At 37.4% G+C, this 72,089-nt stretch overlaps 1 protein-coding gene across 1 annotated transcript; it reads left to right on the top strand.

The window, feature by feature from the left end:
- Window positions 1-38,434: 38,434 nt before the first annotated feature.
- Window positions 38,435-70,877, top strand: MAP3K2 (mitogen-activated protein kinase kinase kinase 2; the record flags this gene model as incomplete). Its single annotated transcript, XM_084245087.1, has 15 exons — window positions 38,435-38,548; window positions 39,462-39,502; window positions 40,574-40,673; window positions 46,713-46,826; window positions 47,183-47,270; window positions 55,296-55,426; window positions 56,350-56,429; window positions 58,332-58,399; window positions 59,317-59,409; window positions 60,416-60,622; window positions 61,684-61,832; window positions 62,188-62,319; window positions 66,041-66,170; window positions 68,944-69,121; window positions 70,652-70,877. The coding sequence occupies exons 1-15, from the start codon at window positions 38,456-38,458 to the stop codon at window positions 70,875-70,877; spliced, it is 1,830 nt and encodes a 609-aa protein (XP_084101213.1). The 5' UTR covers window positions 38,435-38,455.
- Between the last annotated feature and the right edge of the window lie 1,212 nt (window positions 70,878-72,089).

Raw genomic sequence — 72,089 nt, 5'->3', positions numbered from 1 at the left:
GGGGCGCGGGATGCGGGCAGCGGGCCGGCGGGCGGCGGGAGTGCGGCTCTCGGGGCCGGGGCTGCTGCGTGGGCGTCTCGGGCTCCTCGCGGGGCACCTGGCGGGGGTCCCTGCGCCGGGACTCGCGGTGACCGCGCCGCCTTCCCGGCCAGGGAGGCGGCTCCCGCTCCCCTCCACAGATGAGGACGCTGAGGCTCAGCGAGATTAGAGTGAGGAGCGCCCGTGGAGCCCGTCAAGGTCAAATACGGTGTCTTTTCCGTAGGGCTGTATTCCTCGTCTTGCAAGATAATACGAGGAAAATGAGAATAGCTGTACGGTTTTTTCTGAGAGTAAATTCGAAACGCATAGGTAGATACATAGTTCACGTTCCCCAAAAGTAGGCTGCTCGATGTGTTTTTCTGCAGCCTAACTAGATCATTTTGTTGGCATTTAAAATGATTTATTTTTAAAAGGTGTCTTTGGACACCTTTACCATTTTTGCAGTAAAATTGAGCAGAAAAAAATTGCCTCCCATGACTAAAATTATATTTATCAAGTTTATTTTGGCAATACTGCATTTCTTGAAAGTACGATTTTACTTACGTAGTTCATTCTTGTTGCATGCAGGGAACTCACAGTTGGGTTATTTACTTGAGTTTCCTTATTGCAAAATCTGTGGTTGGTGTATGTGGCAATGGCTACACAGTGCACTGTCTTAAGCAATATTTTTGAGTTTGGCAAAATTTAATATGTAGAATTCCTTAGAAAGTTATCTTTTAATGGTGTTTTTCATTAATGTGCAGCGACTAATCAGTGTTTATAAACTAGCTGAAAGATTGTCATTTTGCATTCATGTGAACTGTTTCATTCATCATGGTTAATGAAAAAATAAAAATTTTTCATTAATAAAATTTTTCATTTCAAAACTTTCTCCTTACGGAAAAATTTTGATAAATTCCTTTGAGTAATTGAAGCTTTCATGAATAGTTGTAAATGTTTAAGAAATCTATAAGATGCCTGATTTTTGCAATCTATAATTTTCTCTAGTATTGGGTTTAAGAAAATTTGTAGTTGATTGTCTTTGTAATGTTTGCAGCAAAAGTTCAGGTAGTGGTGAATGGTTCACAGGTTGATTGTTGTTTGGTTAAACTACACGCATTTTCTTCTTAAATATGATACTGTTATAGAATGGTTATCTAGTCACACACTCTGTTTCTCTCTTGAGAGAACTAGCTGTTAAAGGCCCATCTTAAATAAAATTATTGGGCTACATTATAGACACATCTTTTAAGTAGTATTGTAAGTGGCACTTTCATTCCTAGTTTATTGCTGCCAAAGGCGTAAATGATATTTAATAAATGCTGTGCTAAAATATAGTTGTTTGCTTCCCAGCATTTCCCACAGTTTTGCTTTTAGGTCCCCCTCCTCCCCCCCATTGGAACTCTCTTGGCCCTCCCCCATCGTTTTTTTAGTATGAAACAGTTTCAAACATACCGAAAATTGATAATGAACTTAATATAATGTTTTTTTTAAAAGATTATTTATGCATACAAGAGCTGGGGTACAGGCCAGAGGTGTGTGTGTGTGGGGGGGGGGGTGAGAGGATTCACCAGAGTCAGAGTGGGGCACAGAACAGGCGGATCCACTGAAATCCACTGCTGAGGGAGCAGCGGATGAGTTAGGAGGGGTCTGCTGGGCCATGTGGGTTGCTCCCTGTCAGGGGATTCGATTGTGTGCTGCACAGGCTGCAGATAACTTCACAGTGCTGTGCGGGAGGGTGAGAGGATTCACCAGAGACAGAGCGGGGAACAGAACAGGCAGACTGACGAAACACGCTGCTGAGGGGATCAGTGGGCGAGACAGGAGAGGTCTGCTGAGCCGTGTGGGATCCTCGCTGGCCGGCATCGAACCCACATTGCAGAGGCTGCGAACAATCTCACAGTGCTGCGCTCAACCGCCTGGGCCACCAGGGGAGGCCCTGTATATTGTTTTTGAAGTATTTGAAACTAAGCTGTAGACATTATGATAACTTTACTTATAAATATGTCAGCATTCCTCTTCAGAGATAAGGGCATTTTGTTACATAGCTAAAGCATTATTGTTAATTTTCTTTGTTAAAATTTACTGTAATTTCTTATTCATAATTCCTTAATGTAATTTAATATCATCCATATTTAAGTCTTTCTGTTTGTACTGAGAGGTGTTTTAATGGTCTTTTACACCCAACTCCACCAAACCAGGATCCCATCAGGTGTTTAGTCATCACATATGATTATTAAATTGCTTTGACCGTGTCTTATCTAAAACAGCCTCCCCTCTCCTCCCCCTCGCCCCCCATTTGAAAAGACATTTTAAAAAGTGATCAAGCTAGTTGTTTTATAAAGTGAGTCACATTCTTGATTTGCCTGATTTTCCTCCTCATTGGCATCCTTTATGGTGTTCCTCTATTTCTTCTGTATTATTAGCTAACTGTAAGCCAAGTTTAAAGGGTAGATTAGTTTCTACTAAATGATACTGTGTCCTTCATACTGCTTTCCATCTGGAGACATACACTGTCCAGTCCTATTACTTCTGATGCTGAGTTTGATTGCTTGATTATGGGGTTTAAGGTAAAGTATGTTTTTCCCACTACAATTAGCCACTCATCAGTGGCATGATAATTAGAATTGTAGGGTTAACCTATTCTCCAGTAATGTTTTACCTAATATTTTAGTATCTATTGCTGGTGCTTGTCAGGTTTACTTTTGAATTTCAGTGTTCGCAATCTTGTTGGTCTGTAGGTAGAAACAAAGTCACAGGAATTGTAAAATATCCTTTGCAGTTAAATCAGTTAGATTCTGATTTAGCACATCTTTAAGATTTTAAATTATGAATTCAAAGTATCTCCTGTTATGAACTGTAAAAAACCTGGCTTGAGAAAATTGGGGAAAACTCAGTGCCTCTCTTTTCCGGTAGTCCCACTTATGAGATATATTTCTTTAAAGTTTTTCTTACCTGGCATATGTTACACAGGAATATTCAGAAATACAACGAATGATGGACTCACTAAAAAAAAGGAGAAAATTGCCTATTATCTGGTGTAAAGTAAAATATCTAAATTCTGGTCCTGATTCTATCACTATGTGAAGTTCAAGAATTACTTATTTTTTTTTTTGAACTTCACTTGTGCTCTCATTTCATTATGATTGTTAGTACACATTTATGAATTTCTGATTGAGTTTTCTTACATTTTGATGTGAACCTCATTTAAATTAAGTTAGATATAAATCAAATGTGTAATATAAAATTGAATTTATTTTCCATCTAATTAACTGACATTTAGTAGGTGATTTTTTTAAAGAAGGGTTGATAATAGGGTTTGCTTAAGTAACACATTCTTATTAGAAATAAAATTAAATTCATGAAACAGTTTACATGAAGCTTTTTACACATCTCTTGTAAATCAGGATGAACTATATATATGGAAATAAAAATCCTTTTTCCTTATTCTCAAGAATTGTATAACATATATATTTGTATGTAAATACTCAGACATACATTTACAAGAAACTTATCTGTATACTTTTGTCTTTTGTTTTGGATAGCCCTTGGATTTATTGGGAGAGTGTTTTTTCATGGTGGTTAAACACACGTATCTAACATCTTTTGTATTGTTGCCTTTATTGTTACTTAACTCTTAGGTTGATTAATTTTTTGTTATAGTTTGTCTTCCCAACTGAGAGGAGGACAGGGATTGAATCTTGTAAGAGTCCCTTCTGCAGTTCACTCACTCCCTTTCTTGTAAATGCTCGAGTTACTTGAGAATCGTAGTACCATAACTTAAACACTCTGGTTTATAAACTTTGGAAGTTTTTTCTAAAGAAGATCCTCTCCCCCAACCCCCATTTAATGTGGACTTTAATAATACTAACAAATAAAACAATAGTTTAAGATATTATTAACATTCTTCTGCTAATTCCCAGCTTGGGTCTCTTCACTGTCACTGTCTCAGGCAGAATGCTGTCAGCCCTCTGCACCTACCTTTACCATCTTACCTACCACATTGTGCTATTGTCAGCTGTGTCCTCCACTAGGAAGTAAGCTCTTTAAGGGCAGAGGCATTATTTTTGTTGATTTTGGTGTGCTAACACCTAGCACAATGACTGGAGCCAAATGTTTATGAAATAAATAAAGAATTGGCAGGTAGCAGTGACCTTAATGATGATTTTCAAAAGTTCTCTTCTGAATTTACTGTATTTGTTTTTTTCTCTCATATAGCATTTTGTTTTACTTAACAAACCTAATTTCTACATTCTAGGCATTGATTCTTTTTTTCATTTTATTAGAACTGGGGTGTAGGCCAGAGGGGCATGGAATGAGAGGTTTCACCAGAGACAGTGGGGAGCAGAATAGGCAGATCTACCGACATACACTGCTGAGGGGAGAAGGGGCCCAGCCAGGAGAGGTCTGCCCCACCACATGTTAGCTCCCTGGCTGGGGACCCAACTCAGGCCATAGGGGTGACAGGGAGGCCCTCCAGGCATTGATTTAATGACCACTTCAAAATACTCACTTAGGGCAGGTTCGATTCCCAGCTGGCCAGGGAGTAACCCACATGGAGGGACAGACCTCTCCTGCCTGGCCCACTGCTCCCCTCAGCAGTGTCTTTGCTCCCTAAGCCTGTCCCCCCACCCCCCTGCTGTCTCTGGTGAATTCTCTCACCCACCTCTGACCTGTACCCCAGTTCTTGTATAAATAAATAAATCTTAAAAAAAAAAAATCCCTGTAACAACTCAATGAATTAGTTAACTGTTATTACTGGATGATTTAGTTACTGTTATGATATCCTTGTTACAGATGAGAACTGAAGCACAGAGACACTAAGTAACTTGCCCATGGTCTCAATTTTTGTTTGTGGTGAAGTTGGGAATTGAATGCAGGCAATTTGGCTCCAGAATTTGTGCAGGTAACAAGTGTACCATGCTGTTTTCAAGGACAACAAGAAAATTGGGTTTACTTAACTAAACTATCATTATTATCCTTGGAGTACCTGCTATGTACGCCCTAGGGAGAGGCTTCCAGAGTTTTTTAAGAGACAATAGTTGACCTAGATAAGCAAATCCTACACTTTAACTGATTGTGATATAATGTTTATTGGAAAAAATTATAGAAAAGATAAAGAAGAAAAGAAGTAAGTTGAAAGTATGAACTTGAGAGACCTAAATGTGAGTCCTGGCTCTACTGGTAAACCTTACTTTCCTTATCAATAACTGAGATATTGGTACCTAACTTAGGTTTGTTATGAGTGTATGTTTAGTAGAGTGCCTAGCATATAATTAAAGTTCAGAAAATATTATCACTTATTGTAAAAAGCTCACATAGGCCACACAGGTCACATCTATTTTAATGTACATAAAACTCCTCTTATTTAATGGGATTGGAATGAATAGTGTTTAATTTTAAAAAAATGGATATAAGGGGAATAAAAGTGATGTATTTTTACCTCAAGTCATTTCATTTAAAAAAGAAACAGATGTAAAACAGTCTGAGTCTATGATCCATCTAGAATTGTATGATTTTTTTCCCTCTGGCCATTTTATAGTTTATTCATCTATATTTCTTTAGCAGTATTTTTTTTTTTTTGAGTCTTTGAGTCTTTCTAACTCAACTTCATTTTCATAGAAACAATAACTGTTGAACATTCACAGTTTCGTTGACATATGTATAAGTTCTATAATTATTGTGAGAAGTGTATAAATATATGTAATTCTTGGCAAGTTGATGGGAACAGAAGTGTACCTGTTTTGTGAAAATTAAGCTCAACAGTGGTGAAAATACAGAAGTTTATTAGAAATCTTTATAGAGAGAACAAGAGTGTTGGTTAATTTGCCATATTGATCTCTATTAAGGAGATTGGATAAGAGTAAATAGTGTTTCCTTACCTTTCAGTATCTGATTATATGGATGTATGTGTTATACAGACATTTAAACAAAGGTTTCAAAGCTACATAGTTGTAGTAGCTCAATTTTATTTCAGCTCCATCAGGATTTTTCATTTATGCCTTTAATTTTTCTTTGTATTCTGGTTCCTTGGCAGTTTTTAAATTCAATTTCCCATTCTCCTTCCATATTTGTTATTGTCTCCCAATATTCCCAATATTTTAATCTCTTTGTTGTTTTACTTTGCATTCTAGGAGAGCTCATGTTTTACCTTTATAGCTTTTTTTTTTTTTTGAGAGTTCTTTTCATTATACTGTTCAGTGTCTTTTACAAACATTTTTCATCTCATGAGGTTTTAATTCTGCAGTTGAATCTTGGCAGTCCTCTTTCACCCCTTTCCTTTTTCCTTTCATCCTTGTTTTGCATCTCAGCCTGCTCTCTCCTTTGGCTTTTTGTTCTTGTTTTATAAAGCCATATGTTCTGGCTTTGGGGGTGATATGATGCAAGTTGCAAACTGTATCTTGGAAGAAAAGTAATATTTGAGTGTCTATTACGTGCCAGAAACTTTACTCATGTTATTTAATTTCCCAGTAACTGTAGTAGATCATGTTCTGATGTTACAAGTGAGGAAACTGAGGCTGAAAGTTGCATAGTAGAGTTGGAATTTTGTGTGGGTCTTCCGGTTAGAGCTACGGTTTCCTAGCCTCTGTATCCATGTTGCTTGCATGCTCTCATTACATGCAACATTCTCTATAGCAATATGTGCCTTAGACCCTTCTGGTGTCTGAGAAATATGGTTTAAAGAACCCAGACACTCAAATTCAGATGTTATACTCATCTCTTATCCTTTGTAATTGCTAAGTCAAAGAGTTCTGATAAATACTTGGGTAAACCTAAATGGTTTCTTTATTTGTGTTGTGTATACTTTCCAATGAGATGAGAATAACTGGTCTGTTTTAAATAAATGGTATGGGAAGTGTGTTCATTTTTCTGATACCTGGAAATTGTATAGGAGAGTTGAATGTACTTGGTTAGAGAATTGATGATAAAATTTCTTGGAATTTCTTGAAATTAATGAAGTGAACATTAGTAATATGATTTCTTTTTGGTGGGGAGTTAATTTTAGAGTCATTCTGAATCAGGGATGAACAATAACCCCCACATCTCAGTGGGTTAAAAAACAAGTTTTGTTTTCACTCATGCTTTGTGTTTTCTAAGGTGGGGGAGAGAGGGGAGAAGGCCCCCTTCCATTCAACGTTGTTGTCTTTCCTTTGGGTCCTTCTTCGGTTCCTCACTCAGGAGCAGCCACTGTCTGGAGCACTATTGGTTGTCAGGTGTCATGAATAAGAACACACTATTTTTCTTTCATATTGCACCTCATACTTTTAATAATTCTGGTCATTAGATTGTGTGTGTTTTCCACACATTAGTTTTGTGATGCCTGCTGAGTGTGCTATGATTTAACTCAGTTCTGACACTGTCTGCCTGAAGATAGGGTCAGATTCTGCAGGTTAAGAGCTCAGCTGCATCAGACTGTTCTACCCTTTCAGACCAGTGGCAAGGCTTCTGATGCATTGAGGGTCTCATCACCTCCTTTTTGGGTTAGATTAATTTGCTAGAGTGATTTGCAGAACTCAGGAAAACATTTTTACTATTAGATAAAATAGTTTATTATAAAAGGATATGACTCAGGGACAATTGGAAGAGATGTGTAGGCCAAAGTGTGGGGAAAGGGAGGTGCAGCTTCCATGTTCTCCTCCAATGTAACAGTTTCCCCAGTCCCTCCCTACTCTGCCACCCGGGAAGTTCTATGTGCCCTGTCTTTGTAGGTTTTTAATGGAGGCTTAATTATCTAGGCATGATTAAATATCAGCCATTTGTGGTTGGACTCAGTCTCTACTCTCTTGCTTTCCCAGAGGTCAGGGGATAAGGCTGAAAGTTCCAAATCTGATCACGTGGTTAGTGCCCCATAGTAACAAACCTTTATCCCATGATACTTTCCAAAAATCATCTCATTAACGTAAAATCAGTTTAACGGAATGTAGCTTAATGGAATATGTCATGAAAATCAAAAGTGACCTACATTGTTCTTCTAACTTTTGAAATTCCAAGGGTTTCTGTGCCAGAAATGGTGACAAAGACCAATATATATATATTTTTTTAAAGATTTATTTATTTATACAAGAACTGGGGTACAGGCCAGATGCGTGGAAGGGTGAGAGGATTCACCAGAGACAGAGCGGGGAACAGAACAGGCAGACTGAGGAAATACACTGCTGAGAGGAGCAGCGGGCGAGACAGGAGAGGTCTGCTGAGCCATGTGGGATTCTCGCTGGCTGGGATCGAACCCGCGCTGCAGAGGATGCGGACAGCTTCACAGTGCAGCGCCCAACCGCCTGCACCACCAGGGAGGCCCCCACCAATATGTATTTATAATAGCTAATATTTCTTAAAATATATATTTCTGATTATGAATCACAGTATCACACCAGAAAAAAAGGGAAAGTAGAGCATGTCATAACACACTTTGACTTTTAAAGTTTTTACCTGGAAGAAACATTCACTTCTATCACATGTATTGACCAAAGGAAATTTCATGGCTGTGCCTAAGTTGAACAGGGTGAGGATCTTCAATATTTCTGTGAGTTCAGAAGGAGAAAATCAGTTCTTTGTGAATAGCCCTACCACAGAGGCAATGCTGTGGGAAAAACTGTTTTTTTAAAGATTTATTTTATTTTGTTTATTTATGCATACAAGAGCTGCCATGTAGGCCAGAGGTGTGGGGGTGGGGGGTGGGGGTGGGGGTGAGAGGATTCACCAGAGACATAGTGGGGAGCAGAACAGGCGGATCTACTGAAATACACTGCTGAGGCGAGCAGCTGGCAAGACAGGAGAGGTCTGATAGCTCGATAGGTCTGTGTCTTTAACCTCTGCACCACCAGGGAAGCCTGTTCTGGGCATTTTTGAGTGCCTGTTGACTCCTTTTCAAAGTTAGTAATATTGTATAATGTGACAAAATGTATAAGAACTCTGTCAAAAAATATTTTTAAATCTTATGTTTGTCAGACACTATAAGGAAACAAAAGTAGAAGGTAGCTCAACTTTAGTGTTGATTTAAAAAAAGCTGCTTTGACCCAAATCTGCTTTAGGTGGGGGGGTATGGTAAGGGGTGGTGAAGGTGTGTGCTGACTCTGTTCCTGGTGGGCATATTCATTGTGTACATTGGGTCACTACAGAGAATGTTGAGTGAAACATTGAAATAGAGGGAGTTCCAAGTCCCAGAAGGAGTTGGGATTTTAGATAACAGCATTTTAAAATGGAAACTTAGTGTATATACCACAGAATGCATGCTTTTAAAGTTTATAGTTCGTTGGGCTTTTATATATTCACACAGTTGTGTTATCACCCCAAAGTCAATTTCAGGACATTTTCATCAGCCTGTACCCCTTAGCCAGCACTGACCACCCCCCACCCCGCATCTCCCCCTTCTCTTTCTCTTCTCCTTCCCCCCCGCCCCCCAACAAGAAGTCTGCTTTCTGTCTCTATGGATTTGCTCTTCTGGATAGTTCTTATAAATGAAATCATACATCATGTGGCCTTTATATCTGGCTTCTTCCACTCAGGATAAGTTTTTCATTCATGATGTAGTACATGTTGGTATTTTGATGCTTTTTTTTTTTTTTAAAGATTTTATTTTATTTTTATTTATTTTATTTATTTATACAAGCACTGGGTACAGTCAGAAGCGCGGGAGGGTGAGAGAATTCACCAGAGTCAGAGCAGGGAGCAGAGCAGGCAGAAGGACCGAAGTACACTGCTGAGGGGAGCAGCGGGTGGCAGGAGAGGCCATGTGGGACCCTCCTCAGGTGGCCGGGGAGCAGCCGGGGATCGAACTGGCACTGCAGAAGCTGCGGGCAGCTTCGCAACCCAGCGCTCAACCGCTGCGCCACCGGGGAGGCCCGGTATTTTGATGCTTTTCATAGCTAAATGTTTCATTTTGTGGATTGATTACAGCTATGTAATTTTCTAGAGCTATGAACATTATCAGTTGATGAATGTTTCTCTTTTTTGGGCTATTATGGACAGTGCTATCATGAATTCGTGTATGTATTTTTGTGTGGGCCTGCCTTTCATTCTTGTATCTATAACTAGAAACAAACTATTGGGCCATATGGTCACTCTATTTAACTTTTGGAAAGTTTTTCATACTGGCGGAAACATTTTACACCAACAGTGCGTGAAGATTTGGGCTCTCCACATCCTTTTGTTGATCTTTTTTTTTTTTTTTTTAATAGCCATCCTTATTTGGTATGAAGTGCTATCTCTTTGTGGTTTTGGTTTGCATTTCCTTAATAATTAATAATTCTCTAATGATGGCATTGAGCATCTTTTCATGTTTATTAACCATTTATATGTCTTTGGAGAGCCATCTGTTCATGTCCTTTGTGCATTCAGACAGCAGTGTTTCAGCCATGCCTCATATTAGAGCTCTGCTAGCAAGTTTCAGAAGCCACTGTAAGTTAGTGTAAATAAAATTGAGGCCATCCAAGAGCAAGAATTCACCTCCTGGCCATCTGTGGAACTGGGATGTGAAAGCTGTTTAAAGGTAGACTGAGGGAACAGACTGGTGTGACTCTCTCTGTCCCTCAGGGTAGTCTGTCTTTCTCAGCTTTCTTGCTCTCCCGGCTTTCTAGTGGAGAGGTATGGCCTCACAGATCAGACTAGATCACATTGGAATCGTTAAGTTCCAATCCAAATTCCTGAAGGATAGACATGCACACCCCCACCAGGGTCAGATGTCCACTGTTTATCCTCTCAGCAGTTTGTGATTTTACCATCACATGGTTCAGTCTGGCCAGAACTATTGATTGAACCATCATGCCACCCAAGGGTAGGAGAGACACCCCTCTTGGACGTCATGTCTTTTTATTAAGATGGGTCCATTTTTGCTAAAATTGACTCTGGTTTATGTTGTTACTTGAGAAAAGTCATTGGTACTTTGAGGAACAGGATGGAAGATGGGGTGTCTGGCAGAAAAAATAAAAATTACTTTGAGAGATGAGGTGACATTAACCATCCAGTCTGTGAGTAGTATTGTGGCTACATTGTAAGGACTTCACCCTCAAATCACCATTATCCCTGCATATGTATCTTTTTTTTTTAAAGATTTATTTATTTATTTATACAAGCACTGGGTACAGTCAGAAGCGCGGGAGGGCGAGAGAATTTACCAGAGCCAGAGCGGGGAGCAGAGCAGGCAGAAGGACCGAAGTACACTGCTGAGGGGAGCAGCGGGCTGCAGGAGAGGTCTGCGCACCATGTGGGACCCTCCTCCAGTGGCCGGGGAGCAGCCAGGGATCGAACCGGCGCTGCAGAGGCTGCGGGCAGCTTCGCAACCCAGCGCTCAACTGCTGCGCCACCTGGGAGGCCCTGCATATGTAATCTTATGCTATGTTAACTGGAGATACTGCAAGTTAACAGCAGCTCCAGTGTGTCATGACTGCAGTCTGGTGGAGATAGACACAAGTGCTTGCGCAGGATGCTAAGGGAACATAGGTTGTGCTTTTCTAGGCAAAAGGGGCTGGAATTGCTTTGCTTTATGTAACGAGTTTTCAGACAGTACAGTTCTTACTGGTGGAAAGCTTGTTAATTGCAGATGGTCGGATTTCAGCCTGTACTGACTTGCAGGTGTGGTTTTACTTTCTTCTCAGCAGTTGCCTTGTCTGGATACGCCCAAATATGCAAGCGCCTGGGTGCTTCTGGCTGTGGCTGTTACCCAGATCGGGGATGGCTCCATGTTAATTTTTCTTTATCACCTCTGTGTTTAATTATGTTGGCTCCATGTTAATTTTTCTTTATCACCTCTGTGTTTAATTGTGTTCTGTGATGAATTGTGTTCTGAGATCATGTATATTAATCAGCATCACAAAGTTCTATCATAGTCATGGCCTGTTACATTCTACCTTAGGATTGAAGGATTTACTCATGGATGCATATGCTTAGAGTTTTCTTGAAGAGAGTACCATCAACTTTTCCATATAGTTTGTTGAACTTGGATACGAAACCTGCATTCAGTCTTAAATCTTTCTTTAATTAGAAGTAGGCTGTGATGGTGACTTCAACATTTCTGAACTTGAGAAAATTTCCCTAGATGTTTTCTTTCTTTTTTTTTTTTTTTTTTAAGATTTATTTATTTACTTATACAAGCACTGGGTACAGTCAGAAGTGCAGGAGGGTGAGAGAATTCACCAGAGCCAGAGCAGGAAACAGAACAGGTAGCAGGCGGCAGGAGAGGTCTGCGCGCCCTGTGGGATCCTCGCCCAGCGGCCAGGTATTGAACCAGTGCTGCAGAGGCTGCAGGCAGCTTCCCAACCCAGCGCTCAACCACTGTGCCACCGGGGAGGCCCCCTAGTTGTTTTCTTTCTTTCTTTTTTTTTTTTTTTTAAAGATTAATTAATTAATTAATTTATTTATTTATACAAGCACTGGGTACAGTCAGAAGCGCGGGAAGGTGAGAGAATTCACCAGAGCCAGAGCGGGGAGCAGAGCAGGCAGAGGGACCGAAGTACACTGCTGAGGGGAGCAGCGGGCGGCAGGAGAGGTCTGCGCGCCATGTGGGACCCTCCTCCGGTGGCCGGGGAGCAGCCGGGGATCGAACCGTCACCGCAGAGGCCGCGGGCAGCCTCGCAACCCAGCGCTCAACCGCTGCGCCACCGGGGAGGCCCCCTAGTTGTTTTCTTAAGGGTGCTGTCTACCCTGTGATTTTGTGAGACCCATAATGTTTCCAAGTTTTGGGATTCCTAGATGTTCTTGGGTGTTAGCATTGCCAGCCTTGACTATGGCCATGAAGGATTTCAAAGCCATGTCTGTAGCAGAAGCAAAAGCAAAATTTATTTAGAGGCTAATAAAAATAAGTAATAAAATAATAAATAATAATAAATAAAAAAGCACACTCAGGGAGCAGTCTGGGTGGACAGAGCCCAGGGTCGAGGGGAGGAGGGGTACGGGAAAGTTTTGGCTTCAGTGGGGTGTAAGAGGCTACTTACTCTATCCCTTCCTGGGGTGTACTGCATGGGCACTCCCAGGGTGTTGATTTGTCAGTCCACATGGCAGTTTCTAAGTCACACTCCTTTGCACCGTGTTCCCTGGAAGTAGTTTAGCACTGGCAGTAGGTAGGTATAGGGGTCTATTTCCCACCCTTTGCTGCTGCTTGCTCTCCTCCAACTTTATAGGCCTATCTATAAGTCGGGATGGGGAATCGACTTCTTCCCTCTAGGCATTTCTTGGTCCTCCCCTGGCTTTATCAACTCTGACAAGCTTTTCTTGAGGATCCTGGGTATTTTGACCATGAATTTTTGTTGAGGCATCACCCTCCCTGCTCTAAACTGTCCAACAATAATTTATAGACAATAGTAGAGTCAAAAAAGATTTGACTCTTCTTGCTTGGAAGGTTGTTGAGATGACATCAGCTCAGGGAAGATTTATTATAAGGTAGCATTTGGAAAGAAGATAGGTTTGTTCAAATGTGATTAATTTTTCAAAATGAGATCTCTTAAAGGTATTTTCTAGCCAGATTTTCTAGCCAGACACTTTGCATTGAACTGTGCTTCACATATAGTAAGCTCCTAAATAAATATTTGTTAAGGAATGAATAACTTCAGGACCAATATGATAGAAATCATAATCACCTATGGAATAGTTTGGTGTTAAAATCCAGGACATAGGCATTGAGCCCTAGAAAATATCACAGAAGAACAGAAGACTAGTGAAGTCTGTTTTTCTGAAGTACCTTAACCAAAAAGGAAGGGAAGATCTGTTTAGAAAAGGAAGGAAAAAAGTATTGGAAAACTACATATAGTCTTCTTTTATGCGTACTAGAAATGTTAAACAAAATTTAGGGATATACTTGGATAGCCCAAAATCATTACTTTTTTTTAAAAAATGGAACTTACCCACTTTGCAGAAGAAAAAAATTACAAAAAAGAAAAATTTGGCAACAAACCACACATTAACAAATATTTCTTTTTTCAGAATCTTTGGGTCCTTGTTCTTCCTTTCTTCAGCTTCACAAAACAGAAGCATAGAAGTACTCTAAATGTTCTTAACTACTTTTGTTCTTAGTTAATAAATTGATATTGATATTTGTTAATCTGATATTCACTCTAGTGTTTTCTTTGTTAAATCTTACTTTTTATTTTTTTTGCAAATGGGAAGACCAAGTAGGGCAATATGGCTTCTTTAAAATTAGAGACACTTCAGCTCTTTTGGAAACAGAAATGGGCAATGTAGAACTGATAAAAGAAGATTAGAATGGAGGCTGTGAAAGAACTAGCAGCCTAGATTTGGTTATGCAGGAAGACCTCAGAAGAAAAAATTGTGGCGATTTCTTGGTTAGTAGTTTAGGCTGAGACTCTAATAGTTGCATTAGTTAAGGTTCAATCAGGAGAACAGCTGCTATGATATTATGAATAAGGGATTTATTAAAGGAGTAAAATCTCACACATTTGCAGGAGAAACTTGGAAATTTGAGTCTGTATGAAGAAATTGGGCAGTAAGAGCACCGTCACTAATCAGTCTTTTTGAAGCAGTGATTCAGCATTGCTTCTGGAGTGGGACCACACAGCAGCACTGGTGGAAAGTCTAAGAAAAGCTGTTGTCTCTGTCTCTGTCTCTCTCTCTTCTGCATTCTGAAGTTTGGCTTTTGGTAGTGGACTCAAGATTGCTATTTGGGCAAGAGGGTTGACAATGAGGAAAAAGAGCTGCAGGTAGAACAGGGGAGTGCCAAGACACAGTGAAATCCACCAACAACTCTGTGTCTGGCTATGATCTTCTGAGAATAATTTCCTCTTTGGTCAGCTCTAACTGAGAACCATTTGGGAAGAGGATTCTGGGAAGTTGTACAAACTGCCATATCAGGTGAGGACCAGGAGTGTGGAACCACAGTGGGGGACATTATCATTATGAGAATCCACAGTGATAGTTTATATATCTGAGTTCATCCTACTGTGTGAGAGTAAGTTCTTTAAATTCTCCAAGTATGGGTCTCCCTGGTGACCTGGGGGTTAAATCTCAGTGTTACCATGCTTTCACAGCTGCAGCCTGAGTTTGATCCCCATCCACGGCGCTAACTCACATATGGCACAGCAGTCCTTTCCTGTCTCACCTGCTGCTCCCTTTAGCAGTGTATTTCAGTAGATCTGCCTTTCTGATCCCCACTCTGTTTCTGGTGAATCCTCTCATGCCCCACACCTCTGGCCTATACCCCAGTTCTTCTATGCATAAATAAATAAATCTTTAAGAAAGCCAAATTCTCGGGCCTCTCCGGTGGTGGTGCAGCGGTTGAGCGCTGGGTTGCGAAGCTGCCCGCAGCCTCTGCGGCGCCGGTTGGATCCCTGGCCACCGGGGGACCACATGGCGCGCAGACCTCTCCTGCTGCCCGCTGCTCCCCTCAGCAGTGTACTTCGGCAGTCTGCCTGTTTTGTTCTCCGCTCTGGCTCTGGTGAATTCTCTTACTCTCCCGTTCTTCTGACTGTACCCAGTGCTTGTATAAAAAAAAAAAAAAAAAAAGCCAGATTCTCCAAGCCTCATTCCCTTTCTGTAAAATGGAGAGATAAATATTTACCGTATGCTATTGTTGTGAGGATTACATAAAATGCTTATAAAGCATTTAGCAGAATATCAGCATAATGCAAAGTATAATAAATATTAACATTTATTATTTGTAGTAATTGTGGTAGTAAGAATCAGTTGAGAAATCGAAAGGATGTATTTTGAAAGGGCATGAAATAGACGGAAGAGAGAAGATAAATGAGAGAAGGATAAAGTAGATGAGGTAGTTCCTATATTTGAGAATGTTGTAATCTAGCAGCAGAGAACACATGTAAACATAGAATCATTAGGAAGCTATTATATATGGTGATATCCTTTAAGAGAGATGACTCTTTGTTAATCATGAAGGGGGAGAGAGCAGGTACTGTCATTCCAGTGTAGTAATGTCTAAGAAATGCCACTGGCGTCAACAGAGGGCAATTATTTTCCACTTCTATCTCTTAGAGAGGGAAAGATGACCAAGTAAAGGGGATAGGGAGAGCTCAACCTGAGTCCTTTGGATAGGGAGAAATAAGGGAGGAATATTTTAGACAGAGAGCAAACATAAAAGTTGGGAATTAACAGTGCGTACAGTGCTTTATTAGCACCACTCAGTATCTATTGACTCTTACTCTTTGCTTTTGGAAACCTACTTGTAATTTCTAGAGATTGTTTTTGCTTCTGTTTGTCAGTTGTCCATCTCTCTACCATTAGTTATGGGTACCACACTGTGCTAATTTGATGATGAAGTAGGTGGTTAGAAATGGTGGTGGTAGAAGGGACAAGTTTCCAGAAGGCCTCTATGAGTGAATAACTTCAATCACTCCCTCCTATCATATGTTATAATTACTTAGCATTAAAATGAATTAAGCATTTTATACAATTGATATTTGTTTATATTTACCATGCTTGCCAATTCCTTGATAATTTTTGTTCTCCTGGAATCACTTTCTTTCTTGAAGTATGTCCTTAAGAAATTCTTTAAGGATCTGGTGGAGGTAAATTATGATTTTTGTTTGTCTTAAGTCTTTACCTCTTGTTCGTTTGTTTGATTTTTAGCTCTTTTTTAAAAATGACATTTAAGTTGTGTATGAAAATCTAGAATGCTTGTTATTTCCCTTAGCATTTTGAGGATATTATTCCATTCTGTTTTCAGCCATGCAGTCAGTGGTGGAAAATGATTTGTAGATATTTTATTAATGATAATTTTTTATTGAGTCAGTAGAGGATATATCATTGGCTTTTAACTGGAAATACTCATTGGTTTTTCTGTTTTCTTCCTATTTTAATTTTAAAATTCCCTGACTATTTATTGAAAATCCTAGGCATGTGCAAGGAAACCAGTGAAAAGTAAGCCTTTTGAGAAATTTGTAACCTAGTTTTAGCTGTTCACATGCACAATTATTACTAAAATGTTTGACTACCTTCTCTATGTTAACACTGAAGATAAACAGATAAATTAGTTATAATTTCTGAAATCACAGAACTTCATTCTAGTAGGGGAGAGACAGACATATTAAGGTGACTGTGTGATTTATTATCCAAACCGGGCTGCCACTGAGAGTGTGAGGAGGATGTTTTAATAATTATCCTGGACCAACAAAAATAAACTGGAACTGTCTTTAGCAAACTGGGATGTATGGTTTGCTCTTTCGTATGTGTAAATAAATATGATTGAAATATATACAAAGTACCATGAAATTTGATATCATGGGAATGTGATGAATAATATTATAAAATACAAAAATAACATTAAATGCAAAGGTATAGGTAATAGTATAATCAAATCATAAAGCTTAATTAATGATAGTAATGGGACTTTTGATCTCATAGGAATGAAGCGTATCTGTTGATAAATGTCAGCTCAGCCTAATGAAAACATGACAGAAGCCACAGTTGTCAAAAGGTGTTAAGAAATTCCGTATTGGTATTTAGAAGACTGTCCCCAGAAATGGGAGAAATAAGAGTGGCAGTTAGAGGTTTCCTGAATAAGTTGTTTTGAGATGGATGTTCAGAGTGAGTATTCCTACAGAGGGAAGGGTGAGCATTCAAGGACCAGCAGGAGCTCTACCCCAAGAAGTGAGATCTAGCAATTCCTTTGGGAAAGGCAAGTAAGGTGGGTTGACTGCAACAGATGTGTGTGCTTGTATTGTGGTTGTAAGGACAGTTTCATATTTGTTTATGTAAGGTATTTGTCACAGGGCTACCTATATACAAAATACATTAGGTGCTGTGGGTGATACAAACATTTATGATGTTTGTACCCTCAGGGAACTCGCTTTATAATGAAGATGAAACAAGCTACACAGATAATCTTTCTGTAATGCAAGGAATGAAAGGGATTATGATTGGATATGATAAGAAATGGCAAACCTTGGATTCTGGCAATGATATACTGACTAAAGAGTTCAATTGAGAGTAGTAATGTGTTTGATATTATTTGGGAGTTTTTTTTTTTTTTTAAAGATTTATGTATTCACGCGTGGGGGTGGTGGGGTGGTGAGAGGATTCACCAGAGACAGAGTGGGGAGCAGAACAGGCAGACAGACTGAAATACACTGCAGAGGGGAGCGGCGAGCGAGCCAGGAGAGGTCTGCTGCACCATATGTGGGTTAGTTCCCTGGCTGGGGAGTGAACTCATACTGCAGTGGCTGCCATGGCTGCTGATAGCTTCATTGTGCTGAGACTTAACCTCTTGGGCCACCAGGGAGGCCCTTATTTGGGAGTTTTGATTTGTAGAATGTGCAGTAGAAAATGTTTAACTCCTACCAGAGGTGTACTCAGTATAAACTTTGATTATAACCTTGTTCATAGTTTTATTTTACTGGTACTAACTGGTACTAACTAGTACCGTTGAGGTGTAGTGTATATAAAAGAGGACTGGAGCAGTAGGCCACCAAAGAATTGCTTCCAGTAGATTCGGGAGTTTGTGCTCTGGGTGCCAGAGTCATGTGATGGGGATCCACAGGCTGGTTTCTTGGTCATAGCGTCTCTTACAGTCTTGTGTCCACTTCTACCCTACACTTAATGTAGTGCTGGGCACAGAATGTAGTTGATAGGGGAGAAGGTCGGGAGTTGGTTTCCTTTTCCAGCACAACCTTATTCTAGGTGTTTGTTTGCTCCTGTTATTGGTAGGTGCTTGAGCTCTTTTTTTTTTTTTTTTTTTATGCCTTTCTTTGTTTCGGTTTTAGCTCACTGGTGGGGACTTGCAGGTGTTTTGGATATCTCAGCCTCAGCCAGTAGTCTTCTCTTTGTGCCCTCAACCCCACAGTTCTCCAACAGTGCACCTCCATCCAGGGTGCCAGCTCGAACACCCCCTTAACCAGTGCAGTACTGGTACCCTTTTTGTTGGTATGTGCCCAAGTCAGTAGCTGTAGACGGGTTACAGCAGCTTCTTTTTCCTCTTGTGCATTGTACTGCCCTGTTAACGCTTTGAACAAGTTCACTTAAAGTTTTCCCTACCCCGTTCAGCTGTACTGATGCTCCTAGTGTGTGCTGGTCATCTGTTTCTCCCTGGGGGTTATTTGACTTTATTTTACAGCAGTTTAGTTGTGAGTATCTGGAGGTAAGCCTGCCTCTATCTTGACTGACCTTTTTTATTTTTTAAGCTCTTAAAGCTTATTAGACTAGTTTTAAATTCTCTATCTTGTAACTTCATTGTTTTTGTGTTTCCAGGGCTGGTTTCTGCCAGTTTATTTTCTTCATTTGAATGGGACGTGTTTTCCTGGTTTTTTTTTTTTTTTGTTTTGGCAGGATGTATATGTTACAATTTTTTGTTGGAAATTGACAATTTGAAAAACAACCACTCTTCCCATCTTTGTAGGCTGGCTCTGTGTTGGGCCAGATTTTCCCTAATTAGCTTAGGATCAACTTAACATGAAGATAGGGTCTTTACAGGCATTTTCTGAACATCCCTCTTCCCAAATCTCTTTATATCTTTTTAATTTCCCCTTGCTTTTAAAGTTGTAAATTTCTTAAGGAATCTTGTCCTCCCAGCTTACCCCTACCTTGGGGGTCCTAGAAGTTCTCTTGTTTATGTCTCTACCCATAATTTCTTGTCCCAGACATCTGCAGGTCTGTATGCCCACTGCAGTTTGCCCAAGTACCACTGGTCTCTCTGCCATCTGAACTCCAAGTTAGTCATACCAGAGAGTAGTCCTGTTAGGAACTCCAGCTGCTTAGAACATTGCAAATAAATATTTCTCTGTTCCTTCTAATTTGAGAGAAAGAATTAGGAGCTGGGCTGCCATTTCCGTTCGACTGAGACTGAACTGGAAGATATTTGCGCAAGATCAAGTAAAAATGCCACAAAATTTCTTGCTATTTTTTTAAAGATTTATTTGTTATGCATACAAGAACTGGGGTACAGGCCTGAGGTATGGGGGGGTGAGAGGATTCACCAGACAGTGGGGAGCAGAACAGGCAGATCTACTGCGGGCGAGACAGGAGAGGTCTGCTGCGCCCTGTGGGTTGCTCTGGCCAGCTGGGGGATCGAAGTTGTGCTTCAGTGGCTGGTGATAGCATGATAGCTCTGTGTCCTTAACCCCTGTGCCACTGAGAGGCCCCTTTCTTACTATTTTGAATGAAGCTTTTACTTGTTGCATATTCCATTGATTTTGTGGTTATTTGACTATTTTCCAGAGATTCTATAAAATTGAAATTATTTCTGTTAGCCTCTAGTTATTTTTAAATGATTGTGTGAGGAATGAGGGTTTGGAACGTCATAATCGATCACATTGCTGATGTCACTGCTCAGTATCTCATTTATATTGCCTTGTAACCCACCATATATCTATACCACATTTTTTCTTATCAGTTTCTTGGTTGATGGACATTTGAGTTGGTTCAAGTTTTTGGCTCTTATAAATAGTGCTGCAATGAATTCATTTGGTTTCATGGGAAAGATATATGTCCTCTCTGTTTTATGATGCTTTAATAATCTGTGTGTGTATGTATTGAGCAGCATATTGGCAGAAGGACATTTGTATTGTTAGAATTACATCACTTTATAATATACATTTCTCTCTCTCTCTCTCTCTTTTAAAGATTTATTTATGCATACAAGAACTGGGGTACAGGCTAGAGTTGCAAGGGGGTGGTGGTGAGAGGATTCACCAGAGAGAGAGAGTGAGTGGGGAACAGAACAGGCAGACTGACTGAAACACACTGCTGAGGGGAGCAGCAAGCGAGATAGGAGTGGTCTCTGTGCCATGTGGGCTTCTCCCTGGCTGAGGATCGAACTCGTGCTGCCTAGGCTTCAGATTGCTTCACAGTGCAGTGCTTAACCCATTGCGCCACCAGGGAGGCCCTATACATCTCTTTTTAGTCTGTAAGAAAATAAACTGTGAGAAAATGAACTTTTAAAACCCTGTGTTTTAGGAAATTTGTTACATAGTAGTAGACTGACTAAATTAGTCCATACCTAATTTTGTCTGGAAACAATCAAAGTTTATAGATATATGAAAAGTTAATTTGTTGCCCTCTGTACAGATTGTCTACTGCTATGTAACAAGTTGCCTAAAACACAGGGTTTTAAAACTTTATTTTCTCAAAGCTTACCTGGGTACCTTTGGGTCACTATTTTTATGAAATTGCAGTGAAGTTGTTGGCCAGGTTTTTTTTTTTTTTTTTTTTTTTTAAGGCTCAACTAGGGGATGACTTGTTTCCTAGTTTATTCATTTGCTATTGGCAGGCCTTACATTCCTACTGAGTGTTGACTGATAGGCCCATTCTTTGCTGTGTGAGCTTTTCCATGGGCACTTTACCCCATTCTGTCCTGCTTTCTTGAGAGTATCAATGAGAGAGAGAGAGAGAGCTCGTGAGCGCGTGCGTGCTAGGTAGAAGTCAGTGTTGTAACCTAATCTCAGAAATGAGATGTTCTCCCCTCCTCCTCCCCCCATATTCTTTTCTTTAGAAATAAGACAGACCATGAATACCGGGATAGGGGATCATTTGGTGCCATTCCAGAAGCTATCTACCATGCCCTCTAATAAGTTTTCAATATGCTGAAATTGAAATGAATGCTTATAATTGAGGCTCTGAAACCTCAGTTATGCTGTAGAGGCTTTTTCTTAATCTAAGTTTGAATGATTTTTTTAAAGATTTATGCATACGAGATTAAATGTTACAGATCATGAGTTATTGGTTAGTGTAAATTTTTTCTTTTGAAAACTTCAAAAGATAATGGAGTGTTAATGACATTTTGCTATATTATTCTAATTTTTAGCTTATGTTTTGGTGAGTTCATTGTTTAGAAAGTTTGAATTACTGAATTTCAGGAATGGACTGCTTTGTTAAGTGTTTTGGTTAGATCTTGGAATGAGAATGTAGACAAAGGATACATTCAGGAAATAAAACCACATTTAATCAAAAAATTTAAAAAATTTTTCTTACATGATACATAGTATGTTGGAAATCTTTGCTATACATTGAATTTTTATAGGTAGAAATGTCATGAGATGTTTTCTATTTACTACTGATTTCTCGTGGAGCACTTTCATAGATCTCTTAACTTGTAATCTGTTCATATTAATAAAATGAAATGAATCTTATCATTATTAGCTTCTTATAAACCTGAAAGTTAGTATCTTGTTAGAACAGGTTAATAAATTTAGATTGAATACTAGTTTTGATTGTCATTGTCGGTGAAGAAAAAGATTAATAAAATGTGTTTGAACTTAGTGACTTCATGATCTACTTATGGAGGATGCTTAATTATAATAAAATATATTTCTACTATCACTTCCTTCTCTTGTTTCCTCCCTCCTTGTCTTTCTCTCTGTAATTCATACGAAATTAGTCTTTTAAAAAGTATACAATTCAGTTTTTAATATTTGCAAAATTGTGCAGACATTACCACTATCCCAGAACATTGCAGTACCCCAAAGCATACTTTGTGTACTTGTTTTTTGTCATTCCTATTTCCCATATTCCAACTCTAGGAAACCACTAATCTCCTTTCTGTCTCTAAAAACTTGCCAGTTCTGAACATTTCATCTAAATGCAGCCATATAACATGTGACCTTTTGTGTCTGACACTTCACTTAGCATAGTGTTTTCAGTGTCCGTGTTGGAACATGTATCATTACCTTCATTCTTTTTAATGACTGAAGAATAATCTGTTGTGTAGATATATATTACTAGTTGTTTATTCATTAATTGATGGACATTTGAATTTTTACTCCTTGGTTTTTATAAATAATGCTGCATTGAATGTTAGTATACAAGTTTTTGTCTGGTTTTATATTTTCAGTTCTCTTGGGTATATTCCTAGGAGTGGAAATGAATGACTCATATGGTTTAAGTTTCTCCACGTCCTCGATACTTGCCATTGTCTTTCTTTTTTATTATGGCTAACCTAGTTCGTATGAAGTGGTGTGTCATTGGGGTTTTTATTTGCATTTCCCTGATGACTGATGCTACCAAGTATTTTCTCAAGTGCTTATTGGTCACTTGTGTATCTTCTTTGAAGAAATGTCTCCATTTACCTGTTCTGTAGTTGGAATACTTGTTTTATTTGAGTTGTAATAGTTCTTTGTACATACTGGACAGTTATCAGACATATGATTTGGAAATGTTTCTCCCATCCTGTGGCTTGTGTGTTCACTATTTTCATAGTCTCCTTTAAGGCACAAAAATATTTAATTTTGATTAAGTCCAAATTATTTTTCCATTTGTTCCTTCTTTTTTCTTAAAATTTTTATTTTCCCCATACAATTGCAACCCCCTGATTTTGACCTCAATCACTCCTTTCTCCGCCCCCCACAAAGTGTGTCTCTGGTTCATAGTTGTTTGTTGATTTTGATTTTTTTCTTTATTATAGTTAGTCTTTTTCCTGGTCCCTTATTTAGGTTTTCTAGATTACTGTTATGAGTGAGACCATCCGGTATTTTTCTTTTTCTTTCTGGCTTATTTCGCTGAGCGTGATCCCTTCCAGCTCCATCCATGTTGCTGCAAATTGCATGTGCTTATCTTTTTTGAATGCTGAGTAGTATTCCATTATGTATATGTACCACATCTTCTTGATCCAGTCATCTATTTTTGGGCATTTGGGTTGTTTCCAAAGCTTAGCTATTGTAAATTGTGCTGCTATAAACATAGGGGTGCAGGTGCTCTTTGGAATTAATGTTTCTGTGTCCTTTGGGTAAATACCTAGGAGTGGAATTGCTGGATCATATGGGAGCTCTATCTTCAGTAGGTTGAGGAATCTCCACACAGCTCTCCATAGTGGTTGGACCAGTTTGCACTCCCACCAGCAGTGCAGGAGAGTTCCTTTTTCTCCACATCCTCGCCAACATTTGTTGTTGCTAGTTTTTTTAATATGTGCCATCCTCACTGGTGTGAGGTGGTATCTCATTGTAGGTTTGATTTGCATTTCCCTGATTACAAGTGATGTTGAACATTTTTTCATATGCCCATTGGCCATTTGTATTTCCTCTTTGGAGAAGTTTCTTTTTAGCTCTTCTGCCCATTTATTGACTGGATTATTTTCTTTGTTTTTGTTGAGTCTCATCAGCTCTTTGTAGATTTTTGTGATCAGTCCTTTATCGTTAGTGTTGTGTGCAAAATTTTTCTCCCAGTCAGTAGGGTTTCTCTTTGTTTTGGTTATTGTTTCTCTTGCTATGCAGAAGCTCTTTAATTTGATGTAGTCCCAGCTGTTTATCTTTGCCTTCACTAGCACGGCTTTGGGTGATGTGTCTGTAAAGATTTCTTTGAGGTGCATGTCATGTAGTGTTTCACCTATATTTCCTTCCATATATTTTGTGGTTTCTGGTTTTGTGTCTAGTTTAATTCATTTTTTAAATAATATTCGTCTTCTTTTTTCAGATTTATTTATTTATTTATTTATTTATTTATTTATTTAAGCACTGAGTACAGTCAGAAGCACAGGAGGGTGAGAGAATTCACCAGAGCCAGAGTGGGGAACAGAACAGGCACACTGTCTGAAATACACTGCTGAGGGGAGCAGCGGGTGTGGCAGGAGAAGTCTGTCACGCCATGTGGGATTGAACTGGCGCAGCAGAGGTTGCGGGCAGCTTCGCAGCGCAGCGCTCAACCACTGTGCCACCAGGGGAGGCCCTTTTTAATACATTTTGAGTTGGTTTTTGTGCATGGTGTGAGGTAGTAGTCAAGTTTCATTCTTTTGCATGTAGTTTTCCCAGCACCATTTATTGAAGAAACTTTCTTTGCTCCAGTGCATATTCTTTGCTCCTTTGTCAAAGATTAAATCTGTGGGTTTATTTCTGGATTTTCTATTTGGTTCCATTGGTCCATGTGTCTGTTCTGGTTCCAATACCATGCAGTTTTGATGATTATGGTTTTGTAGTCTAGTTTGAAATCTGGGAGTGTGATGCCTCCGTTCCCTTCTTTTTTTTTTTTTCAGGAGGGTTTTGGCTATTTGGGGTTTTTGGTGGCTCCATATGAATTTCTTCAATATTTGTTCTATTTCTTTGAAGAATGACATTGAAAGTTTTATTGGAATAGCATTGAATCTGTGGATTGCTTTTGGTAGGATGGCCGTTTTCTTAATGTTAATTCTTCCAATCCATGAGCAGGGGATGTTTTTCCATTTCTTTGTATCATCTTTTATTTCTTTTAACAGTGTTTTGTAGTTTTCTTTGTTTAAGACTAGTAATTTTTTGTTAAATATGTTCCTGTGTAGTTTTATTCCTTTGATACTATTATAAATGGAGTTTGTTTCTTAATTTCATTTCCATATTGTTCATTGATAGTGTATAGAAATACAACTGACTTTTGAGTGTTGATCTTGTATCCTGCAGCTGTGCTGAACTCATTCACTAGCTCTGATAGTGTTTTTGTGAATTTCTAAGGTTTTCCATGTATAGTATTGTTACCTGCAATAGGAATAATTTTATTGCCCTATCTTCTTATTAGAACCTCAAGTAAATATTAAATAGTAAAGTGGAGATCCATCTTTGTTTTGATCCTGATCTTATGGGGTATGCATTCAGTTTAAACCCTTAAGGGTAATGATTAGCTGTGGGTTTTTCATGGATAGCCTTCATCAGCTTGAGGAAGTTCCCCTATATTCCTAGTCTTTTGAGTATTAAAGGCACCTGGATTTTGGCACATGCATTTTCTGTGTCGAGATGATCATAAGGTTTTTGTCTCTCATTCTACCAATATAACATTTTTTGATTTTTGTGTGCTCAACCTACTTTGCTTTTGTGGGATATGCCCTGTATGTTCATAGTGTATAATACCCCCTTTCATATTGTGGATTAGTTTTGCTAATTAGTTTTGTTGAGGATTTTTTTAAAATTAGTATTCACAAGGGCATCATGAAGTTTAATTGGTAATTCCACCTTAAGTATGTGAAGCCATCTGGCCAGGACTTTTGTTTGTGGAAAATTTTTCATTTCTCATTCAGTCTCTTTACTTGCAGGTTGTTTAGATTTTTTATTTCGTTTTAGTTGACTTAGTAATTTCTTTCTAATAATTTCTTTCATCTAGGTCACCCGATTTGTTCATATAGACATTTTCATGTTTTTCTTTTTCATTTTTATAAGATTGCTAGTAATGCTTCTTTAATTCCTGAATTTAGTTATTTCTATATTCCTTCTTTTTTCCCCCTTGGTTAGTGTGGCTAAAATCTTGTCAGTTCTGTACCTAGCATGTATCAAAATTCTTTGCATGTAACAGAATTTTTTTATTATTTTTTTTTAATTTTTTTACATCATTGTTCATTTTTAAACAATATTTGCTTCTTCCCATCCCCTCAGGTGTAGTCCCCATAGAGTTTCCTACCCCAAGGCACCTGTGCACCATCACCTCAGTCCCCTGTGCTCCTCCTTCCCTCCCTCTGATCCCTCTCCCTCCTCCTCCCCCGCAGGATGGCTCTCATTTATAATTGTCTGATTTTTCTGTGTTGTGTTTTGTACTGGGTTTTTTTTTTTTTTTTATGGCTGCCTTATTTGGTTCCCCTATATCCCTGCTATAAGTGAAACTATCCTTTATTTGTCTGGCTTATTTCACTGAGCATAATTCCTTCTAGTTCCATCCATGTTGCTGCGAATGGCATGAGTTTATCTTTTTTCGATTGCTGAGTAATATTCCATTGTGTATATGTACCACTTCCTGATCCAGTCATCTATTTTTGGCATTTGGCTTGCTTCTATAGCTTACCTATTGTAAATAGTGCTGCAATAAACATAGGGGTACAGGTGTTCTTTTGAATCAATGTTTTTGTCCTTTGGGTAGATCCCTAGGAGTGGAATTGCTGGGTCAGCATATAACAGAATTGGTCTTTTCATAGAACCAGTTTTTGTTTCATTGATTTAAAAAATTTTTTTATTCTTATTTTCTAGTTGATTTCCACTTTCTTCTTGTTTCCTTTCTTCTACTTGTTAAAAGTGTTTTTCTTTCTCCAGTGTCTGAAGGTAGAAGGTTAGGTTATTAGTTTGAGAGCTTTAAACATTTATAATTATAAATTTCTCTCAAGGTTGGTTGTATTTTAGAAGCATCTAATAAGTTTCAGTATGTTTTGTTTTCATTTTTATTTTTCTCAAAGTTATTTCCTAGGTTCCTTTGTGACTTCTTTTTTAACCTGATGGTTCTTTAGGGATATGTTCCTTAATATACTTGTGAAATTTCCTTTTGTAATTCATTTCTAATTTCATTGAATTGCTGTCAGGGAACATACTTTGTATGATTTCATCCATTTATATTTACTGAGATTAGTTTTGCTGCCTAAAATAGAGTCTGTTCTGGGACATGTTCTCCATGCATTTGAGAAGAATGTGTATGCTGCTCTTTGGAAGTTAAGTGTTCTGTAGATGCCTGTTAAGTTTAGCAGTTTTATATTGTTTGAGTCTACAGTTTACAGTTTGATTTTCTATCTACTTTTTTTATTCATTCTGAAAATGGGACACTGAAATCTATTATTTTGGCATTGTCTTTCTCCTTTTAATTCTATAAATTTTTTTCTTAAGGTATTTTGAGAGTGTTTATAATTACATCTTATTGATGAGTTGTTCATATTTTTGTTGTAAATGTCCTTTGTCTCTAGGGCAGCAAGGGCCACTAAAACTAGCCAGGGACACTGCCCAAATTTATTAGTCACTGTCTTGAGTTCTTCACCTGCGCACATGATTGTAAGACTACCAGGCTCAGAGAACAAGAATGGGGTTTATTTAACAAACCAGGGAAAAACAGAGTTACGGAGGCCAAAATGGCCATTTACCTCACCCGAAGCAGTGTCCAGTGTTTTCAAGTTCTAAATAAAAAGCAGCTGAGATGGTGTCTTCCTGCCACTGAGGACACAGAGCTCCTTCCCCGAACAATAGGCCGTGTGCCCTCTATGGCATCTTCCTGGAGCACACGCAGGCAGATGATAGGCCAGGCTCCAGCTTACGAAAACAGCGGAAGACACAACAGGAGATGCTCCCAGAGCTGCTGAGATGCCCCAGCACAGCACCAGACAAGTGACACTCAAAACAGCAGCTGCAAAAGGCCACACTCGGGCATCTCAGCAAGGCACCTACCTGCTCTGGGTCTTTGCCTTCTCTGTCAGGCTGCAACAGCAGCAAAACCGGACCAGTTTTAGTGGCTTGGCTACTTGCAAAGCCTCAGAACTTTTCCTCTCTGAGGTTGGCTGCTGAAGATCTCTCTACATTCAGAGGCCCACAGAAGCCTTCTGGAAGATGGGCATGGTGGGGGCTGAAATCCACTGACCCCCTAAAACGCTGAATCTTCAAACCCTGAATCCCAAGCAAGCTTTTTCTGTACTCCCTTATATTTCTTATCAGTGGCTCCACCCCAAAATTTGATCCTTTTTGGCATTTTCCCTGGAGCTAATCATCCCTACCAGCTACCCCCTCCAGGGGGCACCACCTGCACGGCCCTTGGCTTCAGCCACTGGTTGCAGTAACAGTTTTGTACTATATTCGATTTTGTCCGTGATTAGCATAGACAATTGCACATCTTTTTTGGCTATTGTCTGCAGGGTATTTTTTTATACTTTTATGTTAACCTATTTTTTTAAAATCTAAAATATGTCTTTTGTAGACCGTGTTTAGTTGGATCATGTTTTTAATTTAGTCTATTAGTGTCTGCCTTATAAGTTCATGCCACATATTTATCATGTAATCATACATAACATTGAATGATACCTGCCATTTTCTGTTTGCTTGAAGTGTGTTTTGTCTTTTATTCTGAGTTCATTTACTGCTGCCTTTTGTGCTAAGTAGACATTTTCTAGCATGCTACTGTAATTCTCGTTTCTTCTGTTGTTTTTTAAAATTCATTTTTTTGTGGTTGACCTGGGGGTTAAAATTAGCCTCTCAACTTAAACACGTTAATACCAACTCAATTGAGGCAGTTTACCAACAGTTTTATGAACTCCATCCCCTCTGCCCTTTGTGCTATTGTTGTTATGAATACTGTGTCATTATATATTGTATCCCCAGCTTCACATTTATGATTATTTTGTAGTTTTTCTTTAAGCCTGTGTATTAGTTTTCTGTTGCTGTTTATGTAGAAGAAAATTAACCTAGCAGGCCTCACTGTTTATTTTTAGAATGAACTGTTTATGAAGTGTACTTTAGACTGGCCTCTGAGAACTTGGTTTTCAGGAAGGTTCCCACCTGAGTAACTAGTAAGAATGGTTCACTGTGCCTAAGCTGCTTATATAAACAATACAGGTTATACTGAACACCTGCTTTTTTTCCGCTGGGGGGCTGAAATTTTGTTATATACTTAGTAGAGGATGCCTATATGATCAGCCCCCAGTAAAACCTGCATGCTGAGCCACTCTAATGAGCTTTGCTGTTTGGTGATGTTTACTTATTTATTTATTTTTTTAAAGATTTATTTATTTATTTATACAAGCACTGGGTACAGTCAGAAGCACAGGAGGGTGAGAGAATTCACCAGAGCCAGAGTGGGGAGCAGAACAGGCAGACCGAAGAAATACACTGCTGAGGGGAGCAGCGGGCAGCAGGAGAGGTCTGTGCGCCATGTGGGACCCTCGCTGGTGGCCGGGGATCAAGCAAGTGCTGCAGAGGCTGTGGGCAGCTTCGTAGCCCAGCGCTCAACCGCTGCGCCACCAGGGGAGGCCCTGTTTGGTGATATTTCATATGTAGTGTCCGAACCCATTGCTGGGGAGAGATGGGAGGGGGTGTCTTGAAGAATGTGTGTCCTCAGTGACTACTAAAAAAATGAACTCATCCTGGACTCCCTAGGACTTTTCCCCTTCTGCCTTTTCCTTTTGCTGATCTTGCTTTGTGTTCTTTCACTCTAATAAATCATAGTTGTCAATAAGACTGTATTGCTGAATCCACTGAGTCCTCTAGCAAGTCACTGAAACTGGGGGTTGTCTTGAATACTCCCCACATGCTACTCTTAACAGATTACCACATACTTGGTGGCTTTAAACCACATAAGTTTATTATCTTTAAGTTTTTGAAGTCAATAGTCTGAAATGAGTTTTAATGGGCTCAAATCCAGGTCTCCACATTTAACGGGGACAGTCTGTTTGTTTGTTTGTTTGTTTATTTATTCATACAAGCACTGGCTACAGTCAGAAGCATGGGAGGGTGAGAGAATTCACCCTAGCCAGAGCGGGGAGCAGAACAGAAATACACTGCTGAGGGGAGCAGCCGGCTGCAGGAGAGGTCTGTGCGCCATGTGGGACCCTCGCTGGTGGCCTGGGATCGAACCAGTGCTGCAGAGACTGGGGGCAGCTTCGCAGCCCAGCGCTCAATCGCTGTGCCCCTGGGGAGACCCTGTTTTCTTGCCTTTTTCTATTTCTTTGCAGCTTCCTGCATTCATTGCCTCATGGCCACTTAAGCAGTTCTTTTGCTGTATCACTCTCACTTTTTTTTTTTTTGTTTGTTTGATTTATAAGGACCCCTGTGGTTATGCTGGGCCCAACCAAATAATCCAGGAATATCTTCCCATTTTACATTTCTTAATTTATCTTATCTGCAAAATCCTTCTTGCCTTATAAGGTAATTTATGTGCAAGAGTTATAGAACTTGAGACATGGACATCTCTGGGTAGATAGGACATCGCCTATCTGCCACAGTCAGATAGGAGAAATAAATAGTTTGGAGCAAAAAATAAATTTAAGCTGTCTTTTATTTTTATTTACATAATTACCGTTACTGGTACTATTTACTATTCATCTGGATTGGATTTACTGTCTAGTGTTCTTTCATTTCAGCCTGAAGGACTCCTTTAGTATTTCTTTCTTTTTTTTTTTTTAAAGATTTATCCATTTATTTACACAAGCACTGGGTACAATCAGAGGCACGGGAGGGTGAGAGAATTCACCAGAGCCAGAGCAGAGTAACAAAGTACACTGCCCAGGGGAGCAGCGGGTGGCAGGAGAGGTTTGCGTGCCATGTGGGACCCTCGCCAGCGGCCGGGGATCGAACCGGCGCTGCAGACTGCACCAGAGGCCCTCTTTTTTTTTTTTTTTTTTTTTTAAAGATTGATTTATTTATGCATACAAGAGCTGGGGTACATACAGGCCAGAGATACGGGGAGTGAGAGGATTCACCAGAGACAGAGTGGGGAACAGAACAGGCAAATTGACGGAAGTACACTGCTGAGGGGAGCAGCAGGCAAGTCAGGAGAGGTCTGCTGCGCCATGGGGGATGTTCCCTGGCCGGCAAGGGATTGAACTGGTGCTGCAGAGGCTGCAGATTGCTTCATAGTGCAGTGCTTAACCCCTTGCACCACCAGGGAGTCCCTTCTTTAGTATTTCTTATAAGGCAAGTCTGGTTTTATTGAAGTATTTGTTTGTTTAAGCGGGAATATCTTAGTTTTTTCCTTCAGTTTTGTAAGATGGTCTTGCTGGATAGGAGTCTTGGTGGACAGTCTCTTTTAGCATGTTGAATATGTCATCCTGTTGTTTCCTGGTGTCCTAAGTTAATAATGAAAAATTAGTTGAGCATCCTGTGATGTGATACATTTTTTCTCTTTTGTGGCTTTCAAGATTTTTTTGTCTTTCAGTAGTTTGATTATGATACCTCTAGGTGTGGGTCACTTTGATTTTATCTTCCTTAAAGTTTGTAGAACTTAGGTATGCAGGTTTGTTTTCCACAAAATGTGGGAAGTTTTTTGCATTATTTCTTGAAATAGTCTTTCTCTTTTTCTCCTCTTCTGGGACTCTCTTTGTGCATTTGTCGGTATACTATATGACTTTTGTTAATTTACTTTCCAACTCCAAAATGTCTCTGTTTCCAGTTCATAAGTTTTGTTTCTTTGTTGGTACTCTGTATGATGAGACATATTTCATATGCATTCTTCTTTAGTCATCTTTACTGTTTGAATGTATTTAAAATAGCTAATTTAGTGTCTTTGTCTACTTAGTTTAACATTTGGGTTTCCTAGTTTCTGTTTGCATTTTTTCTGGTGTGTGAATCATATTGTCTTTGTATGTCTCATAATAGTTTCTTGAAAACTGGACATTTTAAGTATTATATAGTATTCTACCTCTGGAAATCAGATTCTTCTCCCTCCCTGTTATTTTTTTGTTGTTGTTTTTATTTACTTGTTTAGAGACTTTTGAGAATTTTTTCAAGTCTGTAATGATTCACAGGGATTTTTTTTAATGTCTATAACCAATAAGTATCCCAGTTTTTTTTGAGAGGTTCTCTTTGTTTATGGTGAGACTGGTCTTTAACATTCTCCCTGACGTTTACTTCTCTGCCATAATTTCCATTTATTGCTTACACAGAGCCTCAGGATTAAGCAGAGATGAAAACCAAGGGCCTTCTCAGGCCTTTCTTGAGTATGCAGCAGTACTGGGCATTTGTGTGACTTCTAGATTCCCAGAAATCTATTGGAGCTTTTCAAAGGTGCCCATTGATATCAGCTTTTTCTAAAAAAACAAACAAAAACTGGGCCTCCCCTGGTGGTGCAGGTGGTTTAGCGCCGCACTAAGAAGCTGTCCGCAGCCTCTGTAGTGCCGGTTTGATCCCGGCCGGCCGGCGAGGGTCCCACCTGGCGCGGCAGACCTCTCCTGTCACATCTGCTGCTCCCCTCAGCAGTGTATTTCGTCAGTCTGCCTGTTGTGTTCCCGCTCTGTCTCTGGTGAATTCTCTCACCCTCCCGTGAATCTGGCCTGTACCCCAGTTCTTGTACAAACAAACAAACAAATAAATAAATAAGTAAATCTTAAAAAAAAACTTTTTAAAAAGAACTATTTTTGTGTAGAAGAATTGGGGTGCAGGTCAGAGGTGTGGGGGTAGTGAAAGGATTCATCAGAGAGACACAGTGGGCAGCAGAACAGGCAGATCCACTAAAATACACTGCTAAGGGGAGCAATGGGGGAGACAGGAGAGGTCTACTGTGCTGTATGTGGGTTATCTCCTTGGCCAGGGATCAAACTCAGGCTGTCACGGTGATAGTGCTGAGACTTAACCCTTACACCATCACGGAGGCCCTTAAAAAAACTGTTTAATCTGTTGTTTGCCCCAGCTGTTCCCTCTTTCTTTAGCCAGTTGAAATATGCAACAATTGGCCCTGATTGGCCTCAACAAATATCCCAGCCTCTTGCACTGGAAATGCTTTGAGTCAGGTTAAGTAAAGATAGCTTGCAAGAGTGGTTTGCCAGCAAACCCCTAGACAGGTCAAGTAATGACAGTGTTTGGGGAATCGGACATTGAAGGCCATTTAATTCCATTTTCTACTCTCTAGTGACTGCTAGGCTGCTCATTTTCAGTGTTTGTGGGCTGTTGGTTTATGTTGCTACTTTGGAGCTGGGGGGAGGGTATGGGGAGATAGAAACAGAGGTCAGAACACCACAAAGCTCTCTTTTTTACCAAGATTCTGAAATAAGCAGCAGATTGCTGCTTAGCCTTTGGTTAATTCCAGAGTTCTGAAAAGTTGATTCTGACAATTTTTTCTTTTATGGGAGAAAATTTGTGTAGATCTTTACAACTTTGCTGACATCCTTCCTTTTGTTTCTAAACATTATGACTTTTTTCACTTATATTTGTCATTGCAAATTATTTCATTAGTCCATATTCCCTCAAAATCTCTCCCTCTCTGTAGTTCATTCTCATTAACTGAATAGCTGAAAAAAATCTCTCCCTAGCAAGATGTGGTAAGTATTATTACTGTATATTTCTCATTAGTATTGTTTATACTGACTTTTTTCTTTTGTAGATGCTGCTTTTGTCTCTCCTTAATTAATACATTAATCTTTTTACCTTCCAAGGCATTAAAGAATGCTGATGGGAGAACCATTTCCTTAATTTTCAGATTGTGGAGCTGGTTACCATGATGGGTGAGTTCAAACTGAATGTGTTCTCATTTATAATTAAAGGATAAAATGGGGGAAGAAGAAATTTTCTCTGTGTATGGTAAACTTTTTGATAGACATGTAGTAGATTTATGTAATATTTATTAGTGGATTTTTAGTTAAAGCACTTTTGTACTTGTTACAATTTGGGGATAATTGTTTTGTGCAAGACATAGTAGGGATATTCAGAATAACTGTTAAGCTGGGCTGTGATTTTTCTTAGAGACCAATAGCAGTGAGACTATTTGATAAACCTGACTTTTAAATGTTGAATGGATGCTGAGGAATAAGTTGTTATAATTACCCAACAATGTAATAATATAGATAGATTAAGGAAAATAGCAACATAAAAATAATTGTAAATTGTTACACGAGTCGGAAATCATCGATGCTTGAGGAGGGTATGCTTTACAACTCTTGTGAATGTTCTGTGATACCATGTTAATGGAAAGGGAGACTGAGGTATGGGAGTGGGTTGTAGGTATTCAGTTTACATGCCATTTGTATTCGTCTTTATCTCCTTTTTCTTTTCTCCTTGGAGTTTAGGATTCCACTGTAAGGCAAGCACTGGACAGGGAAACACTAAGAAAGAAAGGAAAGGATCAATGGCCTGCCTTTTCGTAAATGGGGAAAAGGTGGCTGTTTTTAAACTTAGACTGTTCCTGATATCTTTTTTTTTTTCCCAAGCGATTTTTAAAATTTTTTTGCATATCAGAACTGGGGTGTATGCCAGAGGTGCAGGGGGTGGGAGGATTCACCAGAGACAGAGTGGGGAGCAGAACAGATGGATCCACTGAAATATACTGCCGAGGGGAGCAGTGGGTGAGACAGGAGAGGTCTGCTGCTTCATGTGGGTTGCTTCCTGGCCAGGGATCAAACTCAGGCTGTAGCAGTGATAGCTCTGAAACTTAACCTCTAGGCCACCAGGGAGGCCCCATGTTCCTGATGCCTTAACTGATGTGTACTTGCCAGTGTCTGTCTTTGTCCTGCTGCTCCTGCCCCTCACACATATTCTTAGATGTATATATGTGACATTGTAGGCCAAAGAATTTGAATTTGTCTGTGTTCTTTTTTTTTTTAAAGATTTATTTTATTATGCATACAAGAACTGGGGTACAGGCCAGAGGTGTGGGGGTGGTGGTGAGAGGATTCACCAGAGACAGAGTAGGGAACAGAACAGGAAGACTGACTGAAATACATTGCTGAGGGGAGTAGCGGGCAAGACAGGAGAGGTCTGTTGCGCCATGTGGGTAGCTCCCTGGCCGGGGATCAAACTCGTGCTGCAGTGGCTGTGGATAGCTTCATAGGTTGCGTCTTAACCCTTTGTGCCACCAGGGTGGCCCCATCCGTGTTCTGTAGTGAAAGATCTAGCACATTTTCAATGTGTGTCTACTTGTGGCAAGTGTATAAACCGAAGTGTCACATTCAACTTTAAAAATTTCTCTTTCACACTCTTTTGTAGCCATAGTGCAGTGTCCTCTTGTAGTTCAAATTCTCCACCCTGTTCAGTTTTACCCCCAGTTCCAAATTGGATATCCGTTAACTGAACTCCTATCAACTTTTCAGTTTTATTTCTGTCACTTGCCATCTGAGCCTCATTACCATCCCTGTCAGACGGTACTTCACTATAGTAAGCAACAAAACAAAGAACAGTCATTGCTTCATAGCATATACAAAGATTCTCAAGAAAACCTCCCTGGTGGCGTAGGGGTTAAGTCTCAGCACTATGGAGCTATCACTGCTGTGGCCTGAGTTTGTTCCCAGCCAGGGAGCTAACCCACATATGGCACAGCATACTGCTCCTATCTTGCCCACTGCTCCCCTCAGCAGTGTATTTCAGTACATCTGCCTGTTCTGCCCCTCACTCTGTCTCTGGTTAATCCTCTCATGCCCCACACCGCTGGCCTACATCCCAGTTCTTGAATGTATAAACAAATAAAAATAAATCTTTAAAAATGTAAATGATAGATAATTGAATTTTTTGATTAAGAATGCTGTATACCTGTTCAAGTATATCTAAGTAAACATTTTTAGTAAAAAATTTTACCAAAAAATGCTTACCAAATATTTCAGGTTTTATGCTAAAATACAAGTCCTTTTAACATGTGTCAGAAACGTACTTCTTCTATGTGACTATTAGACTTTCAGACTCTCTGGGCTTTGTCTCTGCCTATTGTGTCATCTTATGATCCTTATGACATTTATAACCTGTCCAATCTGCCTGTGACTGCTATGGGGATTCGTAGAGTAAAACAGTTTAAGAATTTTGTAACAGTGCTTATAGTGTGACTACGTATGTTCACCACTTCGCTTGATGTTTTGTGGATTTGTTAGCTTACCTCTTGGCAGCTGCTTAAAGTAAGTTTCCTACTGGGTTTTCATCTATCCTATGATTCTTCTTCAAGCCAGAAAAAGAAGGAAGTCAAAAGTTTCTCTTTGTATGTTATCTCCCTAGGAAGTAAATGTTACTCAAATCATTCACTTTAGTTTTTTTACATCTGCAATGAAAAATGGTACTCTTTATTTTTAAGTAAGGAAATAAGTATATGTAAATATGTTAAGAGACTTACCAAAGCCTTCCCAGGCATTTATTTACTTTGGTTTTGTGATACTGAATATGTGAAAATGTGTAAATTCGAGTGTTTAAAGTTGTTTTTTCATTTTTTGTAATCTGGGAGGTAATACACAGAGTGATAGTTTCATCCAGTCTTCAACTTTAGCCCATGTTTTAGTGTTCCAAGTTTAATTGCCAGAACAGGGAAGCTGCCCTGAACTGAATAGTGGAGTTTCATATGTTTTAAGGTTTTTTTAATGAAAATAATTAGAAGATAAATTTAATTATTAGTTTCCTTCTCATCAATGTAGAATTAAGGATCTTAATCTTTTTCAGAAAATTTACATCAGATAATTTTATTTCAATTTAGATGATTCAGTTTATTTTTCTATTTTAATTTTTTTTAAGATTTATTTATACAAGCACTGGGTACAGTCAGAAGTGCGAGAGGGTGAGAGAATTCACCAGAGCCAGAGCAGGGAGCAGAACAGGCAGAAGGACCGAAGTACACTGCTGAGGGGAGCAGCGGGCAGCAGGAGAGGTCTGCGCGCCATGCGGGACCCTCCTCCGGTGGCCGGGAGCAGCCGGGGATTGAACCTGCGCTGCAGAGGCTGCGGGCAGCTTCACAACCCAGTGCTCAACCGCTGTGCCACCGGGGAGGCCCTAAATGATTCAGTTTAGATGATACGCAGCTTATTCTTCTCCTAAGGGAAGATTTTTTTTTTTAATCAATAAATAACATAGTCTGACTTGGACCATTAATTTTAAGTTTTAATATGCAATAGTTTCACAGTAAAACAGAATATATTGAGTATTATTAAAAGTTAATACATTAGAGGAGTCTGCTGTTTGTGTTTTTGAGACTGATGAAGCCATTGAATTGCCACATTCTTTTTAATGGTTTCCCCTTAGTAGGTAAAACATGTTTTAGTTATTAACTACTCTGTAACAAATTATTGCTCAATAAAATGGTTGCATTTTATTTTTTTGCGTAGGAGAGCTGGGATGTAGGCCAGAGGTATAGGGGATTAGAGGGCTCACCAGAGAGAGCAGAGCGCAGAACAGGTGGATTTACTGAAATACACTGCTAAATGGAGCAGTGAGCAAGACAGGAGAGGTCTGCTGCACCATATGTGGGTTGAACTGGAGGCCCCTAGAATGGTTACATTTTAAATGTAAGCTGTGAGGTTTCTTGATTCTTTTGTTTACCAGTTGTTGATTATCATTAGTAGAATTGATTTAGTAGTGAAAATTCTCTAGGTTGTTCCTTGAAGTTTCCCAGAAAGCATATAAAGGCATATGAGGAAGCCCATGCTTAGTCTTAGAAAGAAATCTCTCTATTTCAAAGACTAAAAATTCATAGTTCATGATCCTTTCACTCAGTTTTATGGGCCCAGAGCTCTTTCCTAAGGAATAGATTTTCCTTGTTTTGTTACCTTTTAAATTGTGCTTGCTAAGATCATTAAATAGTCTATTAAATATTTTTGTTGTATTGATTCTTATGGTGAATAAGTTCAAGAAAACACTTTCAAATATTAGCAGACCATAATCCAGAGATTAAGCTTTTCTTTGTTTCTAACTTGAAGTACTGATGAAAGAGAAAAAATCTACCTAAGAGGAGAAAGTATACATTGTACAAAAATGAACAATAATGTAAAAAATATGTATTTAAATAAAAAAAGTCTAAAAGGAATTCGGTATTTTGAATATAAATGCTAAATGATAATATATAAAGAAAGTCCCCCCCCCACTTGTTTTAATTAAGATTTTAGATGTTTTGTTTAGGAGTCACAGAAAAGGATTTATTCTAATAAGTCTGTTTTGACCCATATCCTAAGATGTTACATCATTAGAAGAATGATCCTCATGTGTGGATACCTAGTATGATGCCAGTGCTTGAGTCTTGTGCAATTTTAATATTACTTGCTTTAGTTTAAAAAAATAAGATTTTATTTCACAAAAATAGCAGAAGTGTAAGCATTTGAAAATATTCTAGATGTAGTTTTGCCTTAAATTAACACATTTCACACTGTTTTATTATAAATCTTATGTTTGGTGTTATGATAAATACATACTGAGATTACAGTTTTGTATATATTATTTTTAAATACCCAGATGATCAGCAAGCTTTGAACTCAATCATGCAAGATTTGGCTGTTCTTCATAAGGCCAGTCGACCTGCATTATCATTACAGGAAAACAGAAAAACAAAATCTTTATCTCCCAAAAAACAGGTATTTGTTTCAATATATTTCATTAACATATAGTTGTTTTATGAATTATTTTCCTTGACTATTCTGATCTTACAGAGAATTTGTTTAAACTGTTTTGCTTTCCCTTCTTTATTTTTTTATTTTTTATTTTTTTTGAAGATTCATTTATTTATTTATACAAGCACTGGGTTTAGTCAGAAGTGCGGAGAGAATTCACCAGAGCCAGAGTGGGGAAGAGAACAGGCAGACTGACTGACATACACTGCTGAGGGGAGCAGCGGGCGTGGCAGGAGAGGTCTGCGCGCCATGTGGGACCCTCACCAGTGGCCGGGGATTGAACCGGCTCTGCAGAGGCTGCAGGCAGCTTCGCAGCCCAGCGCTCAACCACTGTGCCACCAGGGGAGACCCTGCTTTCCCTTTTTTTAAATGTAGCATTTTGTTGTTCGCTATATATTTTTCCAGAAGGTTATGTGTTTTTCAAAAATGACAGTTTCCTTCAATGTGGTAACTGTTCCCCAAGCTGATACTTCATCCATTAAAACTCTTAAAATTAGGCAAATTGTTTTATTTAAAACAATCTGTTCTGTATATTTACAAATCAGAGTTGGTTTAATATTTAAAAATAAAATTTGTTAGGCATGGCCAACATGACAAGTGTAAATAAATTTTTCTGTACTCCCTTCTAACAGGGTAGGCAATGTCTCATACCCACAGTGCCCTCACTAATAGATCTCAGTACTCTTTCCAGTTGGGCCCAGATTCAGCAACATAAATAACAATTCAGCTCTTTGGCAGACACTGTAAATTGATTGGCGTTGACACTGCAAATGAAACCTCATACCCACTCTGCTCTATTTTAAATAGACAACCAAGAGAAAAATGATTTAGAAATTATATCTTAGTTCTGAAGTGATGATGTATTATTTCTTTACAGAATGATGTCCGAGTCAAATTTGAACATAGAGGAGAAAAACGGTAAGGAAGGAAACAGTACATTGCAGTGTGTTGATATAACCAAATGGGTGTCCTAGTTTTAAACCATTAGAGATTCTTTATAGATATAATGAAGGTTCATGGCTTTTATATTGAGAATGGAGTAGTCTTTGGTAATGTGAAACATCTACTTAGACTTAAGATAGAATCTGTCAAAATTAGGCTAGATATTAGAAATGATTAATACTTTCACTTTGCAATATTAGGAAATAATATTACATAATGCAATCTTTAAATGTTACCATTTCCTTTTATTTTTAATATACTCAATTGAAATTCAGTATATTTCTCCTTATCACAGTTGTATCACTCCTTTTTTTTTTTATTAAAGATTTATTTACTTATGCATACAAGACCTGGGGTACATACAAGGCCACCTTACATATGCTACTTCTGGCATACAAGGCCAGAGGTGTGGGGGCGAGGGTGAAAGTATCCACCAGAGACAGAGTGGGGATCAGAACAGGCAGACTGACTGACATACATTGCTGAGGGTAGCAGCAGAATAGACAGGAGAGGTCTGCTGCACCATGTGGGTAGCTCCCTGGCTGGGCATTGAACTCGTGCTGCAGTGGCTGCAGATAGCTTCATAGTGCTGCTACTTAACCCCTAGCACCATGAGGGAGGCCCTCACTCCTTTAGATACTATACAGAATTTAGGTATGTGGACTTATTCTTGATTTTGATTATTTTCAAGAGACCTCAGTCATATGATATAGGTTTAATTAGTAACATTGAGGGAGGGGAGCTTGAAAGGTAGCGGTCAGTTATTTAGCAGAGATGTAAATTTAACCATCAGGATCTCAGTGCAGTGGTGGAGGTGGAAGTGGTTAGTTGCCAGCAGCTAGCACTGAGACTTAACCCCTAGGCCACCAAGGAGGCTCAGATTTTTTGAGCTTTGTTGAGAATATACTTTATTAAAAATGATCCATTGTAGAGTTCAAGTGCATATTTGTTTACTTAATTTTGTGTTTTTCCTATCTAAGAAGTAACTGTCCAAGTTACGGTATTTATGCTTAAGAAAATAAAATATCTTAAAATCTCTCTCTATAGAATCCTTCAGTTCCCCAGGCCAGTTAAATTAGAAGACCTGAGGTCTAAAGCTAAAATTGCTTTTGGACAGTCCATGGATCTACATTATACCAATAACGAGGTAAACCTATACAGCTTAACTTTAAGTAGCTCTGATTTTGAAAAGTAATGTGTTCATTTAAGAGATGGTTTTAGGACTGCTGTACTTTTATTTGGGGCTTGATAAAGGATATGATATGTTTGAGGAGTAAACTATGTATAAATTTGTAAATTTTGACTGATTAAAATTGATTTTTTTCCATTGTGGAAATATTAAAAGGTGCTATCTGCAAATAATTAAATGAGAACCTATGAAAAGGGGAAACGTATGTATTATTTAGAAGTTTTTTTTCCCCTCAAGTTTCCAATATTTACTAATCAGTGTAAATCCGAACACATTGCACCAATATGTAGTTAGAGAGCAAGTATTTCCTGGCTAGGTGGAAAATTGCATAGATGGCTTCTGGAAGACCTTCATTTTTAGTAGCTTATAGTGAAATACTTCATTTAGAAGTCTGACCTTCTTCCTTCAATTTGCTATCATCTGTATTTACTGAGTAGAACTTGTATTGCTCATTGGAACTCAGTGCGTTCCAGGTTCTGGGTTATTCTTTTTGTCTCAGCTGATACCTGGGTTGAACAAAGACAGACACATGACATCTAGCACTGTTGTAATACCTCTGGCTTCAATAAATACAAAGAGGGGGATCAGGGTAGGCAGCTTCTTGGCCTGCTTTATGATCTGGCAGAGAAGTTTGCTACTTATTTATAATTTATTTTTACTCTATGTAGTATGTCAATTAACTGTTTTTTCTTCCCATACTCTACTTGTATACAGAGACAGTAGAACTTTGTAGTCAGAAAGTTTGGTTAAAACTTAAAGGATTATTTTTGTTAGGGCATAATTAGATTATTAAGGATTATTTTTGTTGGTTAGGGCATAATTAGATTATTATGTATATTTGACAGTCATATGAGATAGTAAGGACTTGCTCTGGCACTGAGGAACTCGGTGTTCTGGAGAAACCCTTTTTGAACCTGTAAAATTTGGATTGTACTACATGATCTGAGGTTTCTTTTGGATACTATGGGGTTTCAAGAACTTGAGATCTTAAAATTTTCAGGGGTAATTCATTGAATTCATTAATATGTTGGTTTTTTTCCCTTTAGAAAATACTTTTGTATTTGCCAGACATAATGTTTAAGTTTCATTACATTAAGTTTCATTACCAGACATAATGTTTAAGTTTCATTACTGAAACTTAAAAAGTACAAAAAACCAACTGTGAAAATAATTTGAGGGAAGAATATTTCTGGTAGAGCAGCTTGAGAGCAATAAATCCAAAGATCCTAAGATAGAAAAGAGTTCTCTTTTTCAGAAATAGGAAAGGTACCAGTGGAAACACAGTGACGGTGGAGAGCTTAGTAAAAATTTGAGAAAATACGTGAAAGTGCTTTGCATAGATAAAGCATTGTACTAATAAAAATGTTTGGAAAAAAAGTAAATTATTTATAATTTATAGAAAAAGAATATGCTAATATAGCTTGTTTAAAGAAACAACTTGCAGCTGAAACAGAAAATATTGTGAGAGAAGTGAAAATCCATATCTGAACAATTACTATCCCTGAACAAACTGATGAGCACTATACTGTTACAACACCTTCAGCTTTTATTTTTTAATACAACTGTGGTTCTCACTTAACCATCAGTATCTCTTCTTGTTCAGTTCTATGCCCTATGTTGGCACTTTTTTCTGTTTGTACTGGCCTGATTTCCAACTGCCAGCACCTGAGACTGAGGCCTTTCCAGAGATAAACTGGGGTAGGAGTGAAGGAGACCAAAATGAGTCTCCAGGATGGGATACCACTTACTGACAGTGGTAATTTGCTGGGTAATACATTCTTATGGACCACCTTTCCCCCTACCTGTGTTTTCCTAGTATCTTTTCTGTATGAACCAACTCGAACTTGAATCTTTATCTCATGATGAGTCTAGGGAAACCCAGGCATATCTTAAATATTTTTGTTTGAAGTTGTATCATAAAAAACTTTTAAATGCCAAGATACATTGAGACTACAGTATTGTCTTGATAGGTCTATCAAAAATCTAGTAGGTGTACCGAAAGAAATGAGGTTAGTTTTTCATAATTTGTTATGTTGTATCTGTTCTAACACCCAGAATTGTGGTTTCTTTTGAGTTCTGCCAATTTGTTTAATAATTTTATCTAGAGTTTTCTTGAGGATTGGCATTACATTAACTGATCTGTAGTTTTAGGAACCTTCTCCTGTTTTCTAAAATAAGAAATTTTCAGTTTCTTTTTCTTAGACTTTCTGAAGTATTTCTGGGAGTGGTCTGTCATATCTGGGTGGCCTTTTTTGGCAGGAATGTGGTAGAGGAGGCATTAGGGTAAGATTATATTGTTTAAAATTTCTTGCAACTCAGAGATTCTTTGAGAATCTGTGATTCTGTGAGTTAACCATGTCCTGATTCATATCATGACAACTCAGTCCATGCTCTAAGATATTGGGGGTATGAGGGAAAAAAATTAGAAGGGATGTTAGTTTGGTGGACCTGTGGAAAAACAAAAAAACTTGTGCTGGTTATTATTGTGGTTCTATAAATATTATTTATCTAGTGTAATGTAAATTCCTCTGTTCTGAAAGAACCATTCCATAAATTTCTAGTTTTCCAGAATCAAAACAACCAGGAAATTTAAGCTGGGATTGGTTGGATTTGCCAGTTGATCTTTTCTTCATCCAATAAAGTGTCAGGGGTGTGCGTGTTGTCATGGGGGCATAGATGTGGGTGTAAGTTAAGCGGGGTTTCTAAGGTCTTTCCCAGTTTTACATGGACGAGAGGAAAACCTTTTTAGAAACTATTATAATTTTTCACTGTGGAAAGTCAAGAAAATCTCTTTTTAAGTTTAGGTTCTAATTGATGGTTTGGGAACTTGGTTTTTGGCTTCCTTTCTAGAAAGGATTTATAGTTACATACAACTGATTCACCCATAATAAGTGAGAGGGAAATAGATTTAATGAAATCTGAAATAAATTCACCAAGCAGGAAAATATTCTGTGATTTATTTAGTATAATTTAGACAGTCAGGGACTTGTTCTTGGCTCTTAACCCTCATGTTACATCTGTAATAGGTGACCCTAGAACATGCATGGCATCACATTAGAACCACAGCCCTGGCTGCTGCTCCAGGCACTTCTCTAGAATGCTTAAAATTCACAGGAGCAAACTGGAGATAAGCAGAATCATATACATTATTTTCTTTTTTAGATTTATTTTATTTATGTACACAGAACTGGGATATAGTCCAGAGGTGGGGGTGGGGGGAAGGATTTATCAGAGACAGAGTGAGGAGCAGGACAGGTGGATTCACTGAAATACACTGCTGCGGGGGGGAAGTAGGCAAGACAGGAGAGGTCTGCTGCACCATGTGGGTAGCTCCCTGGCCTGGGATCAAACTCATGTGTTGCAGTGGCTGGTGATAGCTTCATAGTGCTGAGACTTAACCCCTTGTGCCACCAGGGAGGCCCTATATTGTTTGTTACTGTGATTTAAAGTAGTGTTTTCCCCCCAAAAGCAACAAAATCTTGAAGTAAACAATCCAATTATAAATACATGTGTAAGTAAAATTAAATACTAAGGTAAGCTCTTCAAATGAAAAAATTGGCAGAACAACCCTTATCATTGCTTTACAATATTTACTAGTGCTTAATGTGTAATAATAAATAATGTTGATGATAAGAAAAAGATGTTCTTTTTTTTTTTTTTTTTTTAAGATTTATTTATTTATTTATACAAGCACTGGGTACAGTCGGAAGCGCGGGAGGGTGAGAGAATTCACCAGAGCCAGAGCAGGGAGCAGAGCAGACAGAAGGACCGAAGTACACTGCTGAGGGGAGCAGCGGGCGGCAGGAGAGGTCTGCGCACCATGTGGGACCCTCCTCCGGTGGCCGGGGAGCAGCCAGGGATTGAACCGGCGCTGCAGAGGCTGCAGGCAGCTTCGCAACCCAGCCCTCAAATGCTGCGCCACCAGGGAGGCTCCAGGAAAAAGATGTTCTTGATAGGAAATCAAAAGGATTTAATTAAGTAAATCAGGTTGTTCTAGTTAATGTTCCTTCTTTTTATTAGAAGAGATTTCTCACAGAAAAAAAATGTCCTGGTTATTAGATAATTTGTGGTCGTAGATACAAAAAAATTAGCTACAATTTGGGACTGTATTTTCAAGTACAGAGGAAATAAATGTAAGCGGATTGTATGATGAAATTCACATTAGTCCTGTTTTTTGTTTGTGTCTGGTAGCCTTTCTTAAAATAAGGAAGTTTTTTCATAAAGAAATCTGCAGAGAATGAATGCATACTATGTCATCTAGTGAGTTTGGATATGTAGGTAGCTTTCCCCTATGCTACTTGCTCAACAGTATTTTCCTAGTGTTTGCTCTTTGCCATATGCTTTGTATTAATTGCTGGTGTGAGGTGTTCTTGTTCTATAGGAATTTATATATCCGAGGACGCAGAACTAAGTAGACATTTTGCATTTGTATGACTTTATCAGATAATGTGCTTATTAATTAAGAGCAGACTAACAAGGGTGGAATATGTTCTTCTGTTTTTATTCCATCCATTTTTTAATGAAATGGAATATACTTGGAAGGTTATTGACAGTCATTTTAAGCTACATTTTTCTTTAAAAAAAAAAAAAGGAAAGAGGTTTTAATTTACTTCAATTGTGTGAGTTATCCTTTCTCTTTTCTCAGGTGCTTTTGTCCTCTTTTTTTTTTTTTTTTTTTTTTTTTTTTTTTTTTTTAATAGAGGCATGTTTTATTTATTTGTTTGTTTGTTTTGTTTATACAAGCACTGGGTACAGTCAGAAGCGCGGGAGGGTGAGAGAATTCACCAGAGCCAGAGCGGGGAGCAGAGCAGGCAGAAGGACCGAAGTACACTGCTGAGGGGAGCAGCGGGCGGCAGGAGAGGTCTGCGCGCCATGTGGGACCCTCCTCCGGTGGCCGGGGAGCAGCTGGGGATTGAACCGGCGCCGCAGAGGCCACGGGCAGCTTCGCAACCCAGCGCTCAACCGCTGCGCCACCGGGGAGGCCCGCTTTTGTCCTCTTTAATGTCTGATCCATGAGAGGATTAATAAAAGCAGATTTCCACATTCAGGTTTACTCTGAGATGAATGACTCATTTAGCTTATTTGTTTTAGAATGTAATGGTCAAGTCACAGGGTCATAGATAGGAGCCCCCAGTGGAATGTAGATTGCGAGTGCATGCGCCCTCCCATGGCAGCTGTCACTTAAGCTCATTGTGCTTAGATGTTGATTAGCACACTTGGTAAGAATGTAAATCTGTGGTTACTAGTGAATAAAAACTGAAAGTTGTATCAATGCAGATGCGAGAATATACCTTTATTTCATACAGTTATTGTGTGTACTCATTTCATGCTGTTTTGGAGTAAAGATACTGTAACTTAAGTTTAGCAATATTATAGCGATATCCTAGAAAATTAATTTTTTTTAAAGATTCGTTTATTTTTATACAAGAGCTGGGGTATAGGCCAGAGGTGCGGGAGCGTGAGAGGATTCACCAGAGACAGTGCAGGGAGCAGAACAGGCAGACGACTGAAATACACTGCTCAGGGGAGCAGCAGGCGCAACAGGAGAGGTCTGCTTGCCATGTGGGATTCTTGCCGGTTGTGGGGATTGAACCCACACTCCAGAGGCTGCAGACAGCTTCACAGTGCGGCGCTCAACCCACTGTGCCACCGGGGAAGCCCTAGAAAATTAATTTTAATCTTTTGTGTTTTCTAGAGGAATTTAATGATTATTAAAGCAAAAAATATTGTCCATATTGGTTCTATAATCTTAGTGGTGGTAGAGTGGGGAAAACAAAACAATAGATAACATTTATTGATTCAGAATTTCATTATATTAACAAATCAAAGAGTGGTATCTTGAGTTTTATAATTCTGCATATATAATAGAGATTTTATATATATAATATATATATATAATATATATATAATATATATATATATATATAAAATAATCTCTTGGAAGGAGTTGACCTGGTGAGATGGTTGCATGACTCCCTGTGTTCCTTTTTTGTCTAGTTGGTAATTCCATTAACAACCCAAGATGACTTGGACAAAGCTGTGGAACTACTGGATCGTAGTGTTCATATGAAAAGTCTCAAGATATTACTTGTAATAAATGGAAGTACACAGGTATGAGTCAGGTATTTTTCAGTAAGGATTATAGGACTTACACCTGTAAGTCAGTATATAAAACAGTTATGTTCTAGAATCATTTATGTATTTTCAATATGATTAAATTTAAACTTATACATTGTAATAGCTATATTTTAATTTTCTCAAAACTATATAGCCAAAATATGTATAATGTACATATAAAACCATTAGAAACTATAAACTTAGGAAGAATTACTTTAGAATTAAAGTTTCAAAGAGTAAATTAGACCTACAAACAATATAGACTATCTAGGTTGTATTTGGTAGGGGGAGGATTCCGTTTAAAGACGTGAGGGGAAAGAATATCATTAATCATCTTTTTCCCTTTGCAGGCTAGTAATTTAGAACCATTGTCATCACTGGAAGATTTGGATAACACAGTATTTGGAGCAGAGAGGAAAAAACGGCTTTCTATAATAGGTAAGAAAACTAGTGTCTGAATCATATTATGGATGGTTTTTCAGTTTCTTCTCCACCCTTTAATGTAGGATAACACCCAACTATAACCCTGATATATAGTGGCCTGTCTTTGTACTTGATCTCAGTTAACTGTGCTCTAGTATCTGCGATCCCTTGGAAAGTTATTCAGTTATTACAGAATTTGTAATCTCAACTTCAAAATTTCTTTCTTTATATAACCAGGGTATTTTACTGTTTAACAAACTCAAACACAGCCTCAAAGAGGTTTTAATTGTACAAATAAACTGAAGGGGAAAATTAAAAGGTGTAATTGTAATATGTTAAGATTAACAGATGGAGTAAGTTCATATGCCTTTTTCTTAAGTTTTAGTTTTTACCAGTAATGTTATAAAAATAGTTGCTTTATTATTTATTATGCTTTGTTATAACTTTATTAGTAGCTAGTTTTTGTCACTAAGAATTATGATGTAATTAAGCTTATGATATAAAGGAAAATGGATCTTGTGTGCTGGGTTTCCTCGCCTAATAGAGAAGCATGGATTGGACAGAGGTGCTCTCAGCTATCCAGTTTCTGTGTACCTTCAATTTGTATAAAACCTTGATCACCTACATTGTATTATGTAGTTCAAAAACCACTGGAATAAATGTTTGTTTTTTTTTTTTAAGATTTATTTATTTATACAACAACCGGGGTACAGGCCAGATGCGCGGGAGGGTGAGAGGATTCACCAGAGACAGAGCAGGGTACAGAACAGGCAGACTGAGGAAATAAACTGCTGAGGGGAGCAGCGGGAGAGACAGGAGAGGTGTGCCGCGCCATGTGGGATTCTCGCCAGCTGGGATCGAACTGGCGCTGCGGAGGCTGCGGACAGCTTCACAGCGCAGCACTCAACCGCCTGTGCCACCAGGCACGGCAGACCTCTCCTTCCATGCCCGCTGCTCCCCTCAGCAGTGTATTTCGTCAGTTTGCCTGTTCTGTTCCCCACTCTATCTCTGGTGAATCCTCTCACCCTCCCTCGCATCTGGCCTGTACCCTGGTTCTTGTATAAATAAATAAATAAATAAACAAATAAATCTTAAAAAAAAAGATTTATTTATTTATGCATACAAGAACTGGGGTGTAAGCCAGAGGTGCAGGGGGTGAGCGAATTCACCATACAGAGTGGGGAGCAGAACAGGCAGATGTACAGAAATACACTGCTGAGGGGAATAGCTGGCAAGACAGGAGGCACCATATGGGTTAGCTCCCTGGCCATCCCGGGATCGAACTCGTGTTGCAGTGGCTGCCGATTCCTTGATAGAGCTATCTTTAACCCCTGTGCTACCAGGGAGGCCCTGGTATAAATGTTCTTAACAGATAAGATAGTGGACATGGTCAGTGAAAATATCATGAAAACATGCAAAGGATGAATTTGAAGGGGAAAAGTGGAAGAATAGGTAAGAATGAATAGAGGTGAAGCAGGAGAATGGGACAAAATGAGAGATGTGGTTGAGAATATAAGATGGCTGGCAACAGAAGAGGAATGCATTAACATTCCTTAAACAAAAGATTAAGTTGGCATGTAAACCACCAAAAAAGATTTGTTATTTATCTTCTTTTGGTCTCCAGAAGAAGCTGTTTTATGACTGCTTACTTGTAAATGTCTGTCTTACGTAAGTCCTTCTTTCGATTTCAGAAATGCTGGAATTGTGAGCAGCAAAGATGACATTTTGATGTATATTTTCATTTGTATACATTTTGATATCATTTAAAATTTGGGTGAAATAACATTAGGAATACCTGGATTCAAATTCTAGCTCTGTAACCCAAGACTAGCAACTTTGTCCTCATATTTAAGTCATGGAATTGTTAGAGCAATAAATTAGGACAACACTTAGAAACTACATTTTCCTTTTCAAAGTAGAAAGCATGTCTTTTTAATCATACATTTCTTTATTTCCTTATCACCTTGTAGTACCTATAATTTTAAAGTAATAGATTGCCAATTCACTTTTATAGCATTGGACAGAACAAGCTTTAAATATATTAAATTGGTGCTTTAAAAATTGAAACTATTGAGGGCCTCCCCGGTGGCTCAGCAGTTGAGCACTCGGCTGCGAAGCTGCCTGCAGCCTCTGCAGCGCCGGTTCTATCCCCGGCCGGCCAGCCAGCGAGGGTCCCACATGGTGCGCAGACCTCTCCTGCCTCACCTGCTGCTCCCCTCAGCAGTGTATTTCGTCTGTCTGTCTGTTCTGCTCCCTGCTCTGGCTTTGGTAAGTTCTTTCACTCTTCCGCGCTTGTGACTGTACCCAGTGCTTGTATAAATAAATAAATTAATCTTTAAAAAAAATTAAAATTATTGAATATCTCACTTTTATTCTAGTTCTAAGTATTGTTGTTTGACTTCAGTGCTAGCATAAAAAGAGATTGGATATTATAATGTAAAAAATTACTGGTCTTTTATTGGCACCTCTTTATACTTGGAATGGCTTTGGTATACATTACCATTATATTTTTCCTTTAATTATTTTCATAAAAATAATTAAATGCTAGAGGAAAATCTTCTTTTGGGATAAAAATATTTGCAGGTATGGCAGTCTTGACCAAGAATGCATGAAAACTGGCTTATAAAGTAAGGAGATGAAGAAATTTTTTTTTTTTTTTTTTGCATTCTCACCACTTTTATTCAACACTACATGAGAAATCCAAGCATTTGCAATAAAAATGAAAAGATATAAAAGTTAAAAATGAATAAAGTTTTCTATTTGAAAATGGCATGATTGTTTACAAAAGCAATTGCAAGGAACCTAAAAAGCTACTATAAGGGAAATTGTAAGATACAAGGGGGATAGGTGTGGTGTGGTAACACACACCTGAAGAGCTATGGTCCTACACTTTTGAATTATGTAGAGCTTTGTAAACTATTATTATTATTTTTTTTTTTACATAGCAATGCTTTATTTTTTTTTTTATAGATTTTATTGTTATATTCCCCATACAATTGCAGCCCCCCATTCTGACCCCAGTCCCTCCCCTCCCGCCCCCGCCCCCCTAAAAGTGTCTCTGGTTCATAGTTTTTTGTTGATTTTGATTTTCACTTTCTTATATTCATTTTCCTGGTCCCTTATTTAAGTTTTCTAGATTCCTGCTATGAGTGAGACCATCCGGTATTTTTCTTTTTCTTTTTGGCTTATTTCGCTGAGCATGATCCCTTCCAGCGCCATCCATGTTGCTGCAAATTGCATGTGTTTATCTTTTTTGAATGCTGAGTAATATTCCATGGTATATATGTACCACATCTTCTTGATCCAGTCATCTATTTTTGGGCATTTGGGTTGTTTCCAAAGCTTAGCTATTGTAAACAGTGCTGCTATAAACATAGGGGTGCAGGTGTTCTTTGGAATTGATGTTTCTGTGTCCTTTGGGTAAATACCTAGGAGTGGAATTGCTGGATCATATGGAAGCTCTATGTTTAGTAGGTCCAGAAATCTCCACACAGCTCTCCACAGTGGTTGGACCAGTTTGCACTCCCACCAACAGTGCAGAAGAGTTCCTTTTTCTCCACACCCTCGCCAACATTTGTTGTTGCTAGTTTTTTTAATATGTGCCATTCTCACTGGTGTAAGATGGTATCTCATGGTAGTTTTGATTTGCATTTCCCTGATGGCAAGTGATGTTGAACATTTTTTCATATGCCTGTTGGCGATTTGCATTTCCTCTTCAGAGAAGTTTCTTTTTAGCTCTTCTGCCCATTTTTTGACTGGATTATTTTCTTTGTTGTTGTTGAGTCTCATCAGCTCTTTGCAGATTTTTGTGATCAGTCCTTTATCATTAGTGTTGGGTGCAAAAATGTTCTCCCAGTGGGTGGGGTTTCTCTTTGTTTTTGTTATTGTCTTTAATTTGATGTAGTCCCAGCTGTTTATCTTTGCCTTCACTATCACTGCTTTGGGTGATGTGTCTGTAAAGATGTCTTTGATGTGCAAATCACGTAGTGTTTTGCCTATATTTCCTTCTATATATTTTATGGTTTCAGGTCTTATGTCTAGTTCTTTAATCCATTTTGAGTTGATTTTTGTGTATGGTGTGAGGTAGTGGTCAAGCTTCATTCTTTTGCATGTAGTGACCCAGTTTTCCCAGCACCATTTATTGAACAAACTTTCTTTACTCCAATGCATAGTCTTTGCTCCTTTGTCAAAGATTACTTGACCATAAATCTGTGGGTTTATTTCTGGATTTTCTATTCGATTCCATTGGTCTGTATGTCTGTTCTTGTTCCAATACCATGCAGTTTTGATGATTATGGCTTTGTAGTAGAGTTTGAAGTCTGGGAGTGTGATGCCTCCATTCCCTTCTTTTTTTTTCAGGAGAGCTTTGGCTATTCGGGGTTTTTTGTGATTCCATATGAATTTCATGAATAATTGTTCTATTTCTTTGAAGAATGACATTGAAATTTTGATTGGAATAGCATTGAATCTGTATATTGCTTTTGGAAGGATGGCCATTTTAATAATATTTATTCTTCCAATCCATGAGCAGGGGATGTCTCTCCATTTCTTTGTGTCTTCTTCTATTTCTTTTAACAGTGTTTTATAGTTTTCTTTGTATAGGTCCTTTACCTCTTTTGTTAGATTTATTCCCAAATATTTGATTTTTTTTGTTTCAATAACAAAAGGGATGGTTTTTTTGATTTCTTCTTCTTCAGATTTATTGTTTGTGTATAGGAAGGCTACTGACTTTTGCGTGTTGATTTTGTATCCTGCCACTTTACTGAACTGATTGATGAGTTGAATTAGCTTTTCTGTGGAGTTTTTGGGGTTCTCTATGTATAATATCATATCGTCTGCAAATAGTGATAGTTTGACTTCTTCTTTTCCTATTTGGATTCCTTGGATGTCTTTCTCTTGTCTTATTGCCCTGGCTAGGACTTCCAGTATTATATTGAAAAGCAGTGGTGAGAGTGGACATCCTTGTCTTGTTGCAGATCTTAATGGAATTGCTTTCAGCTTTTCACCATTGAGAATGATACTGGCTGTTGGCTTGTCATAGATGGCCTTTATGATGTTGAGGTATGTTCCTTGTATCCCAAGAATTTCAAGGGCTTTTATCATGAATGGGTGTTGCACTTTGTCGAAAGCTTTCTCAGCATCTATTGATATTATCATATGGTTTTTATATTTCTTTTTGTTGATGTGTTGGATAACGTTGATTGATTTTCGGATGTTAAACCATCCTTGTGTCCCTGGAATGAATCCTACTTGGTCGTGGTGAATTATCTTATGGATACATTGTTGGATTCTGATAGCTAAAATTTTATTGAGGATTTTTGCATCAGTGTTCATTAGGGAGATTGGCCTGTAGTTTTCCTTTTTTGTGTTGTCCTTGTTCGGTTTTGGTATTAGTGTGATGTTGGCTTCATAGAACGTGTTTGATATTGTCCCTTCCTTCTCAATTTTTTGGAAGAGTTTGTGAAAGATAGGCACTAATTCGTCTCTGAATGTTTGGTAGAATTCATTTGTAAATCCATCAGGTCCTGGGCTTTTGTTTTTGGGGAGGTTTTTGATTACCATTTCAATTTCGCTAATTGTAATTGGTCTGTTTAGGTGTTCTATTTCTTCTTTATCTAGCTTTGGGTGATTGTAGAGTTGTAGGAATTTGTCCATCTCCTCTAGATTGTTAAACTTGTTTCCATATAACTGTTCATAGTAGTTACTGATTATTCTTTTGATTTCTGCTGTGTCCGTTGTGATTTCTCCTCTTTCATTGATGATCCTGTTTATTTGTGCTTTCTCCCTTTTTTCCTTTGTGAGCCTGGCTAGGGGTTTGTCTATTTTATTGATTTTTTCAAAGAACCAGCTCTTGGTTTCATTGATCTTTTGGATTGTTTTTTTGGTTTCAATTTCATTTATTTCTGCTTTGGTTTTTATTATTTCTTTTCTTCTACTGGTTTTGGGGTTTTTTTGTTGTTCTTTTTCTAGATCTTTGAGCTTCGAGATTAGGTTGTTTCTTTGCGTTCTTTCTTGTTTCTTGATGTGAGCTTCTATTGCTATATATTTTCCTCTTATTACTGCTTTTGCTGCATCCCATACATTTAGGATATTGGTGTCCTCCTTGTCGTTCAATTCCAAAAAATTTTTAATTTCTTCTTTGATCTCCTCATTAGTCCAATGGTCTTCCAGTAGTGTGGTTTTTAATCTCCATGAGGTAGGAAAGTTCCTTGTCTTCTTTTTATGGTTTATTTCTAGTTTGATGCCTTCATGGTCAGAAAAGATGGTTGATATGATTTCAATCTTGGTGTATCTGTTGATGCTTGTCTTGTGCCCCAGTATGTGATCGATCCTGGAGAATGATCCGTGTGCGCTTGAGAAAAATGTGTACTCAGTTTTTTTGGGGTTTAGTGTTCTATAGATGTCTGTTAAGCCCAATTGCTCTAGGTCCTTATTTAGAGCTTTGGTTTCTTTACTTATTTTTTGTCTTGTTGATCTATCCATTGTTGATAGTGGTGTGTTGAAGTCTCCCACTACGTATGTGTTTTCTCTGATGTCTGTTTTCAGAGAGGACAACAGTTGTCTGATATATTTTGGTGCTCCTTCGTTTGGTGAGTATATGTTAATGAGTGTTATTTCTTCTTGAAGTATTGTCCCCTTGATCATAATGTAGTGACCATTGGGGTCTCTTTTTATCTTTTTGAGTTTGAAATCTGTTTTATCTGATATAAGTATAGCTGTTCCTGCTTTCTTTTTTGGTCCATTTGCTTGTAGGATTGTTTTCCATCCTTTAACTTTGAGCCTATTTTTATTTTTGTAGCTAAATGTGTTTCCTGGAGACAGCAAAAGGTTGGGTTTTGTTTCTTAATCCAGGCTGGAACTCTGTGTCTTTTTATTGAAGAGTTTAGTGCATTTACATTTAGAGTTAATATTGATATGTTAGCATCTGTATTTGCCATTGTGTTTGTCTTTCCTTTGGTTTTATTTATTTATTCTTTTAATAACTTTTTTTTTTTTTTGGCCTTCTTTCATTGTTATTCGTCCCTCTGAGGTTCTGGCTTTAGGACTCCTTGTAGTATTTTTTGGAGTGGGGGTTTAGTTGCAGTGAAATTCCGGAGTTTCTGTTTGTCTGGGAAGGTCCATATTCTTTCTTCAAAGAGGAAGGAGAGCTTTGCGGGATGGAGTATTCTTGTTTGGCATCTGTTTTCTTGGAGTCTGTTGACTATGTCCCTCCACTCTCTCCTTGCCCGTAGTGTTTTGAAGAAATTTTTTATAACCCTTTTTACTCCTTATCTCCTTTAAGTAAAGAGTAAAACAATGCATAGGGAAGGAATTATAATATTAGGGACAAAGAGTCAAGCATAGAATATTATCTCTGTTATACACATCTCTTGGTAATCATTTTGTTCTCTTTCTCCCTATTTCATCACCAGCAAATGCTGGCATATAAATACAAGAATTCCTTTACATGAGGCAAAACTTTTCTTTTTTGCTTTAAATTTGACAAGAATTTAAATGCCCACATAACTTCCCCATTTTTTACTTTAAAGAATTAGGAGGAATGGGGAGAAACTGTTACTAAACATAGCAGTTATAGTCTCATAAGAAATGATGTGATTAATTAGATGTACTACATACTAGGGTCCCTCATTTTCTAAACTATGAAGAAATTTAAATTCCAGGAGTATAGCTTGAAAGAAACCTAATTTTAAATACCCAAGAATAGAATCCAGGATTCCAAATTCATTAAGCTGTAATATGAGTTAAATGACTAATGTGCATAGCCTGTGTTCATTATGAATAATTTGACCATCACAGTGTCCTTGCAAATGTGGGATTTAGTCCCATATTTGCAGATGAGGAAACAGCTTTATGGAGATTGTGTAACTTTTTCAAAGATACACAACTGGTAAATAATTAGAACTGGGTTTTAAACTGAGGTCTGACATTACATGTAGTTCCAGTAATTTTGTACAGTTATTTTGAATGTATAGTTAATTAAAACATATAGTTCCCTGCTGATATTTATATTTATAAAATGGTATATTTTTTTCTCTTGAGGTCCCATTACTAGGGATAGAAGCTCCCCTCCACCGGGATACATTCCAGATGAATTACACCAGGTTGCCCGGAATGGGTCATTCACCAGTATCAATAGTGAAGGAGAGTTCATTCCAGAGAGCATGGACCAAGTAAGCAAGCAAAAGTTGAATATGGTTTTTTACTTTTTGTCAAGGGCTGTTATCGGGTCAGTGTTGTTTGGCAAGTATCAAGGCTGTTGATACTTGATACTGTTTACCTCTTTCCTAACCCCATGTTGTGCTTCTTGAGTGAACAGAATAGTAAAAGATGTAAGAAAATGTGTGTGTGCGTACATGCATAATGAAAGTTGTAGTAAGACATTTTCTTACATTGCTCATTTGTAAATGGATAAATGCAGTTTGTAATCCTAGGATTAATATTAGGGTTTTTACATTAACGTTTAAAAGATAAGAGTGTAACTTGAGATAATTAACTTTGTGAAACTGAGGTTTGTCAACTTTCTAAAACATTTAAGCATTTTTAAAAGTTTTATAGTATTGAAGTGTTAGGGAATTGCTGTTTCCTTAACATTACACTGGCTGCTTGTATTATTGCGGGAGGTTACATTTTCTGATAACACTGCAGTCATAGTGCCTTTAGTCTCAGTTCTTTAGTTTTCAGTAAGGAAAATCATGTGAAATATTTTAAATTTTAATTACTTGACAATCGATAGCAAAATAATTTTTCTCTTAGGAAATTTTGAAGTTGCATTTTTTTTTTTTTTTTTTACTTTATGTAAAGGGATGTTATCAGGGCCAGTGTAGTCTACCTGCAAGGACAAATAAATTTAAAAATAAGTAATATTGAGAGTGACTGCTATTGATAATGGGTTTCTTTTTTGGGGTACTGAAAGTGTTCTGAGTTTGTAGTGAGGGTTGAATAACTCAGTGTAATGAAAATCATTTAACTGTATGCTTTAGATTGATGAATTTTATGTTACATATGAAATATATCTCAACAAAGCTGTTATTTAAAAAAACAGTAACTTTTGGTATGTCACATAGAAGCATAATGGAAATCTTTGTTTTTCTAGATGCTGGACCCGTTATCTTTAAGCAGCCCAGAAAATTCTGGCTCAGGAAGTTGTCCATCACTTGATAGTCCTTTGGATGGGTAATGTTGATTCTGGTTTTGTTTTAATATATGTGGATAAATATATCATGTGAATTATCACCTTTTTTAATGTTTTATTCAGAGGAATGTAATGGATACTTGTCTATGAGATTTTTGTTTGTTTTTACAGTTTGGACAAATGCTTCACTTCATGTGGGCGCTTTATCTTAGATAAAATGATAGCTGATTATATTCTTTTCATATAACATAAAAATATAAGCAGGAATTGCTTATCAAAATTGTGTGTTTGAAGATAAATGCAAACTTAATTTATGTACATTTATTTTTAAAACTGTTGGTGAAATTGTTACCAGATTTTGCATTAATATGTTTCTTGAATTGTTTCATCTGTTGAGAATTATATTCATTTTGGCACCGACTTCCAAGTAGCTTACATTCTTGTGTTTGTTATTTAAAATTTAAAGATTTTGTTCTATGAAGTGGTTGTTTAGGAATATAAGTGGGGACAAATTGCAGCTGTGAATATTTTGTCATAAGTGCTTCCTTCCTCTTCTGGTCTCAGTAGGACAGTGTTCATCTGTCACTGTCTCCTCTGGGATTGATTTATAAAAGCAAATTCTGAAAATACAGTTAATTGTCTCTATAGTATACTTAATTTTTTGTTATCTGTATACATGAAGCCATTCTCTGCCCATGTCTATCTCAAGATAGAAATTTAATACATAAGAAAGTCAGGGAAATACAGAGTAATGAGAAAGCTATATATTGAGTACATAATATTTGAAAGACATATCCTGAGCTATTTCCATATATCTATATATGTATACACACACTCACTCACGTGCACTTTCTTTTAGTGACTTAGAAATTATTATCTTCTTTTTATATATATGTGGAAATGTCTTAATAAAAATGATTTGCTGAGGTTGCATTGCTACTTAAGTGGCAGGACTAGCATTGAAGTACAGATGTTTCCAACCTCTGTGATTCCAAAATATATCACTTAACCACTGTACTCTTTGTATTAATTTTATTTACTTGTTTATTTTACACATTATTAAAAAAAATAATTGCAATGACATCAGTGATCATCACCTGTACTCCCCCTATTGGTAGGAGGAAAATCTACATATGGTTGAGCCTCAAAGGAAAATCAAGACAGTATCATTAGGCACTCAATAGCCAGAAATAACTGTTGGTCTAGTGGTATAGAAACTGACATGTTCAGGGCCTCCCTGGTGGCACAGGGGGTTAAACACATCACTGTGAAACTATCCGCAGCCTCTGCAGCACAAGTTCGATCCCCAGCCGGCCAGGAAGCTACCCACATGGCGCAGCAGACCTTTTCTGTCTTGCCTGCTGCTCCTCTCAGCAGTGTACTTCGGTCAATCTGCCTGTTCTGTTCCCTGCTCTGTCTCTGGTGAATCTGCTCACGCACATTCCCCTCTTCCCCCCGCACCTCTGGCCTTGTACCCCAGTTCTTGTATGCATAAACAAATAAATCTTAAAAAGAAAAAAGAAACTGACATGTTCAGTGCATCAGTGAAATTATATACATTTATAATTATCCTGCAAAAACATTCAAGAAATGAAGTAACTATGTATTAAACAATTATTCTCTTATCCATTCATTTTTTTCTCCATCTGTGAAGTCATCACTATAGCCATAAGAACAAATGAATAAAAGAACTTTAGTAACAAAGAAAATGAATTAATTTTAAAAGCCAGGATTTTTGCCTGCAAGTAGCATCTAAGTACTTAAAAAGAACTTTCTCTGTTTTTAATTACATTAACATTTCAAAGTGAATTCCTTTATAGGGTGGTAGGCAGGTAGATACATAGATATTTCTACATCTAAAAAAATCTTTAAAATGTATAAATATTTTTTCATGTGTTATTTACATACTTTATATTAATTAATGTGCCTTTTTCTACTTTTAGAGAGAGCTATCCAAAATCACGAATGCCTAGGGCACAGAGCTATCCAGATAATCATCAGGAATTTTCAGGTTAGAGTATGCACATTCTAAATGTTTAAATGTTTGTCACTGACTACTGTTTTGATTGGGAGAGAAAGGAAATCTAAAATCTGTTCCCACTCTCGGGCATCTATCCACATAACATAAAATCATTAATGGAAAAAACTGTATGCTCTACAGTGTTTATTGCAGCACTATTTACAATAGCTGTAACATGGAAGCAACCTAAGTACCCATCAGTGGGCAATTAGGTCATGAAGATGTGGTATATACACACTGGAAAACTATACAGCCATTGGGAAAGATGAAATGCTGCTATTTACACTAAAATGGAGGGAGTTTGAAGTGATTATATGTAGTAAAGCAAGTCAAAATGATAAAAGCAAATATTGGACATTTACAGAACACTATGGGACGAAGTAAAATATTGAGTTGTTAGAAAAATCATGATGTAGGGCCTCCCCTGGTGGCGCAGTGGTTGAGCGCTGGGCTGTGAAGCTGCCCGCATCCTCTGCAGCGCCTGTTCGATCCCTAGCCACCGGTGAGGGTCCCACATGGCGCGACAGGCCTCTCCTGCTGCCTGCTGCTCCCCTCAACAGTGTATTTTGTCGTTCTGCCTGTTCTGCTCCCCACTCTGGCTCTGGTGAATTCTCTCACCCTCCTGCGCTTCTGACTGTACCCAGTGCTTGTATAAATAAATAAATAAATCTTTTTTTTAAAAAAAAGAAAGAAAAATCATGATGTATTTTTTATATTTTACAAGCAAAAGTGTGTCATGACTTTCCAACAACCCAATACTTACCAGTGAACATTAATAAACTGGGGAGGCTCTGAGGGAAAGGGACAAGGGGATGTAACAGATGGTAGTGGGGAGAAAATAAATTTGTAAATGTGTTTTTCATCATTAGAAATGCTGACTTTTTAGTAACATTTAATTTCTTAAATAGACTATGATAACCCCATCTTTGAGAAATTTGGTAAAGGAGGAACGTATCCAAGAAGATACCATGTTTCATATCACCATCAAGACTGTAATGATGGTATGTATCTGGCAATTAGAACATAACAGTTTGTTAATAATCTCAAAATAATAAAAATAAAAATGAACTTTAAAAAATTCATATTGAGGGCCTCCCCAGTGGCGCAGCGGTTGAGCGCTGGGTTCCGAAGCTGCCCGCAGCCTCTGCAGCGCCAGTTCGATCCCTGGCTGCTCCCCGGCCACCGGAGGAGGGTCCCACATGGCGCGCAGACCTCTCCTGCCGCCCGCTGCCCCCCTCAGCAATGTACTTTGGTCCTTCTGTCTGCTCTGCTCCCTGCTCTGGCTCTGGTGAATTCTCTCACCCTCCCGCGCTTCTGACTGTACCCAGTGCTTGTATAAATAAGTAAATAAATATTAAAGAAAAAAAAAGAGATGGCGAGCATTTTTCCACTTATCTGTTGACCTTCTTGTATTTAAAAAAAAAAATTCATATTGATACCATTAGAAGTATATTTGTTTCTGAATTACAGTTTTCTGCTTAAAGTTTTTTAAAGAAAATTGGATCATAACTAACAGATAACATCTTAGCTTTGTGCCATCTACCTTAATATTTAAAATATGAATTCAAACTTTATTTCTTGATGATGACATTTGTACTTGCATCATCCATTTAAGGAAAAAATATTATTGTCAATAAATCCTCTAACTTTTTTTTGTATTTTAAATCATTATTGGAAATGAGAATAAAATATTTTTTCTTTTTTATCCAAACGTAAGGGAGTTTTATTTTATGATTGTGTGTGTGTGTATATATGTGTTCATATAAGAGCTTATTTGAATTTGTACTCAGATCCTGTTTCTTCCCCCCCCTTCATATCTGCTTTTGTTTTTCTTTGTAGTTTTGTATGATTCAATGTTAAAACTTAAAAATCAAATAGTCATTGTAATTTTAGTTTCTTCGTCTAGTCACAGGACAAATTTCTGTTCCTTGTGTTACAAATTGTAAATACTTTCAATTGCAACGTGTTATAAAAGATACAAGATAATTCGGTTTGCATTTTTTTTAGGTCGTAAAACTTTTCCAAGAGCTAGAAGAACCCAGGGGACTAGCTTTCGGTCTCCTGTGAGTTTCAGTCCTACTGATCACTCCTTAAGCACTAGTAGTGGAAGCAGTATCTTTACCCCAGAGTATGATGATAGTCGAATCAGAAGAAGGGGAAGTGACATAGACAATCCTACTTTGACTGTAATGGACATCAGTCCTCCCAGCCGCTGTAAGTAATGGAAATTGGCACAGTGAGATGTATAGCAGAACTTTGTAATATTGAAAGGAGTAAGTATCAAGCCTGTCCTACAGATAAGACCAACTTCTCCAAAAAAATAAAGGTGGTGTTTGTAAAGGAGATTGGAGTGTTATTAGTGCTTGTTATTATTCCTAACTACCTTAGATAATACTGTCCTCAGCTTTTATTATAAAAATTGTTACTATTCATTTATTTCCTCATTCATTCATTCCACATACTACATTGCTGCTAATTTTTGCTTTATATAGCTGTCTTTTAAAGTGTTTAAAAATAAGAGTTTATTTATGCCTATTTATCTGTTTCTGTAGATCTTTGTTTATGTATATCCAAGATTGTGAACTATCAAATTCCTTCTACCTGAAGAATTGCAAGAATCTTTCTTGATTCTTGCATTCCACTTTTTTTGTTTATTTGAAAAAGGTGTATATTTCTCATTTATTCTTGAAAGATACATTTTCTGGATATAGAATTCTGGGCATTTTTTTTATTCTTTCAGCACTTTAAAATTATTTCTCATTTGCTCCCTGGTTTTTATACTTTCTGAACAGAAGTCTGCTGTGTCTTATCTTTGTTCCTCTGTATGCCCTTTAACTTGTGGCTGCTTTCAAGATTTTCTCTTGTCAGAATGAAAGTGATATACTTTCCAGCTCTCAGCATCATAGCGGAAGATGAGAAACTAATTATTACAAATATTGCTGCAAAAGATTAGAAAACAGTGCATCTTAAAAACAGTGGTATCTTAGATTGTGTGAAAGATGCTATTATATTTGTAATCAGAAAAAATAATAGTCTTAACTAAAAAAATGATTTATGGGGATATGAGCCATATGTGGGTTTAGAATTCTTAGAAAAATGACTGAGGGAAAAAAATTTTGAAAGACAATGGTTGTTATGTATTTGGATGATGGTGACTTTCTCTTTTATCCAAGAATATTCCATTAGGGATATCATTAATGCAGTGTACTCATTTAGTCCTTCATCCTTGTGTGACATCTGAATATTCCATTTTAAGAAAATATTCCTTTTTTTAGCACCTCGTGCTCCCACCAACTGGAGACTGGGCAAACTGCTTGGCCAGGGAGCATTTGGCAGGGTCTACCTCTGTTATGATGTTGATACAGGAAGAGAATTGGCTGTTAAGCAAGTTCAGTTTGACCCTGATAGCCCTGAGACCAGCAAGGTAAGAATCACTGCACAAGCTACTTTGTCACATGATAAGCATTTTTACTAAAATAAAATATAACACACAATAGGATATTTTGTTTTCCCTTAACATAAGTTATTGGCCAAAAAAAAGTAACTAGTTATGTTCATTTACTTTGTACTATGGATATTTTTCTTTCAGTACTGTTTAGTCCTCTGATTTAGTGTTTAACATACCATCCAGGACTATTATAAAAGTTGTTGTTTAGAAATTTTAAAATGTTTATTCAGAAAGATTTCAAAATGAAATCACCAAGTTGGTCAATGAAGTTAGAAGTTTTTGCTTTTACTAGCAATACTGTAAAGACGTAACAATGAGTTCTGTCTTTCAGGAAGTAAATGCACTTGAGTGTGAAATTCAGTTGTTGAAAAACTTGCTGCATGAGCGAATTGTTCAGTATTATGGCTGTTTGAGAGATCCCCAGGAAAAAACACTTTCCATATTTATGGAATATATGCCAGGGGTAAGTTAGTAACATTCTTTGAAGAACAGTAAAACTTTGATTATAAAATGTTAACCCTAGATAAGGACATTCTGGAATAGATTTAATTTAGACTTGGTAATAGAATTTTATGTTTTATCTTCTTATATTTTTGTGTTTTCAGACTCATTTTTTAAAAATGCTGAACTCTCCTAAAATAGGTACATATATTATAACAGTTCATAGTTAGGTTTCTTGCAATAGCCCAGAAGTATCTGTAATAAGTGGTTATGCAAACAGTCTAGGACCACACGATACATTTTACTATTACATCCCTTTATTCCTCTTTTAATCTAGAACTGTTAATTTTTACATGACATAGAATGTGGTAAAGAGACTGACCTAGTTATTCTGTTGTCAATCTTGCCTTAGAAATTTCTCTAATTGAGTGCTCATGGTGTTGTTTAATTTGCTCTTTTATCCTCTTATTTACTGTAAACCCCAAGTTAGATAAATCTAAAAGTCAGAATCAAATTTAGTATTTTTTGTTTTAGCATGCACTATAGATGATGCTATGTGCTTCTTGTTGCTTCCCATCAGGACATGTAGTTTCTTGTTCCACTATTAATGATGCTAAGATTGACTGTTAGATTAGGGTCATCATCATCCTGATTCCTCCATTGTTTTTTTTTTTTTCCTGAAGACTAGAAGATAATCTCAGTTATAGCAGTGGCACACAAATATGAATATCCAGTTTCTTTTCAACCACCCAGCTAATGATTTTGATACAGATTGATAGTAATTGCCTGAGTCAGTAATTTCCTTAGGAGTTGCAAAATGTGATTTGCAAACTCTGTTATTCCTTCTGTATTATCTTTAGCATTTGTAGAGTATATTCTAATACTAATGGTTTTCAGAATGGTGTTGTATTTAATCATTTTTAATCATTTCTACATTAGAAAAAGGATTGGATTTTTGAATCTTTAAAGGAGTAGCTTATTAGAATTATATATAGAATATGCACAGTTTTACTTTAAGCACATGGATCAATAAAACTGTGGATAAGTATCCTGTAGTAGTGATCTGAACCATCCTCAGTCTCAGAAGAGCAACAGTAAAACCTCATGTTTTTTCTGTTGCATTTTGAATATTTAATTGATTACAGTGACACCATTGTTACTTCTCTTTGCCACTTTTTTAGTCAAGGAATCTTTTGGCAATGTAAATTAGTTTTTAAAAAAACCACCTCTGGGAAAAATGTTAGTGGAATATACGAAAAACCATAAAAGCCTTTTGACTTGGTAATTTCATAGAAATTCATTCTACAGAAGTAATTCAAAAGAAGAAAAAAGCTGTGTATATTTGCTACTATTATCTGTGATGAGAAAAAAAAAAAGGAAAGTGCCCACAGTGGAAGTACTGGCATTCTCTTAAGAGAATATATGTTAAAAATTAAAATTATGAAAGCCATATAGCACAGTTGGAGGAAGTACCTATAAAAGAGAGAGAAAAATAATATGAAATATTTTTAATAATGATTATGATGTTTAAAAAATTATTTAAATAAAGACAGAAGAAACTTAGAAAAATGAAGATGTGTCATATTGGGATTGGGATTGATTTTTTTAAATTCAGATTTCCATTACTCTTCATGCAATAAGTATTTAAATTTAAAATTTAAAATAGGAAATAGTTATTCATAAGGGTGACTGTAAGGTTGAAGGTAAAACTAGTCAATGTTTAATTGGGGCCTCCCTGGTGGTGCAAGGAGTTAAGCACAGCTCTGTGAAGCTATCTGCAGCCTCTGTGGCACAAGTTCAATCCCTGGTCTGTCAAGGAGCAACCCACATGGCACAGCAGACCTCTTCTGTCTCAATCGCTGCTCCCCTCAGCAGTATATTTCAGTGGATCTGCCTGTTCTCTTCCCCACTCTGTCTCTGGTGAATCCTCTCACCCCCACACCTCTGGCCTATACCCCAGTTCTTGTATGCATAAATAAGTCTTTAAAAGTTTAATTGGCTAGAACTGTTTTATATCACAAGCGGAGATGGGTAATCTTTATATATTTAAGTTATTAGGTCATGTTTCTTATTTAGCTACCCTTGACTTTTTAAAGACAGCTATCTCCTTTAAAGCCCAAGTTATTCCTTGAATCTGAAAAGCATGTTATTAAACTGTAATAGTTCATTGACCGTCTTAAGTGAATTATAAATATGGCAAGCCCATGGCATATATGGGGTAGGCATATATGTTCCTAGACTTTCTGAATCACCATTTTGTGAATGATGCTGTTTAATTTTCCTCATTAAATTTTATATATCAGACCCTTTTATACCCTAGCTTCAGGTATTGCCAATATTATTCCATTCTACAGTTTTTCCAAACATAGCATTCCGTTCCTTACTTTATTGGGAAATTTTCAGACTAGAACCAAAGATTTTATTTTTAGTAGTAGCACTAACAGTTGATTTCTCTGTTAATGTTACAGACACACACACACACACACACACACAATTTTTAGTGGCACAATGTATCCCTATCTATTCCAGTTGTTCACATCAAAAAAGATAATATTTTATATGGTACAGAGTTAGGATAAGCAGACTATACCAGTGGAGCTAGTTAGTAGCCATAGGCCACTGGCCCAGAGGCCTGAGATCCAGAGGGTCCTTAATTTCATCATTCATTGGCTGTGTACAAGTATTTGGGGGCTTCTTCTTTGGAAAACTCAGTTCTAGCTGTGTTATTTTGTTTATTATTACTATTACAGACACAATAAGTAGACTGAATAAACAAGCCACATTGAACTATAGGACGGTGCTTTGCTGGGTTCTCTAATTGCCTAAGGCTTTCCACATGTGTTTGCAAGTCTTCATCAGCAGAACTGTATCTTATAGCCCTTTGAGAATTGCTCATGCACAGTGGAAACAGCAAAGGTAAAACCTATAAAATGCAAGAATCAACAGTTTTACCAAAGCATGCAATTTACCAAAATTGAAGGAAAGGCAGGATTTGTTTGGGAATATTACTTGTGTAAAAGAAAATATTTTGTCCCTCAGGAAACATTTTATCCCTACCTTAAATGTGATGATTATTCATCAGGATTCCACATTGGAATAAGTAGGGATATTTTTTCAAAATTCAAATACCTGTGTTTTACCTCAGACTGATTCAGCATTCACAAAGATGGTACCTCATCTTCCCTTTAAAAGCAATTAAGAAATTTTGAAATTTCTTTCTAATATATCTTCTCATGTCTTGAACTGGAATGCTAAGTAAAGGAAAAATTTTAAGATCTCATACATGTTCTAATTTTCTAATCATATTCATTCTCTTGAGAAGTAAATTAGAAGGTACAGTAAAACACTTTGAAAAAAAAAGAATAAGAAAAATATAAAATTTAAGTTGGACATATATAGAAGAGCAAGTCGAAAAATAAAAAATATTCAGGGCAAAAAACCAAGATTAAAATACTGGGAAAAATTTAAAAAACATGGTTGAAAGGAATAGGAGATAGACCCATGATAATTCTAGAAGCAAGGATATCATGCAAAAAAAAAAGTTTCAAGAGTTTCCTTTAGCTTTACATACAGTCTTCCTCAGGAACTTTTGTGTTAAATCAGGTGGCATACAATGTCCTTAACTGAGAATTTCTGTGCTCTCTGGCTAAAACCTCCCAGTCATGATCTAGAATTGTTTAAAAAAATAAAGATTTAGTATTGGTTTTCATTTCAAGCTATCACTTTTTTTTTTTTAATCTCAGAGTTCAATTAAGGACCAATTAAAAGCTTATGGAGCTCTTACTGAGAATGTGACTAGGAAATATACCCGTCAGATTCTGGAGGGCGTCCATTATTTGCACAGTAATATGATTGTTCATAGAGATATCAAAGGTAAGCAATGAAGTATTTTTTATTTTTAATACACAGTTTCTTCCTTGTGAATGTGAATGAAACAAGTGATATGGTTAGAAATTGATATTTAATATGTCCACCTTTAAAATGCTATAGGATAACTATTCTGCTTTCTCACTGACTTACTCAGTGTTCAGACTATTCCCGATTCCTCCACAAATGGGAAACTGCCCTGTGGGGTTCACAGAATCAGTGAAGTCCAAATGATTATAAAAATTACCATGTTTTCATTTTTAGAGCATAAGCACTAGATGAATACAGTGTTTAAGGAGTAGGGGCTTTGACACCAGGTGACCTTGTTAAAATTGGGGCTTTATCTATCAATGTGTGACCTTGGGCAAGACTTTTTTTTCTTTGTATGCCTTAGTTACTCATTTTTAAGGAGGGTGATAATAGTATCTAACTCAAAGGATTCTTGTGAGGATTAAATGACAATATATATAATGTACCAAAATAGTAATTGGTACCTAAAAAAGCACTCAAAAGTTAGCTATGATGATGACCTACTTTGTGTTGAGATCTTATTTAAAGTCATAATGGGAGTCATCACCTAGGAGAGAAGTAGAAGAGAGAAGGAGAGAGCCCAAGACTTAGCTTTCATAAACTTCAGCTAAGTTAAACTCACTTTCAAAAACTCAAAACTGTTTTTTTCAGTGATTAGGTACACAGGATAAATGCATAAAGTGAGCCAAAGCAAAAGGTGATGTGTAAAATTTGAAAGTGCTTTTAAACTCTCTACTGTAAAGGATACCTGGAGACTTGATTCTGTAAAACCTTGGTTGTCACCCCAAATTTAAATATCATTTTATTCAGCCAATAAGAAGAAGCAATAACTATATACCCTGAGCCAGATTACGTGTACTATAATGGAGCCTACTATAAGTCTGTGAGAATGGGAACTTCTCTCATATTAAGGAAAAACAAAATAGGAACCTGTCTTTTGCTTCAGGATCTTTCCAATTTAGGCAGACCTCAGTTACCAGTACAAAATTGGATAGTTTAAAGGAAATTATTCAATTATGAATTACTCTACTAGAAATAATCTCTTTATAAGCCAGTTTTTCTGACTTTGCCAGAAAGAGTGATAAATCATTGTGGTAAAATGAGAAAGTTGGAAGCAAGCTGATTTAACAGCATTTTGCGGGGCAAATGTAATAGATAAAAGTAAGATGTCAAATTGGATATGTATTAGGATTTTAAGTTTCTAAAATTAAAGTATGGCTTAGAAGAAACATTTCCATGTGATTAACAGTTGGCTATTTCCTTTTTTCTTCTGCATCACTTTTACTTCTTTTGTATTTCCCAAATTTTTAACTGGTGCATTATTTAAATGGGGAGTGGGAGGGAGAGACACTTGATTAATTTTAAGTTTAAACCTATGAGTTTGTAGTGAAACTTAGGCTAAAATCTAATTGGTTGTTGCCAGGAAACCAACTCATTTCATAATAGGGTTCCTTAATTCTGCCTTTCTTTTATGAATACATGTGTGTATATGTATATATTGATTTAGCTACTGATTTATAGAATTGTAATTTAGGTACTGAATTATAGAAAATATGTATGGGTATGTATGGGATGTACATATAAAATGACCCCCTTGGAAGGAGTTAGCAAAATCTAGACCATAAGAGAACTATAGGCAAACAACTTAGATTCTTTATAGATTGCAAAGGAAAAAAAGATTAGAAGTAACTTTAGGTCAGTAAAGATTTAAAAGATAGTAAGTCTCAGTGTATGAACTTTACTTGGACTCTGACTTTATTTTACCTATAAAAAACACTGAATATATTTAATATAATAATTTAAGGGGTTATTATCCATCCTCGTAGGTGTGATAAGAGTTATCTTTTAAAGATATATACTGACCTATTTATTGATCATGATGTCTTGAATTTGCTTCAAATAATTTGAGCGGGAAAGAAGGAGTGGCTGGAAGTGTGGTTGGGGAGATTGTCTAGATGACTGTTGGCACTGGGTGATGGGTACGTATTTGTTATCCTGTCTGCTTTTGTGTATGTTTGAAGTCTCCTTAATAACTTACATTTAATGTATCCAAAATAGAATTTTCAAAAACTAGAAAGCTGTACTGAGGACCTGGCTATACATTTCCTCCTCAACTGCTTTTATGGATGGGCATTGGCTTTGCAATGGTGATCCCTCCCTAGAGACTGGGAGGGAGCTCACCCCGTCTGTGACCTGCCTGAGTCTGTTCTTCCTAACGCAAAGCTTACTTGGTTATTGTCCTCCTCTAGTTTAATAATTTAGAGGTAGTAACTTTTTTGACAGTGTCCTTTCTTAAGTATTGGATGGTGGGAGATGGTAAATGGGCAGTCCCTGATTTAGAGGATCACTAATACTGTGGCATACTTTAGTGTATGGCACAGAGAGAGTGGATCCCAAACCTTCTCCTGGGGAGAGCCTTTGGAGAGCCATTATTAACTAGCTTGGGCAATAGTCTTGGGACAAAAAAACAAATGCAGAAGCTCACAGTGGAGATAGTCTATATTCTCCCCAGTCTGTAATATAGATTTCCCCTAAGCATTTCTCTAAGCATTCAGTTGTTCATGAAGTACATGCTTAATGAGCACTGCCTGAGTGACTGGCTTTATGCCAGTACTGCTCAGAAGATGAAAAGCAGCCTAATTTTGGAGACAGATTGAAGAGTCTACTAAGTAATTCTCTGCCATTGTTTTTTTCATATTCCAAACAACCAGTAAGATAACAAAATGAGGATATAATTGCTTATTTTCAGGTGCAAATATTCTGCGAGATTCAACAGGCAATGTCAAATTAGGAGATTTTGGGGCTAGCAAACGGCTTCAAACCATCTGTCTTTCGGGGACAGGAATGAAATCTGTCACAGGCACACCATACTGGATGAGCCCTGAAGTAATTAGTGGAGAAGGCTATGGCAGAAAAGCAGATATCTGGTAGGTTTTGATGTGTTTGCCTGAAATCACCTGCCTTCTTAGGTATTTCCACCCAGGATGGAAGTTAAATGATCTCTTGTACTTTTGAAATCAGGGTTACTAGAATTAGTATTTTAGTTATGCCTCTTTGAGACTTATAATTAACTAAATAAATATAGTCCTTGAAATTGTTCTTCATTTGTGTGTGTGTGTTCTTCATTCTTTAGGGAGGATTTTGTCTTAATCAAACTTCAGATTAGAAAATTATCTTTGTTTTCTTTCCCTGAAGAACTTTAAAAGTAATTAATCTTTATTGTTAGTCTCTTATAATTCAGTTTTGAATCTTTGTTTAATAATTTTAAGATAGAATGTAAAATGGCCATTTTCTGTTTGCCATCCAAATAAATTTTAATATTGATTTTAGATACCTATGTTTATATTCTTTTTATTTAGTGAGATACAAAAAATTATAATGTGGTGCTCAGTAAAATAAGTTAGAAAGAAAAAGAAAAATACCGGATGGTCTCACTCCTAGCAGGAATCTAGAAAACCTAAATAAGGGACCAGGAAAAAGACTAATTAATATAAAGTAAAAATCAAAATCAACAAGCAACTATAAACCAGAAACACACTATGTTGGGGGGGTGGGGTGAGGAGAGGAAGGATTAGGGTCAAAATCAAAATAAGGGGGGGTGCAGTTGTATGGGGAATATAACCAAAATGAAAATGCATACATTGTGCAAAAATGAAAAATGATGTAAGAATTATATAAAATAAAATATTAAAAAAATTATAATGTGGGGTTAGAGAATTAAATATAGCAAAAATTAAAAGTTCTTTCTCTAATTATTTGAGTCCATCCTTAAATTGTGGTTTATTTTCATTCATTTTTATATTGAAGTATGGATTTATAATTACAACCTTTTAAAAATATATATATATATTTTACATTATTGTTCCATTTTTGTAGTCTGTGTAAAATGTCCGCCACCAATTCACCCATGAACCATCACCATGGTCTCTCTTCCCACCCCATTTTGATTCCTCTCCCATTCCCTCCCCTGCATAATGTCTTTGATTTATAGTTACCTGCTAGGTTTTTTTTTTTCCTGATCTCTTATTTGGTTTCCTGTATTCCTCCTATAAGTGAAACCATCTGATCTTTTTCTTTTTCCTTCTGACTTATTTCGCTGAGCATGATCCCTTCCAGCTCCATCCATGTTGCTGCAAATGGCATGAGTTTATCTTTTTTGATTGCTGAGTAATATTGCATTGTGTATATGTACAACATCTTGATCCAGTCACCTATATTTGGGAGTTCAGGTTGTTTCCATATCTTACCTACTGTAAATAGTACTGCAATAAACATAAGGGTGCAGTTGTCCTTTTGAGTTATGTTTTTGTATAATTACAACTTTTTGATAAAAGTTTACATTTGAAGTCAAGTCATATTTAAATATATATGGACTTCATTTCTCTTTCACATTTTGTAGGTAATTGACTTCTGTGATTATATTGTTTGAGTAATATATATTTTTAATTTCATTTTAGGAGTGTGGGCTGTACTGTGGTAGAAATGCTGACTGAAAAGCCTCCTTGGGCAGAATTTGAAGCAATGGCTGCCATCTTTAAAATCGCCACTCAGCCAACAAACCCAAAGCTGCCACCTCATGTCTCAGACTATACTCGAGATTTTCTCAAACGAATCTTTGTAGAGGCCAAACTGAGACCTTCAGCTGATGAACTCCTAAGGCACATGTTTGTGCACTATCACTAGCAGCCAGTAACCTCTCCTGTGCCTCTACCAGCTCCCATCTATTCATTCACCTTCTCTCTGACTGCACTTTTCTTTTTTTATAAAAAAGAGAGATGGGGAGAAAAAAAAGACAAGAGGGAAAGTATTTCTCTTGATTCTTGTTTAAATTTGCTTAATAATAGTAACCTAAATTTTTTATATTTAATCTTTTTTCCCTTACAAGAACTTGAAACTTTTTTTTTTTAATTTTTATAATATACTGATGTTGTTCAGAGAGATAAAGCACTTTAGTACATAGTCACTCTTTGTAGTACAAACAAATCATGTGGAATACCTAAAGATTGTAGAGTCTTTTCCTGTGTCACTGACAGATTGGTGGTGATGGGAAGACATGGAAAACAAGGAAAAGAAAATGATGTATAATTTGTAGTTTTTAGCGGTAGTATTTAAATAGATCCTCATTTGTGGGATTGAGCTCTAAACTTGAGTTTAGGGTAGGTACTCAATTTAAAGAATATGGGCTCCTTCTTATATCTGTATTCTTTAGATACTAACCTCTGTCTACCAAGCTTTTTGCTCAGTAGGAATCTTGATAGAAAATATGAATTTTCAAGAGGTATGTTTGTTAAACCTACCAGTATAATAAGCAAATACACTATCGTAGATCCATGTTACTGGAATCTATAAACCTTGAGGGATAACTTTCTGCTTAAATATATATATATATATATATATATGTATGTGTGTGTGTGTGTGTGTGTGTGTGTATGTATATCTTAAAGCCGATATGGTAAACCAATAAGTAAATGCAAATTAAAAGACAAGCAGATATTGTGTGAGCAAAGGAGACCATATTTGCCAATCAACAGAAATAGTGGGGGGAAGAAAAAGAACTAAGAACTTATAAGCAATGTTCTTTAATTGAGGGGGGAAGTCTCATAATTAAGGGAAAGGAGAAATAATCAAAATCATGTATACTATCTTCCTATTCTTAGTTCCTGATTCCCCCACAGGTAACATCTAGGAACTAAGAATTTAACTTGGCGTATCCATGAGATAAAACCATTGTTCTTGGAATCACAGAATACTATAGCATCTCAAAAACCAATTATGTGAAACTGGTTGTCAAGGGCGGTGTGGGTATGATTTCACTTGGTGTTTGGCAATGTCCTATGGACATTTTTGGTTTCCATGTTATGAAGATGCTGTTGGCATCTAGTGGAGAGAGACCAG

The sequence above is a fragment of the Talpa europaea genome, assembly GCF_964194135.1.
Source record: "Talpa europaea genome assembly, chromosome: 1".
Taxonomy (NCBI): domain Eukaryota; kingdom Metazoa; phylum Chordata; class Mammalia; order Eulipotyphla; family Talpidae; genus Talpa; species Talpa europaea.
This window is presented reverse-complemented; position numbering and strand designations above follow the sequence as displayed.